The sequence below is a fragment of the Lipophrys pholis genome (genome assembly GCF_963383615.2).
Source record: "Lipophrys pholis genome assembly, chromosome: 2".
Lineage (NCBI taxonomy): Eukaryota > Metazoa > Chordata > Actinopteri > Blenniiformes > Blenniidae > Lipophrys > Lipophrys pholis.
The window spans coordinates 19,639,469-19,711,557 of NC_137636.1; the positions used below are offsets into that span (position 1 = coordinate 19,639,469).

Sequence of the window (72,089 nt, forward strand, 5' to 3'; positions counted from 1 at the left end):
CCCTATGCTCCTTCTCTCACTTTTGGTATCGTGGTTTCTCTCTGTCTGTCCCTAATGTATGACTCTCTCCTTTTTCCCTTTGTGTTCATTTTTCATTCGTACTCCTCTTCCTGCGATTATCCCAGTGCATATCAGAGGCTCTTAATGAAGATTCACAACATTTTCCCCTCCCAGCTAATACCTTATCAAAGGAGAAATCTCGTTCCAGAAAATCAATTTTCTTTCATATTATTAAGTCCTACTCTACTGCACTTGCATGCGTGATTCCTTTGGTTTAGCGCTGAAAAGCAACAGTGAGGGACTTAACCCTAAGAGCCCTGCACACTCCATCCACACATCCTGATCTGATATCTCCCATGGCTTAAGCAGATATAAGGGCCAAGGTAAGAGCACAGACTGAATCAGAGAAGAGAGGAGAATAGAAGAGAGAAGAAAGGAAATGTTGGAGGGAGAGCGATCGAGAATAAAAAGAAACTTTTGCCAAAGTAAGGCTGATTTCAATCAAAGTTTCCTTCACAGTTATACCAATTGTTAAAACACAGTTTTCTCCATTCATGCTCCACTCGTTTTATTCAGACAAGACAAAATTTAAGCCACACTTACCAAAACTCAGCATGTCTTTTGTAAATGCATTACATCTAAATTAATTTGAGGAATGTACATTCTGAACAAAAAACATGCTTGTGTGCACTGCAGATGAGTTGGCACATGCCACTGATGCACTCAGACCTGGCTTACATCCTGCCCAACTGCTCTGATCACATCATTAAAAACATGTTCGGCTTTGAGTTATAGTGAGTTATAAAAGATGATTGCCATGTTGTGTTTTGGTTTTACTGACAGTGTTTACAATTTGGCAACACAGATGTGAAGTGTTTGCGGTGAGTGAAAATCTGTTTAAGGTTAAACAAGTAAAACGGTTTTCCAAATTGAGTCCATGAACGGTGTTTAAGGTTGTGTCAAGAGTGTTTCAAAACATGAATTTAGACTTCTGAGAATTTGATTCAGAACCTGGAGTTTAGTGTTTCTACCAACTGACCAAAACTGTAACATGGACTGTCACTTCCTCCATCTATTCGACCTCTTAAGTCCAAAGATTCTTCATGTCTAACCAAAGATTATGTACATTTTTTTTAATAATATTCTTTCCTTTAGTTTTTCAATATCAGCAATATTCCTTGCCAAAACAAAAGTTAAAGTTAAAATGACAGGAAATATGAGAAATGTGCAAAAATCCCCGACACAAAGTTCATCGGCTGAAACTGAATCCGCTGCTGCACAGTGCAGTACTGTATGTACAGTATCATGGAGATGCTTATCCAGGACACACTTGTAAAAGAGATTATTAATTTCAATGTGGTTCTTCCGGCTAAATAAAGGCTAAATAAATAAAAAAACTAAAATTGAATACATATTTTCTTTTATATTTATGCCACTGCTGCAAAAAAAAAGCAGAGCATCACTGAAACCCGAATACAGGTAATAAGCCTGACAAATTACCTGTAGTAGTGAGAGGTCCTTATTTGACAGAGCCGCCACAACTTTTCCTCAGGTCTCTTAGCTTTTGACATGCCGAAGGTGCCATTCTCCTTTTTTAATATAAATGTGGAGGATGTAAAAATCAATATAGCAAGGTCAAGGTAATGTTACTAATCTCACCAGAAGAAATTTGTATGTCAATACAAGTCAGTGAGATCTTGCAATTATTTAAGTAGCTCAATATATGATGAGTCTTCCCTCCCTCATGAATTACTCCCTCACACCTCGGACAAAGTCCATCCGTCTTCCATACCACTTTATCCTGCGCAGGGTCGGGGCGCTGAAGCCGATCCCAGCTAATTATGGGCAAAGGCAGAAGGCAGAGTACACCCTCTACAGGCCTCGGACAAAGCAACTTTACCAAATTACATATTTTTAATTCCATAATAAAATAAACTCATATTTACACACTCTTAAAGGGTGCATGTATAGGCGTAATGAACTCCAGGAAAAATATTTGTACTCTTTATCTACTGGTTTAATTAACTAAAAGGAAAATAATTCTGTTGACATCTGAAGCAATTTGTCTGAAATATTTCAGAAACGCATTTGATTTACTCTGATCAATTCTATTCACAATATACATGTGCATACTATATGGAGTTTATCTTGCATGATGGCTTTGCTTAATTAGGTATACACACATTAAATGTAATTGTGCATTTACCACACATACATATGCTGTGACTGCTGCATTGTTTTTTGTTGTTGTTTTTTTAACTGTTGGTAAGTGATGACATTTGTATTTCTTTCTGTTGCCAAAATATATTTCATAATTAGGCTTGTTAAATGCATTACACACTGTAAACCTGTCACTGTATGTAATATATACTGTATACTTATAGGATTAGCTCCAAGTATACATTGGCAGTGCAGTATTACTTTCTCATCAGCGCAGTCCTAAATTATCTCATTATAAATTATTCTAAAGGATTTACTTATCATGGAGGAAATGTTGCCAACTTGATATGACCTCAAATAAGCTCTGCTCTTTCAAGCCTTTTAAAAGTGATTGCTACATAAGGAGTACGAGCGCTTCAATACGAGAGCTGGACCATTTCATGTTCAGGCCCAAGACGGGCTCTGCCTAACACATATTTTACTAGTGTAACTTATTTCTTTACAGCAGACAATTACACATAAGAGGAGGTCTAATGAAAGATTTATATTTATTAAAACTCTTTATTATAAGTCCTCATAATCTGTGAAGTCCATAGTATGGTATTGTATTTTTCTAACCGTCTCATGCCACGATTTATTTCAAGTGTGCAGTAAAAAATTTTAAAGTCTAAAATAAGTCCATATTTTATGTTAGACAATTTTATCACAGTACTGTACAATTTCAATCAATCAATCAATCAATCAATCAATCAATCAATCAATCAATCAATGGTTTATTGAATTTTATTGTATGTATGTATGTATGTATGTATGTATGTATGTATGTATGTATGTATGTATGTATGTATGTATGTATGTACATACATACATACATACATACATACATACATACATACATACATACATACATACATACATACGCACGCACGCACTCACTCAGTCATGCATGCATGCATGCAGGCATGAACACAAACACAAATACAAACAATAAAAAGTTTTTGCATGATGACAAAAAAAAAAAAAAGTCCAACCAAAAGTCCAACCAGGATGACATCAACAAACATTTTCAGCTGACACAATGTGTTTTAAATATTGTATAAATAACAAGTGGGAAACAATTTGGAGGAATGGTTTGCAATGTCACATTAGGCACAATGATATTTACTGCAATGGCATTTATATTGCGGGGGCTTTTATTTCTTTTTTAATTAGGCTCAATATACACATTTCCTTTGTGGACTATGCAATGACCGGTTGTGTGTTCTTCTACGAAACAAAAATTTGATGTCTTGGACATTAAACTTTGTGCAACCTCCGCAAGAACAACAGTTTTCTTTTGCACCTTGCTTCAGTGGTTGGGATCCACCGTGACAGGCTACAGAAACAAGGCCTCCGCTGAAGGGATAGGCCCTATGGCGGAGCCGCTGGGTGATAGATAAAGTAGGGCAGGGGTAATGATGAGGCATCATCGATGTAAATGATACTCAGGGAGGCCTGGCGAGAGGTAGGGGGGCTGCAAGCAGGTGAACGAGAGAAAAAGAGAGGTGTGGAGACGCTAGCACTCATGAGAGATCAGAGCGGGTGAGAGGGAGGGTGGGAGGAGAGGTGGATAGATGGAGGGAGGGAGAGAGGGAATAGGGATGATGAAGAGGGAGAGAGGAAAGAAACAGAGGTGTTGGGGGTGGTGATGTATGTAGGCCTGTCAGAGAGTAGTCGGGGAAGATACAGTGTGCTCCTTACACTGGGGAAGCAACACCCCCACCCACCCAAACACAAACCCACATTTGGCTTCCATCCCGCACCCACCCACCCACCAACTCTCCCTAGGTTAGCCTGGATGTAGAGGCTGAGTAATAACCTAAAGGTTGTTGGGTTGCTCCCCGCCACAGACAGGGGGGTTTTCTGGCTGTGAGCTGGCAGCTGGAGGATACTGGTATTACTTCTAAAGTTCTCAACAGCAATGCCCTTGAATAAGACACAGAGTCCCATACTGCACTGCAGGTGGCCTCTAGCATCTCTGATGAAATGCAAATGCAGAGACGGCAGATATGGAATAGGAGGTGAATTGCAAAAAACACCTATTTTGGATGTATGGGTTTGAAAATATAGAGCAATATTAACTCCTTCAGACTTCAGAAAGTACACACGTGTGCATAATGTGGACTTCAAGGAAAATAGGTTCTGTTTGGGATGCAGTTGTTTTTATTTTGGTCAAAAGTTAGTTTGGTTTAGAGACGAAATTCAGCAAAGAATAGGGAAAAGTTCAGGGAATGTGATGTGCCACATGTTGGAGAAGTGGTTACCACTCTGGCCTCACAGAGAAAATCTCCATTTTAATTCTTGGCTTGGGAGCATTTCTGTTTAGAGTTGGCTTGTTCTTCTTCTGCATGCGTGAGTTTTCCCCGGTCATCCAATTTCTTTCTATGATCCAAACACATGAATCGTCTGCTAATTGGTGTCCATAGGTGTGAATCTGTCTGCGGTTGTCTGTCTCTTTGTGTTTGTCCTGTGATGAGCTGGAGACCCATCGAGGCTGTACCCTCTCTTCACCCATCGTCAGCTGGGATTGGCCCCAGTGTGTTGCAGCCCTGAGCTTTATGAAATAATATCAGAAATTAAATACGGAGGGTTTCCAAAAAACACTTGTTTGTTTTTTGCTGCTTTACAATAATATAATCGTTGATGCATTTTTACCAAAAAGCCAGCATATGATGCACATGAGACAAAGGTTCAACTCAGGGCATGCCAGCCCTCATGGATAGAACAGTTTGTGTCTCATGAGAGGATGGACAAGAATGACATCTTGTCTTTGTCAGTCATGGTGAGGCAGTGTGATTAATCTGTAAAGGAGGACCTCTGCTGCTTAAGGTATGGTTCCTGTGGCCTTTATGTATCGTTGCCCTGGGTGCTGGCATACTTATATGGAAGTTGGTCAGAGGTTTGGCTGGGTACAGGGGCAACCTGTTCTACAGTGCCATGATCCGTTATGTCATTAGATTGTGCATGATTGTAAAACCCTCTGAACAACTTATAAAGACATAGATCTGAACACTGAAACAATCTAGTGGGTGTTTTTATTATTATTATTAAAATAATTTAAACTCTTACGTTAAAATATACAAGCATATCTTTTTTTATCACTGAGGATACAGATATAATGAACATATAACCTTACACATGATGTTTAAAGTTGTTCAGTGTTCAGTATTCCTATTGCACTCAGTAAAAAGTGTTTGAGAGTCGGTTGGTACGGGCCTGGATAGACCTGTACCCCTTCCCTGAGGGCAACAATGAGAATAAGTTGAGTCTATCATTATAAGATAAGTGAAGCCTACACAGAAACAATACCCTTTCAGAACAGATTGTTCTTTTGTGAACAGAAGTTTAATGGAAGATTTTTACATCTGAATATATAGTATCCCAAATTTTTTTCAGGTGTTTTCAGAATTTGAGGATGTTCCTGATGCAGGCAACAGAACCCAGCTGATTGAGGGATGAGTATAGTATATACAGTATTCTGTATCGGTCACCGGTCCATTACAGGACAAACAGTTACACATATACATATTTTTATCTACAGGGAATTTCAGTGGCACCATCAAACATCAAACACACATGTTTGAATTGCAGTACAAAAAAAGACAGAGAACTTGGGGAGGAGAAAAAAAAAAAGAAAACCTGGTCATGAACAGGGAGAACATGCAAACTGCTCAGAAAGACCATCATATTATGGATCAAACTGGGGATGTGCTCACTTTGAGGCAAGAGCATATGATGTGTGTATATACTGTACTACTGCCATAGGTGTGTGTGTGTGTGTGTGTGTGTGTGTGTGTGTGTGTGTGTGTGTGTGTGTGTGTGTGTGTGTGTGTGTGTGTGTGTGTGTGTGTGTGTGTGTGTGTGTGTGTGTGTGTGTGTGTGTGTGTGTGTGTGTGTGTGTGTGTGTGTGTGTGTGCTTCAAGTCAGGCAGCAGAGTAATCCATTCTCTCCACAGTGGTATGGAGAGATACTGTTGTCATGCCGGGTTTCACACACACACAGACACTGAGACACACTCAAATACACAAGCTGTTGTCATGCTGCGTTACATGGAGTCATGATCACATTATCTACCGCTGGACCCTACACTCTCATTCACTTATATAGCATTCTCTGTAGATTTCCTTCACACTCACACACGCACAAATGCAGACAAGGACACGCACACACACAAGCACACACAGACAGACAATATAGGAACCAACGGCTCACCTGATGGGCCAGCTGAAATGGATTGAGGAGGGCCGCGCTCACGCACTCTCTTCCAAACACACAAACATGCACGCACAGTGGTCCTGCTGACAAGCTCTTCCACGCCAGATTAATCTGGTTTACAGTCTTATCTGAGCACAGATAGCACCTCCACACACACACACACACACACACACACACACACACACACACACACACACACACACACACACACACACACACACACACACACACACACACACACACACACACACACACACACACGAATAACAGAAATAAACAGAGTCTGGTCCCAAGAATACAATTGCCTGTTTACCTGCGGGTGGGCCAGTCAGGAGAAAATGGCCGAACAAAACAAACAACAACTGAAAAGAGAAAAAGAGAAAAAAAAAAAAAAGGTGTCCGTGTGTGAGCTGTGAACAGGTGGGGGGGCAGTAGGAGAAAGTTTGTATTCGACAAACATCACATTAGTCACAGCGAGGAATCTTCAGTCACTCCCCCACCTCGAAAGAAATATAACCAGAAGAATATTGAAGTTGTAATCCTCCAAACTTCTCTGTCCTTTCTGCCTTGTGAAGGTTAACTCGTAGTCTAAAACATTCCTCCGTGTGTTTTTTTTTTTCTTTTTCCTGTTGTACTCTTTATTCTTTTCATGTCCTCAATACTAAGCACTCTCTGATACACAAGTTAATATTATGGCTGATTCCACCTTAAAATGTTGAAAACTGTATCATGCAGTAAATCATCCACCCACATTATCACATATGAAACAAATGGGCTTACTGCTTGTGAAAAATACCTCAAAATACATGATGCTTTACTTCTGTTCACTTTCAGAATAGATAATAAACTAATTATCTTTGGCAACTCATGATGAGCGATCTGATGGAGGGTTTGTATTGAACGATGGTTTTCAAAGTGTTAGGCAGACCTTCTCTGAGGGACGTCAGAGAGCTTCAGGTGGGGACATAGTGTGACGGGGGCATCTAGGGGTCAGGGGGATGCCTTGTCCCAGCATGACTGAGCGAAAATAAAAACAAATCACATGATTATGGCACATATTTTAGAAGTACATTTATTATATGTGTAATGCAAACAGGTAAAGTTTATGAAAAATCCTCCATTGCAAAAGCACATGTGTAACATTTCTGATCAACTCACCATATATTTAACATAAAAAAACATCTAACATGCACAAGAAGAGTAATGTTTTTATTGCATATGGATCCCAGCAGCTCGTCACATTAATACCTTACTAAGTGAAAAGCATTGGAGAGTTATACAAAAGTTACTTCTTGGCATTAAGCTGTTGGAATCTGTTGCATCACAAAAGGGGAAAATAGAAAAAAAGTCTAAAAAACAAATAGATTTACTTTAAAGACTAGATGAGTGTTTTACTGTCCATCTATATGTCCATCTATCATCATACTGCACATTTACGTAATTCAGACACAGAACAGCTTATGCTATAACATAACATTTATTGGGACAACAAAAACAACAACAAAACAACAACCAAAACGCTTTTTGCAATGTTCTGCCTCATCCCGTCCTCTCACCAACATTCTTCCATTCAATGTGAACAGATGAGACTTATTGATTTGATGTCTCCTTTCCGTTCTCAAGATGAAATAATTAGTGAGAAATAAAGAAGAAAGAAAGAAAGAAAGAAAGAAAGAAGTTTGATTATAGACACCACAGTAATTAATTAAATTTGCATTCACACCGACTACATGATTTTCAGAGCATTCAAATGAAAAAGGTGATCAAAAGTGTCAATAAATCAAATGTGTAAAAAATATATTTTTATTACATATAAATATATAAAATAGAATATGTATACACACGTATATGCATGCATGCACTTTGTTCTTTGTTCTGTGTGTCAGCTTATTATATCAATACGTACACATTAATTATTACATTGCAACTGTTTTGCAAAGTTATTGTTGACCACAGACACACACACACACACACACACACACACACACACACACACACACACACACACACACACACACACACACACACACACACACACACACACACACACCACGCATGCATACTCACAGCCTAATATTTTCATTTTTCTTTGACTCTCACGCCAAAAACAGTTTTGTGTATTATTACATTGACTAAAGGAAACCTAAACTGTACAGTTCAGTCCTCACAGGGAAAACTGGATAAGTGTCAAATACATTTTCTAACCAATTCCTCTTTCTGCCTCAGCAGTCGTGAGCAGATCAGAGTTGGTGTGAATTAAAAGGAACAATCAAAATACGACACGAGAATGTATTTCCCTTTATTTTTACATGCCTATCATTCTTTCTCTCTTATAATTAAGCAGATCTTTCTTACATATAGGTTTCCTCTCATTTTTTCAATGTGTTTTTTGCTAGTACATTCCCCCTCTCATCCCCTGCACCCCCTTATTGCTCGATAACAGACAGCTGTCGTCTGCGTGTGACTCCCTGTGAGTGTGCGCTGTCTGTCCATACTGAATGCTGTGAGTGGCCTCTACTGGCTGACTGAAGGGAATTAAAATGATTCATAGAATATAAACACGGGAGTGCCTAACCATGGAGTAACCAAGCAAGAAAAGGGTTGCAACCATGGAAGATCAAAATTTAAAATGCAAATACCCTCTTTGCATGAGAGATTATAACACTTGCAGTGCAGTGCGGAAAGCCCTGAAGTTGTTGTTCTGCATATGTTTCTTCTTCTTTTGTAAAGTTTACCAAATGTGTGTTAGAGAGAGTGAGAGTGCGAGAGAGAGAGAGAGAGAGAGAGAGAGAGATGAAGAAACGATGCAAGATACAGTATACATAGAACAGTAGGCCATAGATTTATTGCTTCCAGGGGAGTAGAAGGCTGCAGGCCTCAGGGGTCTGTCCTCACATCAATATAACAATGACACACATCGACCCAACAACGGCCCGCTTGCTTCATCACTGGGACAAAGTAGCATCAATAGTTACACAGAGAGCGCCGGAACAACTGGTGAAAAACAAAATACAATAGACTGGGACGGAAAAATAGGTAAGATGTGGCTCCAATGGCATGTGGATATAAAGTAAACTCTAATTTCTTTCATGTGATAATGTGCTTTTATTGGTATGAGTTAGAAATGTAAATGTAATATGGTGCAATAGACAAGATTGCTCCATATCTGATCAAGTTGATGGGTCCCAATATGCCTCACAAAATCTTTCCGGTCAAATGCTACTATGATTTATCTTGATCGTCTCTACAGGTATTGCTCAGGACCAACCCATTGCTACCCATTGTGTGTTCTCAGTAGTGTCACTGGTATTGACGGTATTGACTTTACATTCTTCAGTTAAGCACCGTACAGAGTAACTCCCACATTTAAATGTGCGCATGTGTATAGAACTTCAAAGCATATAGTTTCAAAACAACAAAATATCTAAATGAAAGCGTAATCATCTCCACAGTGCTCAATCGATGTATTCCTGATCAAAAACATTTGATTTAATGATTGAATGAGTTTAGTTCTTTCTGCAGAGCTTGATGAGGATCCATTCATCAGAGTTAGTTCGACCAGGGAGTGGAGCAGGATTTTGGCTCTCCAGGACCAGTATGAGGAAACACAGCATTACAGTGTGGAAGAGGCTTTTAGAAAGCATTTACAGAGACAGACATGACCATAATCAGCAAGACACTTTAAAGTCAATACTTAAAATAAATGTTCAAGACGATAGGTAAAAAAAAAATTACTGCAACATCATTTTGTTGCATTTTCCAGTCCTTTCAACCCAGAAGCACCCACACAAGCCCGCACCACCCACGGTACGTATCACAGCTGGCTCAGTGATGAATAGACTTTATTCAGCAAAAATCAACATTGTAATCACCACCTTTGCTCTTTATAGAATTTCTAGACGGCAATATGTTAAATCTAAAATGGGGGCATTTATGTCATATGTGTGGTGGTTTGATATACGGCATATCTCACATTCGCCTGCATGTGTATTTGCTTGTAAAACCCTAACGATCTCAGCCTTTATGCACTTACCAAGTGTTTTATTGTAACACACATGGTCATTGCATGGCGATGAGGTGCAAACATGCACACGCCGCCGATTATTTGCAATCGGTCACAAATCACCACACATCCAAGTCCGTGCTAAGACTTTTTGCCCTGATTACAATTACATTTACATTGAGCGCATGGTTCAGCATTCGAATAAAAAGGCCATCAAAAAACGTTTTTAAAAGACAGTGGTAACTATAAATAAATGGAGAGAGTATATAGCACAACAAGAGTGGAATAAAATATACGAATTCAAGTGAAATTTGATTTTAAAAGATATTTATTGTCTAAGAGAATTTTGTATTGTAAGTCATTGGTCTACGTTTATTGGCAATGTTCATCTATAGTAAATGAAATATACAAAATATTAAATACAAATATAGCATATGAAATATTAAAAAAAAAATCACAATTAACTAGCAAAAGCTGTTCACCTCCAGTTTGGGGTAATATTGACGGGCATAAAAGTTGCTTCAAAATAAGACCCTGAACAGAAAATAGGAAACAGGAACAAGGAACGCAAAAAAAAAACCAAAAATATAAAAGAAAAGATAGACAAGTGTGGGGAAATTTGATTTTAAAAGAGAAAGAGAGATACAGTAACATTGAGTCGAGAGAGTTTGATGCCACTGAGTAATGAAAAGTCCATATGTTATAGAGCCATCATAAATTATGTCCCACAACGTACGTTAGAGGGGCACAAGGTTTGGTGTGTGTGTGTGTGTGTGTGTGTGTGTGTGTGTGTGTGTGTGTGTGTGTGTGTGTGTGTGTGTGTGTGTGTGTCATCCAGAAATAGGACACCCAACCACGGCGAGGCACGGAAACAAATAGCCGTCCTCGCTAGCGGGACAGACCTGCCGCACTTATGTCTGCCAGACCTAATCCTGTCCCCACACACACACACACACACACACACACACACACACACACACACACACACACACACACACACACACACACACACACACACACACACACACACACACACCAGAGCAGCTACGGCTATCACCCCACCAGACGAAACGTTTCTAAGATGAATAAATGCAAAATATAAAATATATCTTTCTTGTTTCGACTGATTCAAAACAGCAGTTTAAAAAAGTTACTGTAATTTCGGTGTGCATGAGCATTTATGTGCATTTAGAACTGCCACTGAAGGTGGTGAGTCATTTAAATCAAGAGAAAAAAAAAAAGCATGTAACAACAGACAATCTGACAATGATCAACAACAATGATCAACATATTTATGGTAAAAAAGTCCCAGGAATCTGTCTAATTCCGTTAATCTGTACAGTTAATTGATTTCGTTTGGTGCAATTGTGGCCTGGATGCTAAAGAATGTTAGAGAAGCAGACCTTGGACATGAGATTTGCAGGTTCAAATCCCACAGTTGGTGCCTGAGCCAGGCCCTCGGCCCCCAGCAGCTCCTTGTATTAAACCACACCATGGCAGCCCACCACTCCCAGCAAGTGTGGTTAAGAGTAGCTCGGAATGGGATGGGTTAAAAGCAGAGATGTAATTTTCCCATGAGGGATACAAATTGTTAACATGTTCAATACTAACTTATGAGTTCTCAGAATAACTTTTTCTATTGTGTATATTTGATTGTTCCGTGTTTCAGATTTGTGGGGCCACTTTCTTTTTGGCCTAAATATCTATGTTTGGGACATGGCCATCCAAGAGACAGAGCATTAATTCCTTTCACACAAAGCTAAGATAAATACAATATAGAACATATGTGAATTTGTAAAAATAGTGCTTCTACATAAAGTGAATAAACAAATAATGTAAATTATAAATCATTCATCCAACTTAACTCTGGATTAAAAAAGTGGGAAGAATGACAGGGGCCCACATTAAAATATTACATTTCAATGAAAGAATATTTAATAAAATGCTAAGAATGTTACAGTGGTACTTAGATGTGAGCCTTTTAACTTATTACCAACCAGCTTTAATGACAAAATAAGACTCCATGTACATACGTAAGATTTCTTGGTTCAAATGTCTATTCTAAGCTATGGCTGATTTATAAAATATGCATCTTTTATTTGAGGTTTCATTTTATATGAAATACAAAACATATAAAGTGTATTGTTATACGTTAACACATGGAGGAGAACAGCCCTTACATTCACTTCACTCCAAACTTTTACTCAGTCAATAGTTTTTGATGAAAAAATCAAAAGAGTACTAAATAATTAAAGAAAATAATTTACACATTATCAGCTTGATTGGGAGTTGGTTAATCGCGCCCAAGGACAAAGACAGAGGGGAATGGAAAGCAAAGTTCCCTTTGAATTTGATAAAAGCTGAAGGTTACAGTAATTTTTATTTTGAATATTGCCTATGTTTGCTGCCATGGAACATTCATTTGAACATATTACTACAACCAAACCTTTAAAGAACACATATGAAACCAGACTCAGTGTAGTCACACACCCTCATAAAAATGGATTTGTTTGTGACATGGTTTCATTAAAGGTTTAAGAAAAAAAAAGTGATACAAACTATATAGCTGATGATATGATGCCTTGATATCAGCTTCAACACAGTTCTTTATTTGGAGATGAACAGCTCCTCGGCTGTACCGTAATCTTTACTCTGATCTGGAAGGACATCGCCAGCGGTGGCTTGTGATCTTGCCCCAGTGTATGATCCCAGACCACTGAATGTGCGACTGCTGTTACCTGACTGTCTGTGTCCCTGCTCTGTTTGTGTGTTTACTAATAAATCATCCCATTACATATCATAAGTAGGCCATCATAATTAATTGGCCAGTCGGGAGAAGCTCTGACAATAAGCCCCCAGCGGTGAACACACATACACAGACACACATGGCGTTCAGAAGCTCTCACACAAACAGAAATCGCTTGTGCTATGTAAACTGCGAAAGAAATGCACGCACACGTATACACACGTAAACAGCCACTCGGTCATTAATATGTACATGGCAGAAAGTTATACGTCTGCTACATCTGTAGAGCAAAACTTTAAACTTAGCATTGCTTTATATTTACAGGTTGCCATTAAAGCAGATGTCTTTGGTCAGGCTTCTATTTTAATAAAACAACACTCATTTTATTTATTGAATCGGCTACTTACTTCTGACACAGTATTATGTAAATATTGTAAATGTGTGCCATACAGTTATGGAGCAACATTTCATGATTATGCGAGCAGACACAGCAATGCCAGTGGAAAGTCAAACGACGAAGTGAAATCTTTACAATATCTTTACCCCCTCCAGTCTCCTTCTGCAACCCCACAGTATGCCAACCACCTTTGTCACCTATTGTTGTTGCCACACCAAAGCAAGTTGCATGAAGAGCAATAATGCTTCACATCCTTGCAGCTTGTGAGAAGGTCAGGAGGTATTCAGATACATGGAAACACAGAAGGAGAATGAACAATGTCCTGACACACACAATGGAGCTCACTGCGGAGGAGAAAGGATGGCCTCGTCGATGTGTGTGTGTGTGTGTGTGTGTGTGTGTGTGTGTGTGTGTGTGTGTGTGTGTGTGTGTGTGTGTGTGTGTGTGTGTGTGTGTGTGTGTGTGTGTGTGTGTGTGTGTGTGTGAGTGCGCGCGCGTGCGTGCGTGCGTGCGTGTGTGTGTGTGTGTACATGCCATCTCGGTGTCACGGGGTAAGGCTGTCAGTGCGCGTGCATGTATGCACACAGCTGCTTTGTTTCTTAAATCCGCGTGCAGGAACATATGTAGCAGCATGTGACCATGATAATGACCTATATAACATTAGTGAAAGAGATAGCGAGCGAAAGTTTGTGAGAGTGTCAGTGTTAAAAGGAAAAGAGGGAAAGGTGACCCTGGAAGGAAGAATGAATGACCTCTGATACCCATCTTTAGATCAGAGGAGAAAAAGACACCTGATTGGGCTGTGAATAATTTAAAGGGACATTCCACACAGGCTTGTAACCCCACCTTCTAACACTGCACTAAAATAAACAAATGTTACTCTTCACTTCAGGTGAATGACTGATTGAAACCAATTTGTTTCCTTTATGTTTCTAAAACATCCAACTTTTTAAAAATCTATTTATTGTTTAATTTGTTTGTATACATGAGAGATTTTTTTCATCTAAATTCATAGCGTTTTCAACAGGGTAATCCCTTTTTATAATACAGTCTAACTGGCCACCTGAAGGTCACAGGCAGAGATGCGTGTATGTTAGAGTCTTGTAAAAACATGTGCTGTTTGAAATGTCTAATTATGTGAACAGAGTGTACCAATTTAAAGCTGCATGAAAGGGCCATTTGTGCTTTTTTTAATATGTGGGCAATTAAATGCAACATATATCGCAAACACACAACTAATTTACTAATTGACTAATTTTTAACAAACAAAATCAGCCTACCTTTTATCAACAAAGTTACTAAATACAAATGGAATACTGTTAAATGAACACTAATGCCTCTGTAACAAGTAAATTGGCCCCAGTTACGATGATCCTAAAACATACTTTCCTAATTAGGCATAATTAAAATTGTACCAAACATATAAAACATAATAAAATGCAGTTCTATGCAGAGTTAAACTTTGCAGTAAATACTGATATTATTTATCCCTCAGAGAATATAAAAAAATCTGTTCAAGCTAGAAAGCCCAGAATTTTGAATACCTAACACAAACACCGCTGAAGCATGATATTGACATAACAGATTTATTGGCTTAATTTGCTGACCCCTGCACCCACATATGTGAGTGAGAGAAGGAAGAAAAAGAGGGAGGCCAAGGTCAAGTTTAACAGGGTCAAGTTCAGTCCATCTCCCTGCTGCATTGCATTATGCAGTCAGCTGACTGAATTAGCATGACAACCTGATTTAGCCAACCTCTTTCCCCAATTCATCGCTATAGCAAATACACAGAAAAGCACACATGGTATGGCTCAGGAATCAGTAAATATTACATGGGTGTAGTTCACCTAGATAGAAACAAAACAGAGATGGAGTGAGCAGGAGTGGGAGTATGAGATAGGATCTACATTCATTTGAAATTTAATTCAACGTCTATGGATAGATAAAGAGAACTTGACAGACTTTGTGCATGCCTTGCACTTTTGGACGCATGCATGTACACATAAACATGCAGATATAGAAACATCTTGAGATCGGAACTCTGTATTTTTTTGAGCAAAGAAAAGAAGTCGAGGCAAAACAGTCACTCATTTATTCATCTATTCTCAACACTTGGGTTGTGGGAGGATGCTGAAGCCAAGACCTGACAAATGACCTGGTGCACTCTGAAGAAGTCACCAGTCTAGCACAGACCACAGCAAGACACACAATCTCATACCTACAAGAAAGGCATCAAAACTTACATCTGCAAAGGGATAACATGCAAACTCAAAACAGCTAATGTTCAAGCCTCGAACTTTTCTTCTGTGAGGCGTCTGTACAAACCACTTCAGCGCTATGTCAGCCAGCATCATACCTTGAAGACCAAACGCACATCCAAACGTATAGGGTTGGGTTTTGGCTATCCCACTGTGTAAGTTATTTATAAAAGTTTACTATTTCTAGGCTTCACTTCAAAATTACTTCATGGACAGAGTGAACAGAACTCATGCCAGAGAAACTATAAGAGTTCAATTGTATCTGACATAAAGGCCATATAAAACAGCAACTCAAGTTACAATGTCATGCCGGGACACCTGAAAAGGGGATGATTTGCATAGACTCGTCTTATGCACTTTATTTCAGTGGATTAGAAAACAAATCAAAACTGAGAGGAAGTCTATCCAAAATCACTTGTATGAAAAAGATAAGACACAGAGATCAAAACAAATGGGCTAATAGTTATGGGGATGATAGAGCTGCAGAGCAGGCCACAACTACAGTAACAGAGACACAGCAATACACACTGATCATCTAGTGAGCCAAAGAGAAAAAAAAGCTAAGTCTAAATTAAGATGTTGGATGCTGGCTTTCCAATAGGACCTTGACACAGTGGTTGACCTACTCATGACAGGATCCCAGTGCCGCGGATTTGGAATTCTATTAGTATTACCAGCTGTAGGGGAGGGGGAAAAATGTCATGCAGTCATCAGGAAGAGGCCAATCCATAGCTTCTATCCATCAGCCAATTACTGGTGCTAAAGTGGAATTAGATAGGTATTGACAATGAGAGGAGGTGGAGGGAGATTAGCGGGAGAGATGGAAAGAGTAGAGGAAGGAGGAGGCAGGAAAGGGTAGGAGACAAGAGGCAGCGGCAAGAGATGAGAGAAGGTGAGTAGAAGAATAGCGGGAGGAAAGGAGAGGAAAGGGAGAAAACTGCATGAGAGGAGATAATGATTAAAGGATAGGAATGAGTGGGAAAAGAGCAAATGAAATCATTGGCTGATTGGGATCAGAAAGACAAGAAAAAGTTGAAGGGGCGGGTTTAAAATTTAATTGAAACAATCTTTTTTTATGTTCCCACATAATAGTCCTGAGGTAAATCTTTTGTCAGGATGTTTTGATTAAATTAATCTTTTAATAAAGTGGGATGAAGGGATTTGGTTTTTGTTTGTTTGTTTTTTTGTGGGGTTGGGGGGGGCACTAAGTCATGGTGGCAAAAAACATTTGACTTATTTTCTTACATGTTCTTAGATGCTGAAAATACAATAGGCTCAAACAAATGAAATTAGTTCATTCTTAAACATGGGACACTTTGGATTTTCTTAGGATAACCTCAGTTGCCCCTTAGGTTTCATCAATGACTGACATTTCATCTTCACCATTTTGGGCAGTTTTCTTAAATTTTTTTAAGCAATACAATGTAATCTAAATAGGAGGTGCTTGTAACAGCTCGCCATTATATCTGCAAACACAAACATGGGAAAGAGGTGCGATGAAAAGGGTCAAATGTAAACAGTGAAAGAGGAAGATGTTGAAAACAGGGGGCAAAAACGAGTGAGAAAAGAGATGGGAGAGAAAAAAGAGGTAGAATATAAACTCTGAGCTATGTAATGAATTTATGCCTGGCTGGCAGATCTTTGTAAGTTATTGGAAAAATAGCCGGGGCGGCGTATTGACACAGCTGGGTCTGAGATCAATACATTGAGAATGGGCAATACATTTTAATTTAAAACTGTTCAAACTTTAGCAGCAAATCCATGCGGCTCAGTGCAGCCTCCTGCCCCATCTGAACACACACACACACACACACACACACACACACACACACACACACACACACACACACACACACACACACACACACACACACACACACACACACACACACACACACACACACACACACACACACACACACACACACACACACACACACACACACACACACACACAGACAGCCTTTGAATGAGATAGTAAATGTTGTCTGCTTGATCAAAGCACACACACATTCCTGTGCTTTCATCACTTCACACAATATCACTTGGACTCACATTCACTTTCTGTACGTTCTACTAACTGCACCCATTTCTTTTGTAACTGGAACTACACAGGGTTTGTGACTTGCTTTTTTTCTAATGAAAAGGGATGGCAGATCTTAACAAAGTGACAATTTTATTTCCACTCCAACATCAACATTTCACACTATAGTCTATATATTTAAAGGGGCTATATTATGCAAAATTCACTTTCTAATGGTTTTCCAACAGTAATATGCATCCCCATAACTGGCAATTGTGCCCCAGAGGTAAAGAAAGTATGTCATCTCTCGCCCTGGTTTGTATCATTTAGAAAAAAAAATCTGAAATCAAACCCTATATAGTGTCATCGGGGGTTTAGCCAATCCCAATCAAGGCAGGCCCTCCCTTTGACCCTCCCACAATTAGGCTGCTCTGCTCTGGCACATGGCACCATGAGAGGAAGTACTTCTTCCGCTTCCCAAGATGGGCACGTGTGGGTGGAGACAGTCCAGCTCACACAGACACAGCAGATTCTGAATGGAGCTCCTATGATCCAATATTCAAATGGCTGAAAATCAAGGAAAAGCTGGATTTGGGGCAATAAACTTTGAGTACGTTTTGTGAAAATGTGAACGTGTTGACAAGCTAAAGTAGATATGATGCCTTCAAAGGATACTACTAAAAACTAACTCATCCAAAGTAGTAAGAATAACCTAATAACTCCATAGCAAAATTAATTAACATGATACAAACGTAATCAGGAAATCTGAAAAAGGTCTGATTGTGATTCTGCAAATGTGGCTTTTCGGGGCATTTTGACAAAACATATGTATTCTTGATGAACGTCCATGTGCTGTACAAACATTTTCCCAAAACGTATTGTGCAAAAGTGTTACATTATATTGGATCTTTCAAACTCTTTTCAATGACTCAACGGAGTGTCATGGGACACTGGAACCAACCCCGGCTGAATATGTGCGAGGTTCACCCGGGAAATTTCCAGAGTCAGTCACAGGACTAAGAGAGACAGTGCTTTTATAGAACTCAACTTCTATAATCACACTTGCGATCAGATGAAATCATTTGTTCTTAAAAAGTGGTTTTATTGAGTCAGCTCTAAACTTTCCATGTGTCTTGGATCTGTTTGTATGAACATATGCAAGTAAGCATGCACAGTGGCAAGGGTACACATGTCTGTTCCTCTGTGTTCATGTGTGTTCTGCAAACATTTGCATCTCCTATGAGTTATTTTTAGATAAACCAATAACATCTGTAATTAAAGGGCCAGGTTTACTGAGGGATGAGTAGGGCACTTTCGACATCTGTTTTCATCCTGCTCAATTAGCATAATTAATTAACGTTAATCAATCCAAACAAATTATTTTTTTAACACCTAGAATAAATCACACCACATCTCTCTGTTTCTCAGCACAGACTGATCCAACTCTCTGCAAAGCATTCATTGATCACCCAACAAATGAGACAATGCTGGGTGATGAGGCTTATTGTATTGTATTCCTATTCTTATTTGGCTGTCTGAATTCTTGCATCGTCCATCATTACTCTGCCACAACAGTAAGCGAGTGGGCAAAAACTTTTAGCATCAAGTATGTTTGAGGAAAGTGCTAATTTCTACAATGAGATAACTCCATCTTGTCCTAATGTATATCATGTGAGAATCGTCATAAAACATCTTGTGAAGCCAATCAAAAGGTAACTAAGCAATGTGTTGACGATAACTTTTGCTACAACTTCCATGTAGCCTTTGTTGATGCAGCTTAGGGTCACGGGGGGTCAGAGCCAATCCCAGTTTACTGCGGGTGAAGGCGATGCACACAAGTTGTTGGTTCATCACACTGTCAAAATAACACAGATTGATAATAAGCAACTCTGTGTGACTTAAAAAGTTACTTGGTGATCAAGTCTTTTGAGCCCATTGTATCATTATTGATCTTTGACAGTTACTATGTCATCAACACATAAATTGTGATCAACGCTCAGAAGAAATCTACTAAATCTACTACACAGCTTCCAGAATAACATCAACTTACTTTTCTGCTTCTGTGTGCTGTTGGGAAATAATGATTGTGATTGTAGATCATTCATATTACTCAAGATCTATTACCACAAGGCATCTTTAATTGTTGATCACACTATAAGAAGCTGCACAGTGGCACAGTGGTTAGTACTCTTGCCTCATGGCAACAAGGTGTGGGCTCTGGGGACTCTAGTTTCATCTCACACATGTATGTGAGGTGAATTGGTGACCCTAAATTGACCATAGGTGTGAATGTGGTGGTATGTGGTTGTCTGTCTCTCTGTTTGCACTGTGATGGACTGGAGACCTGTCATTGGCTCCACTGCCCCGCTACCCTGTACAGGATATAAGTGGTTAGAAGATGAAGGGACTGTAAGAAGTTGTCCATGAGTCCAGCTTTGACCCCCTTTGGCCAATGCCGGATTGTTAAGTCAAACATTGTTGGGCGTGCTTACTTTATTGTAACTCCCATAAATGTATAAAAAAGAAGCTCCAATTAAAACCAACGTCCTGTTTAATGACCAATGCATCATCATTTAGCACTTTAGCACTTCTTCCAGCTTGAATAACCATGAAGGTCTTGTGTCTGTAACCTCTGGATGCACAAACCATGAGTTCTTGATATTGTTTGGTTGGCTTCACAAAAATATCGGCAACTTTAAGGAAAATTATGGGTGCAGGGGATTCACTGTAACTTGAGTTGGATGTTTTAAAGATAATTTTATGAATTATCTTTCTCTCGACTGCACAAGTAACATGAGGTGTATCTGTGCAGTGATTTGTATTTTAGACAATACACGTAAGGAGGCAGCCAAATTACTGATGAATGAGGAGGAGATCACAGTGACAGATACATCCATCCACTGCACATTCTTATAAATTCACAAACAGGGCCACTTAATAGTGATTACCGTCCATATTTGGATGGTTACTCTTGTGGTGATCCAAGGCTCACTTAAGGTAGTCCAAAAGCAATGCTCATCGAAACTACTTTTTCAGAAGAGCAAAGCAGAACCCCATCTTATTTCTGTCACTGTATAGCACACAAGTGTTTTAAGAATAAATGCTACAGCAAGTAATTTTTTGTCAGGTCAAAAAAACTGTGTTTTAGCTTTTTTAATAAAATAAAAAAAAGAAAAAAAACCAAAAAGAAAACAAGGTAGGACTAGTACTTTAACAAGACCTTAGTTCATTATGACAATTGTACATTAATGGACAAATAATTACTGTAAATCCACTTTATTGTCAATCCATTGGTATGAATGCGGAAAGCAATGTTCTTTCAAGGTTCATTTTGACTGAGTGACAGGTTGCACACCTTATACAAGGCAAATTGCTGATTGTTATATGAAAAGCTTTTAGCCATGGCAGTGTTCTTCAGTGCCTGCCACAGAACATTTGCATGTCATCACAAATCAGTTCAAATCATACTGATGAACAACCAATGGAAATATCTTTGACAAAGCAGGAAATCTGCAAGGCACACACACACAAAAAAAGAAGTGTATGCTCAAAAAAGTCACTTTCCCACACAAATGTAAACCACAACATGTGGTAGCACAGATATACACATAAACACTTTCACATACTCTTACGCAACCCTCTAATATTATTACACTGCTGTCAGGTTTTCTGTGACTCGAGTTAATCAGAAAAGCAAGGGGAAGGGTGCTATCTACTCACCACACTGCCACATTTATCGATTACACACACACACACACAGACACACACACACACACACACACACACACACACACACACACACACACACACACACACACACACACACACACACACACACACACACACACACACACACACACACACACACACACACACACACTGACACCTATTTTCACCAGAAGAACAGGCGCTCATAACAATCCTTTAACTATTCTATTGGCCCCAAATAGATTTTCCCATTTTACGGTGTAGAGGCAGAGGAAACACTGGAGCAGAACTGAAAGTGATATAAATGTATCAAAAAACAGATGAACAAACATTGTGAGAAGATTTATTACTGGAGATTTTAATAAAAATCGGAGGTGGATGAATTGATTTTGGTTAAAGGGAGGGTGTTATAAGAAACAATTTATCGGGATGGCCCAGGTAAGATGCATTATTTTCCAATTGTTATCCGGCTGCACTGTTTAAAGGGCTGATTTGTGTTGTGTATTGCATTTTATGGGTAAGAAGGAAAGGGGAACTTTCAGTGATTTAGATGGGATGTATTAATCAAAGGCAGTCGGTGTGAACCATAGATCGCCAAGAAAAAGAGGTACAGGTGACAGCTCATTCTGCTAAAGAATGTTTTGGAGCCGCACATCACCGCTTCTCAATTCCCCTTTCTTCTTCACACTCTTTTCAATCTCCCTCTTTCCTTCTCTTCTGTTCTCACTATCTTTCTCACCTCATCATCTAAGCTCTTTTTCCTCTCTTTCTTCCCTGCTTCTGCTCCATATCCATGCCTCTTCTCTACACTTCGGTGCACACTTGGTTTTAATTTTATGAGGCCGAGAGTAGCTTTTAACCATCCATGCGGCAAATAAACTGGGGATTAGGAGTATTTAGTGTTTTTCTCCTTCCTAAAAGCTTTAGATTTCCTCAGTGCTCAGTGACCTCTGCTGCTGGCTGTGACATGTGAAGAGACAAGCTCATCATCATCAGGTTTACATATTCACTCCACTATCAGTTGCTGGATGATGTATTGTTTGCCTTTGTACCAGTTGGCTGGTTTCTGCGCCGTAGCTCTTGGTTTAGTTGTGTTTATTGTGATCTCTTGAGGTGTTTCAGTTTTTGTTGTTGCTTTATTCTTTGTCTCTACAGATATATCTTCCTGTTTCTTTGTGTCAGTCTATTACCATGCTGGGTTGTGCCTGTTCCTCAGTTTGAGTTAAGCATCTCTTTCATTGGTTTCGTTTTGTAATGCCACTGTATGTTTGTGTACTCAGAGGTGCCAGTTTGCCATAATTTGCGTCGTTTGAGGAGTTCGTTTGAAAGAAAAGGAAAGTGCATGTGATAAAATAGACTTTAAATGAAATATATATTGAAATAGAATGCACACTGGCTACTTTATAGAAAGTGGACCTTCAGTGTTGGGCAGCCAGGCCATCGCTCTCAATGTTCTCACACAGCCAAATACACACAGTCACATTCATACCCTCAAATAATGAAAGGTTATTTGGCCAGTCCAGTCACCTGTGGCCGGGCCCGATTTCTGTTGATTTGAAAGTTAGATTGGTTTTGTGATGAATGAGTGTGTGGACATGGAAAGAGTGTAAACCACAGCATAGTTATATGATCACTGATGACTGTTCTTTTCAACAGAATTCCCTGCAGTGAAAGACAATAGATCCAACTGAAAAGTTTAAAGATTTACAATACAAACTCAATCTCAGCAAGTAGTGAATGTTTAGACCTTCTTTACATTTATATAACACACTTTGCGAAAACATTGTAAAGTAATCCAGGCGAGGCCGTCAGTTAGCAGTGAATGGCAGTGGAAATACAAATCTATCAGAGCGGATAATGGCCCAAAGGCCAAAGCCAGTCAAAGTTCCTTGGACACACTCAGTCAATTGTAAATGAGTGTGTTGATGCATGTTATGGAGTGATCATTGGCAACCAACAGCTACTTCAGAAGTGAAGAGTCAGGAAGAAGAAGTATGATGTGGTCTCCGCAGTTTATTCCAACTACAATGAAACGATGCAGTGTTTGACCGAAGAAGTAATTGCACACAATTCATATGTTTTGTAATTCATCCAACCGGTGGCTCAGGATTAAAGCTTGTTTTTTCTCTTCACATTCTCATGACTTGGATGCCTTGATCGTTTTGTGTGTTATTGCCTGGAACATTGTTGAGGATATACAATGAGTGAGTGCTTATTACCATTTTTATCAAAAACGTAAACATTTTCAATATTTGACAATTCAGCAGTCTTACTCTGTTTTTGAAATTACTGAGAGGCTCATGATCCAAATATATGACACGCTGGTGAATCCTGCCTGTGATTGAATGGTCGTATATTGAAAGTCCTGGGCACCACTGTAAAAAATATTATAATCTTGTAGGTTTTTTAGGCTCTAGGTCTCAAAAAGAGTTATGGGAAAAAATGCAGGCTAAATGTTGTTTGTTGAAACTGTGCTATTTTGTGTGTTATTATCTCTGATACTGCCTTAAAGACATGTGATGTGTATTTGGCACCACGCAGCGAGTAAACCCTGGCTGCAGAGCAGAAGTACATGCACACAAATCAACTGAAAATTTTAATATAATAAAACAAATATAATTACAATATGCACACATCTCAACAGTCATTCTACAAACATTTGACTCATGCAGAAAGACCTCACAGGTCACAGTCTGCTTAAGGCACACAAGGCTCTCGTCCCTGAATCAAAGGGGATGCAAGGATTTTCTTGCCTTTTCCTTTTTTGTGGGGGTTAGGTGTAGAAGATGGCAGGCCTGGTATGATGCATTTACTGCAGCTGCATGGTCCTCTTCGCTGCAAATATAGGAAATCCTAAAGGAAGAAAAAAAAAATACCAAAAGTGTTTTCTCCAACCTACTTGAATGATGTCATCATTGTAGATGACAACTGGGAACAAGGTCTGCAGATGGTGACTGTGGTACCAGAGTCCCCGAGGCACCACTCATAGCCAACCTCTAAAAAGTGTGTAATTGGGCGGGGGAGATTTGGTGTCTGGGGAACCACCTGGCCCAAAGGCAGGTGTGCCCCTAGCAAGTCCATTGCCATGACCATTTGCCTCAGGCTCAGACTTAAAAATGATGTGAGGAGGTTCACACGGCTGGCTGGTGGCTAGCGACTCGTTGTTTCAGCGACACTTCAAACCTTTTGTGCTGACCAGTCCCCTGACTGGCCTCACCTGGAAGGGAGATCCAGTCTAGCAAACATGGGGGCCATTAGCATTAAAACAGGTCAAGCTGTCGCACTAGTAAATGAATAACAATATTCCGTGCTGACTTTTCTTCATACATGTCAGAGATAGAAGGGTGATAGACTTTCGGTCTTACAACAAAAGGTAGCAGGTCTGTTGTACACATGATGTGATGGACAACAAGCTTCTTAACATCCCAGGTTAACTTAGGTCTTCTGTTCTGAACGGGAAATTGTGAACCTGCAGGATGGTACCGGAGATGTAATAAACTGTAATTGATTGGTATTAATTCACATTCCTGTACTAATATTTTTACTCTCCTCATCGTTGTCCCTATATGGTGAAGCTAAAACGAAACAAAATGATTCTTGTTATCAAAAATGTGTTCACATGTATGAATTGCCATGAATAAATGATCACTTCTCCCATTGTACGTTTTGTTCAAGTGGTGTAGTGTTTACAAAAACATGCTTCTGTACACATTCACACATTGCTTAGTCCTGCTTCTTCTTCTGAATGTCAGTGTATACACAAAACGAAACATTATTATTTTTTTTTATATCAATCGATGCTGTAAGTTTTTTTTGGTTTGTTTTTTTAAAAGACCCGAAATATCACAACTAAATATATTCTGTAGAGGGGCAAAGTTAAGTGAGCATGCATAAGGGAACTTTGATAATAGCAACATATGTACGTACAGATGTTCACACAAGAAGAGATTCAATTAATCATTAAATCACTCCACATGTCACTGCCTCAACTAAACAAGGTCCAATGTATCTGAGCCAGAATCACTATAAGTTCCCGTGCGTGTGCATATATGTGAGTGTGTGTGCACGTGTGTGTCCCTGTTTGTGTGTCAGGGCTGATTGCTCTTGACTTCATTAATCTCTGCAGTGTGGTTATGATTAGCTCTCTGAGGCATGCCAGAGGACATCAGACACACACACGCTCACACACTCACTGTCAGGTCTGGCCACCTCTCCAAGCCTGTCTCTCTCACAGTCCAACCAATTAGCTGGGAAAAAGGAGAAATAAACCAGGTCCTGTGGTGATAGGACCCTCGCAGAATCAGCAATACAAAACATTGGTTACATGCTACACATATTAACAATCGATATTTCATAGGGAATTTAAAAAAATATGAATTACAAATCAAGAAAGACACAGTCAGAATCCAGTGGGTCCTTGTACTGCCGGAATGATGGAGCCTCAAACTGCAACTGGCAAGTTCAAGAAACTTTAGAAATGATCGTTCATGTAGAGCAGAGATTTTCAAAGGGTTAAAGTTATTTTAAAGCAAAATCCACAAAATTGTCAGCAAATCTCTTTAGGGGGAAAAAAAAAAGAGTTGTAAATAAAAGAAACTGAGATATAAAGTGAGAAGAATTGTCAAAGAAAAAGACAGAAAGATACCATAAAAACACCACACAAAGTTTACAAATAGATAAAGTTACTTGCCAATGGCAACTAGACAGAGAGTTTCACCAGAGCTACAGATGAACCCAACAGTGGATATGGGGGCAGATGAAAAGAACAAGTGATGTGTAAGTGGAGAAGTGCTCCAGAGGGGGAAGAGTTCTGAGATGCAAGACTACACCCTGCCATGATCAGAGTACGGACTGGATGATTTATTTTCCCTTTCCAATATCGAGGTCCTGAAAAAAAACAAGAAGGCACATTTTGAAAGGAGATTGTGGGTGTGAGTAAAGAAATTGTGATCAGATGTGGCAATCATGCAGCAAAGAAATACTTCCCCCTTATCTTGCCCTATTCTTTTACTCTTTGATTCATGTAGTTTTTTTTTCCTTCTGCTCAATAAAATTGCGAAATTGCAAAATAAATAATAAATCAACGTCTCTGAAACTCTAAAATAAAAAGAGCCAGATTGACTAATTACCTTTCTCTGTGGTTTATTATAATGGATTTGAACTTTTCATGTTTGAAATTTGTCTGATATCCGAACAGCACACATTTGCATTTCCACTCATATTAAGAATAATTACATAAAAAAGCAAGATGAACGTGGGTGCATCTGGGTTCTATAGGAATGAGAAAACAAAGAAGGAAGGTATGAAGATTAGCTAATTTTGTCATCCATTTAAAAGAAAATCTTCACACTGATTGTCCCTCTAAGCACTGCGAAAGTTTTGGAATCTTCTGATACATTTAAAAACTGTCTTCAGTCTGGCCTGTCTACATTTTTAGTGTCATTTTAATTGTGATTATTATTATTTTTCAGCCTTAATGAACGTCATTTTGAGGACCATAACATACATAACGTTTTGTGAAATTTTGTGAAAAATTTCTGTAATTTGGGGGAGTTACACACATGACTTGCGAAATGGCTCAACGGCGGCATCTGCAAAATTGGAAAACGGTAGTCCCAGAATCCCGTTTCACCGAGAGCTACGAAAAAATAGCACACATATGTAACAGGCCAAGACGAACAATAAAGTCTCTTACACACATACCGAAAACTCAACAGGAAGTCCGCAGTTTTGAAATATATATTGGATTTTGGCAGATTTTGGACCAAATGGAATTTTCTAGAGAAAACTAGTCCAAGGGGGTAATTCCAAATGGCCTACAAATTGGCGTGGCGATAGAATAGAGATTGGTGGCACCATAATATCTGAGGGCGTGGCCAAAAATTAACGTTTCGCCATGAGACAGAGTGTAGTGTAAAAACAGGAAGTGGCGTGTAACACACGCCTGACTGGTGTCAAACTTGACAAATTGCATCAGAGGCTGGCCCTCATCACAACCATATGATTACTTTTACTCGTACCACCATTTGTCACACTCATATGATGACTCGGGGGCGTGGCAATGGTCAAGAACGCCATGGAACAAGAAGTGCAATGTAAATAGACTGTAGTGATCAGATTGACCTCAAACTTGATACGTTGCATCAGAGTCCAGCCCTCATCACAGCCATTCAACAGTTACGACCATCAGCCATGGCGCCACCTGCTGCAAACAGAAATTGTACATGTTTTGGATCTGGCTCTAACTTCTCGCGTTGCTCCAGAGTCCATGTCTGATCACAGTCAAAAGACAGTCACAACCGTCGTGCATAACGCACTTGCATTAGGATACGCACTAATTAGCACACACATTCACATTTGCATATCGATAATTAGCATGCAGGCTAACTAACATACGTGTAGCATCCATTGGGCATAGCGCCACCTGCTGGAAACAGGAAGTGAGGTGTACATGGTCTGTTCTGGCTGAAACTTTACACATTGCATGAGTCCACATCTGATCACAGCCTGAAGATGGTTACATCGATCGGGCATAGCATCATCTGCTGGTAACAGAAAGCGGGGAGATGTGCACAAAACCTCGACATGCAACATATTCCGACGTGCGTGGGTGTGCAAGGACCCGTTCAACACTGCTTGCAGCTTTAATTATTTTTATTTTTTATTATCGTTTTTTTTCAAGTCTGTTGTGATTCACCTGGAGATACATGTACATCTGGCCTTTGGCTGTCCACCCCTGAAAACCAGCTGCCAGATGAATCTCTGCGTGTGTGTGTGTCAACACAGACAGCAAAATGACAAATCGTTGAAAAGAAGAATGAGAGGAGTAATGATGGAACAATAATGCCACATGTGTACTGTAGCCTCTGTGTGTCCGTGTGTGTGCGTGCATGCGTGCATGCGTGCGTGTGTGTGTGTGTGTGTGTGTGTGTGTGTGTGTGTGTGTGTGTGTGTGTGTGTGTGTGTGTGTGTGTGTGTGTGTGTGTGTGGTGATGAATCTCTCATTGTGACAGTGGGGCCGGCAGCAGCGAATGTCCTTCTGGGTGGGACATCCACCCACGTACACACGCATGCACACTGAGACACGCATACGCAGATGGAAACGACCACACTAATGGATCACCCCTGTCTGCATGCAATCCGCCACAAATAATGATGAACCACCCCAGCATTAAACTATTTTACACAATGCTCAATTCACCCCCCCCCCCCCCCCCCCCCCCGCCCCGCCTCTCCCTCTCTCTCTCTGGTGAGCTAATAAAGGTATGGTATTTCTCTTCTATCGGTGGGATTGTAGTTTTTATCCATTAGTAGATTATTAGATATGAGGAAAGGAAGGAAGGGACGTAGGCTGGAGGGGGAGAAGTAACCACCTTGAAACTGGTTTAAATGCATTTTAAAAATGTTGCCAGTACAGAAATGAACATGTCACCAGTAATATAATTTTTTTTGCACAGATGACCAGGGCCAGCTTTAAACATTTAACATCACCTCAGACTGAACGGGCTTCACTCATATTTTAGTCCTGATAAATGATAATCTGGAAATTTTGTTTTGAAAGAAATGTTAAAACTAATTTTAAAGAAATAAGTGTGCCATTCCTTATATGGTATTTTGTTAATGATTGTTTTTTCTTTAAGCACATACAATTACACATTCGCTTCTGTGTTTGTATATTTTACTACATCTTTCTACAATTACATAATTATTATTATAAGTGAAATTGTAGAACAGTTAAAATTGTATTGATTATTTTCAAAATGAAAAAAGGAAATTTACATAAATCAAGGCAGACAAGTCGGATTAAAAGATTAATCTATAACGAATGTATAGCACACTGCTATTCTGTTTGGTCCATTTCTTCAAAAATCTGTTTAATTATATTTCTCCTTATATATATACATATACGTATATGTATATATCAATTTGTTTTTTTGTCTCGTATTTTCTTGAAGATTTTAACACTTTGGTGTGAGCAAAAGAAATGCATTAATTTGGTTCATGAGTGAAATGTCTTATTTAAATTAGCCACTATGATGTTGATTTTTTTTTTTAATACAACATCAAGATATTACATGCCAACATAAAATTGTAATGGTGTGTTAAATATCCACTAGTGGGTCATAGAATGATTGGATAATTGCTGATACAAATATTCTTTTCATCCAAAATATATCTCCCTACTTCACTTTGCTCAGTGTGGGGGAGAAGAGAAGAAAGAGTCATTATGGATTTCAATTAAGTGATCCCTGGGCAGAGAGGGATGCGTCAGAGTGGGGGAATTAATGTGCTGCGGACAGATGTTTAATAATAATGGCCGAACTGGCCCTGCCGTGAAACACACATTCTTTTCACTGCACCCCACTGTGGCTGTGGGGACACACATGCATCCACAGACACACTGAACAATGCATGGAGAGACACACATAGATAGACACTTACATATAATCACTCATACACTGACACACACAATAATAATTCATACACAAGCTCAGTGCAGTGCAATGTACAGTCTCTTACAAACACACCCATGGACGTGTGTGTGTGTGTGTGTGTGTGTGTGTGTGTGTGTGTGTGTGTGTGTGTGTGTGTGTGTGTGTGTGTGTGTGTGTGTGTGTGTGTGTGTGTGGGTGTGTGTGTGTGTGTGTGTGTGTGCTTTATGACCAGTGCTGGCCACAGCGCATATGGCCCTCATTTAGGAACAATGGGCATGGAGAATGACTGGCTGGATGAGCTTCCTGACTGTGAGAGGTGACTGGAGGCATGTTAAATGACATGCCCCGTATGGAGAGATGGAGCGAGAGAGGAAGAGAGAAAGGCAGATAGAGAGAGTCTACATGGGTAATCATGGATAAGAACTCGTTGCCTCACTAAGCAAGGAAAATGTTTTGACGGAGAACTGACAGAGGATAAGGACAGATGGGGAGAAAAGGAAAGGTGGAGAAGTGCAGAGGAGGATCGTTGAAAAGATGTAGTACATGTAGAAGGACGGACAACATGTTACTCAGAGTTGTCTGGAAGTGGGTCATTAGACAAGAGTGTAAACAGCATATCTTTTTGTGAAGTGCTCTTTCTCTACTTTTTGTGTCTTTCTTTCACTGATACTCATCTGGTGACACCTAATCAGTGCTTTGGCAGGACGAATAGCTTCCAGCCATCCTTACAGTGTCGTCAAAAACAACAGTTCTCTAAAAATCTCAGTGCGCGTGTCTCTCTCAGTCACACATGCTGTTCATAGCCTCTTGTCACAACACCATTTCTCCAGTAATTACCAGGGTGGCCGCCCTCCTACCGCCCTTAGATGGATGGGCTAAGCCACCATGGGTTCGACCCTCCAGCCATAACTCTACCTAGGACGTCTGCCTACTGCTCCTCACCGCTGTGGTGGCTCTCAGACAGCAAATTGGCCTCAGAGAAAGACAGAGAGAGAGAATATAGTTCTCAAACAAGCACGCTGCTTAGCTCACAGAGAAACAGGCAATGACACGTACTCATTCACTTTCACTATTTGTCGTTTCTCTTGTCTCTAAGGAGTAATCTGTAATACAGACAGATTCCTCCCTGTCCATTGGTCAGAAAGATATTTTTCTTGCACACACGCGCACGCACACGCACACGCACACGCACACGCACACGCACACGCACACGCACACGCACACACACACACACACACACACACACACACACACACACACACACACACACCTGACGGGATGATTTTGACAGGAGAATATGACTGAAGAGGAGTGGAGTGAAGATGAAGGGAAATGAGGAAGGAATAGCAGGAAGAAATAAACTGATAACTGTATGATGAAGGGTGATAACGTCAGGAAAGGAGGGAAATGGATGAAGGAATATTTGGATGAAGTGAAGCAGCAAGCAGATCAATACACAGATCCACAATCTGCATCCACAGGGCAGGCATTTTAAAAATGCCTTCAATTTCTTTACTCCCATGCTCATGTTATTTACAGTGGATTTTGCTTCAATCCATAAGATGGTGGTGGGTTGGAGACTGATGACCAAATCAGCTCAATTTAATTTAATATATGTATAAATAAATGTTAAACAATAAGTTTGGAATTGCCTTGCTTATTTGTTTTTTTAGACTATGGTGTTTATGTTTGTTTATAGAGATTGATACATGTATTTGAAGCTTTGTTTTTTATTAATTTTTTTCAAGAGTAAGTGCTGCCCCACTACCAAAAATCTCAAAAATCCCAAAAATGGTTTGAAATAATAGTAAAAAAGACTATAACATACTGCTCTCTACATTATTCTATGATCCACTTGTAATTGTTCCCTTTTTTAGTTGTTTGAATTCAATTTGAATCTCATCGTGCATTCAATAAATAAATAACAGGTAAGATGTGGCGTACACTATGACTGCACATTACAAACAGAAGAAAGATTTTATGTTCTTCTTGTTTTACTAGCAGAATAACAGAATAACAAACTGCGTTACACAGTATAATACGCGTTCAAGGCGACACGCGTTCGTGTTTCTCGCACTTCCTGTTTCCTGGGGGAAGACTGCGTTGTTGCCAGGACAACAGGTAAACTTCCCTCGGCGTCAACATGGCAAAGTTGCTAAGGAGAAACAGGAGCGCTTTACGCCAAGGAGCGCCGCCATTTCTCTCTCGGCGCCGGAAGTCACGTGATCTTTTTCACAGGACGTAGTCTTTTTTTTTCGTACCTTTTTTTTTTGGGGGGGGGGGGGGGGGGGGGGGGGGGGGGAGCGGGGTCGTTTTTGTGCAGTAGTGGAGTTCAACAGTCGTACAAGAGGTACGACCAATAAAATAAAATAGGAATGAGTTTCACATCTTCTACCATGTTGAGGAGTTTCACAGCAGTGCGTTTCTTTGTATGTTTGAGTGATGAGAAGAATAAACACAGTTCTTTATGAAACATAAAAAAAATTGGATTACATTTTGGAAATCAAATTTTGTATTTAAAAATGTAGCTAAAATTACAATGCTATTAATTGATATGTCCTCCAAACTCCTTTTTAGATACAACACCATACAAAATATTTCATCTGAAATGCTTTAGAGCACAGACATTCAAAGAATATATATATATGGTCTGTAGTTTCAATATGTTTCAATATGCTTATTACAAAATGAGCAGTTCTTGTTCTCAAATCCAAAATGTTTACTTAGGAAATCAGCAGAGGGATATACTCCAATAAGAACCTTAGTTCATGCAGTAGTATCCACAACTACCCTAACTGGATTAGCAGAAAGCCGTCACCTCTGAGTCTGGCTCTGCTGGTTTCCTTCTTTAAAAATAGGAGTTTTTCCTTTCCACAGTTGCTTATACTTGTTCATGTGGATTTGTTGGTTTTCCCCTGTAAAGGTGCCCTGAAATGACTTTGTTGTATTTGGCACTATATAAATGAAGTTGATTTTAATTGAATTATTACTTTCTCAAAAACAACACTGAAAGAGTTTTTCCAATTATTATTATTATTAAATTTGACACCCACCTTAATCTTGTGCACTTCAAGCCACACAAAAATGCACCCATACTCTAAACTCTACAGGGAATCTGCCATTTTGTGTTATGCGTGACATAGAATCCTCCTAGAAGGTAAGTCCAAGAGGCCTGAAATCAGGCGAGTATATTCAACAAACCTTCCTGATGAAAACTCATCAAAACAAGACTATAATCTCAAAGGGCGTGGCCATGGTGCTCCGATGAACGTCTGATGGTTCGCCATGAAAGAGGAAGTGATGTGTAACTGCTCTACATGCTGCGATCTGCCAAACCTCACATGCATTATCACAGTGCTGCCCTAAATACATCCATATTAGCCACCGAATCATAAGAGGAAGTTTTAGAAATTATATTTCTATATACCATGGCCCCAAACTTTGCGATATCATCCTTGAGAATGGTAGGGATATAAAGCACATAAGGACACACAAAAATGTATCAGAACACCAGAGTATTTAATCTGGACAATAATGAACCATTGAGTGGATCATGGATGTCATTCAGTTAACTGACACATTACAAAGAATCCAGCAGGTAAAATCTGTGTTTAAGTTCATTGTGCGAATCCTTCCAGCATTTAGAAAATTCTGTGTAAATGTCTGTAAAGAGACTGAAAAGGAGGTTAGTAGGCTTTCTTTTTTCCCATTCTGGCTGGGGGTGCGGTATACTTTACATACGACATTGCATTGTATGGCATATGATGCATATGATGTAACGAGACGCGGCTAAGGTGAAGTCATAAGTGAACTTTGTCTTTGAGTGAAAGAGGCATATGCCGCTTTTCACAATAACTTCACAGATTACTTACATAAACGGCAACGTCACATCAACTGTGCACGTTAGATCAGCTTTTATGTGTTTGTGACAATTTTATTCACAATTATCTCAACTGTGCAGAAAAAAAAACTAAGTCTTACTTCCTGTGTATAGATCACGTGACTTCCGGTGTCAAGGGAGAAATGGCGGTGCTCCATGTTCGCAGATCGGTACCTCTCCAGATAAACAGTGACGTTAAAGAGTTTAAAAAGGAGTATTTTCACAGAAACCGGTGTGTGACTTCAAAATATAGCTTCGATTTGAGTAGAGTATGTTTTGCACGTTCATTATGGTCGCAGGAGGTTCGATTAGTTAATGTAATAATATCAACTTCATGTTTCTGCTTGGTAACCTGGCTACCTGTGAATCAGGCATGCAGTGAACTGTTGCCTCCCGTTATCTTTTTCAGATAAACGCTCGCTGACAACGCTTCAGAATATATTTTTGTGTACATTTTATGTTCCCAGTGAAAGTAATATTTGAGCAGCACATGTGGCCACAAAAGTTGGTTCTGTTCCGTGATTATTTTTGACATTATTCAACTGTAACGTGCAAAATTACAGTGGATTTATCCAGCTACTTCATTTTTGTGGTGTTTTATATGCATGTCAGCCAAGCAGAAGTGGCCAGAGAGAAGGAGAACCAGGCAGTAATCCGGATTCAGAGCTGGTTCAGAGCTTGCAAGGTGCAGGCTTGTCTGAGGTACATTATTACATATGTGTGGTGGGTGTGTTATCAGCCTGAATCTCTATAATCAGAAGAATAGACTTGGGGGAGCTTTTTCATATGTGATGGGGAAACACACTGATTTTCTTTTTGTATATTATTTATTTACTGCCATACACTATAGCGTGTAAGTATAGCTAGAATTGTAAAACATCTAAACAGGGCTTTAAGGGTTAATTTCAAGGGAAACCCTGTTATTAGCTCACTACCATAATCATCCCACTTCTAGAGCTTTGCAAATGGCCTGGAGGAATAAATGTGGCTTGCACTCTGTGCTCCTTTCACACAGAGAGAAATGAATGTCTATATCTCTGTGCTTGTTCCTATACTGTGACCCCAGTGCCATTCTGCAGGGTCAGCAGACAAACTTCCAGACAGTAGGTTAATTCAGATTACTTTAGTTAATTGATCAATGCGTTAAGTGGATAATTAGCAACAATTTTAGCTGCCTAAGTGCAACTCCAGGGTTGTGCTATCCCCACTATAAGCATTGATTTTCTGGGCATATAAATGGCCTTTTGGAAATTGATGGCCTCATTGGAGGCAGAGAATCGCAGTGGACTTGCATTTAGAGTATGTTTGAAGATGAATACAAATGTGTGCTGCTGACTGAAGGGGGTGAAAGGCTCATCGGACATGATCGAAAAGCCTGGAAGAGCTAAGAGCAGGGATGTTCTCATTGTGTGTGCGTGTGAGAGAGAGAGCTTGTATTTGGAAGTGTAATGTTTCCCTGACCTTTTAATTGAAGTCCTTTTACAGCCTAAGATTTGTATGCAAAAAACAGTCTTCACTTCATTGTTTTTCCTATGAAGGAGATCAGAGCTTATAGCAGCAGTGGTATTTTTTTGCACTTTTACTTTGCCATGTATGAGAATAGTCCTTTTTAATTGTAGTGTGAACAGCTACCTCTCCATTCATAATTATAGAAACACATGTTTGCTTGCTTTTTAAAACACTGAATTGGATCCTTTATGACAATAAAGCTCACAGCTAATGGTCCAACAATGAAATCCACTGTTTAATTTTTCCTTTGAATAACTTTTTAAGGCTTTTTTCTTTGTTTGAGCTCCTAAGAATACTCGCCTAATTCTCTCTCCAACATGATTTTATTACAGCCATCTGCACAAGAAGGCGATCATTATACAGAAAATATGGCGGGGCTTCAGCGCAAGGGCACGTGTCAGACAAATGGTGAAGGTAAGCCAGCGCCTGGAACAGCTATAGATATATTGATTATGTTATGATAGCATGCATTAGAATTCAATTGCTATATTCCTAAGTCCCACCATCTGACCTTAAGAAATATAATTCAGTCATTACACATTGGGAAATTAGCACTTAGGAAAAGTGATGCAATGTGATAAGGAATTCCATCTACATCGCAATTCCTGGGATGCATTTAGAGAGAGTGTCGTAAGAAATGGAAAGAAGGAAAGTGTGTGTGTGTGTGTGTGTGTGTGTGTGTGTGTGTGTGTGTGTGTGTGTGTGTGTGTGTGTGTGTGTGTGTGTGTGTGTGTGTGTGTGTGTGTGTGTGTGTGTGTGTGTGTGTGTGCTTTTTTGTAAAACAAGGCCCATTTTCGGCATATTGCCTCCAACTGCTTCTTAATTGAACAGATTGTTGATACCAGATCCAATACCCAGCGCTCTCACATATAATTTTCCCCTGGATTGAGTTTTGTAAACGTATCACAACAAGCTATTTATCATGCCTGTAAATTGACTGTTTGCTAAAGCATAACTGCCAGCCGCCGTTTGGGAGGCGTTCAAGAAATGGAAGGGTGGGGTGTTGAAATAAACAATGAAGGATGTGTCACAATACACATATGGGCTTAAAAGAGGCTGTTTTGTCTCATTTAGAAACAGACGACCGCTAATTTGAGTCACTCAACGTTTCCACAGAGCGCTATTTTGAATTAGCCCTGAGAGATCCTGTCCTACACTTCCTCGGTCTCTCTCTTTCTGTATGTCTGTCTGTTCCTCTGTTGCGTATCTTATAATGTGTAATGTGACTTGCACAAAGCCTCTTCTGAAAACATCAAGCTGAATTTACAACCTCCTTTCAAGTCTTTGCCCCCCCCACACACACACACACACACCCACCCACACACACACACACACACACACAGGTCCCCTTTTCCCTCTCTTCCCTGTCATTATTAAAAAAGACTCGTTGAGATATGAATCCCTTTTATAGTCGATACTCCAGTTTGCTCCTGAAATGTGCCCCCAGTGGTCAACTGGCACATTTTATGCGTGGCGGCTCGTTGAGTACGTTGCTGAATATTCTCTGGCCTTTTGTTAGTCTCTTCTGTGGCAGTGCTGTCATTGATTATGAAATCCAGAGGAGAGCGTTTGGCCGTCATACATCTCCATTAGCGCACTGCTTGACTACCATAGATTTTCTTGGCCCTTGTCTGCGTTGGTGTATTAAGAGAGGGCGTTCTCCCCTTGATACAAAGTCCCACTAACCACTCTCTCTTTATCTTTCCTTTTCTCCCTCTCTCCCACTTTCTTTCTTTCTTTCTCTCTCGCTCTCTCTCTCCCTCACTTTTTCTCTTCCGCTCTTGTCTCTCTTCCTTTACCTCCCTCTTTCTCTCTCTCTCTCTCTCTCTCTCTCTCGCTCTCTCGCTCTCTCTCTCTCCCTCACTCTTTCTCCCTCACTCTTTCTCTTCAGCTCTTGTCTCTCTTCCTTTCCCTCGCTCCGTTTTTGCCCCCTTCCCTCTTCCCTCCTCCCTCCCCTCTTCAGTGGCCCTATCTGTGCTTCCACTGTGCAATGTATTATGTATAAAGAGCTCTTTATCTTTGACGCCTGCTGTGGACAGATCAGAGGGCTGGGAGACAAGATGTAACACCATCTTTTCCTTTGTGTTCACAGGCGGCATATTTTATCATGAAGATGAATTTCTATGAGGAGATGGCGGTCAGGGTAAATATCACTACAGTGTCTTGGTGGGGGGACACTCTGTTGCTCTGTGTGTACCGTGAATGGCAGACCCCATGAATAGCAGTCCATAATCACTTCATCATAACTCTTTGTTATAAAAAAAATAAAAAATAAATAGATAATATATCCCCTTATTTTTACTAAAGCAAAGAAAATGTATTTTCTTTAAAATATATGCTATCCTGTTGACACGCCTTCAACTGATATGTCATTATGTTTGGTGCTTTTTATCGTATATCTCAGAACACTTTGATATTAGTCTAATGTCAGTCGGCACTGAGAGCACTTTCCCATGTAACATTGTTCCACTACTGTTAATCCTTTGACTCCTTCACATATTTGGATTATCTTACTTGTTGGTCAGTTTTACAGCCATTTCTTGTTATTTTTTTTATTCTGCCTCAGTGCTTGTGTCTATCAAATGTTCTCTTTATCCTCTTAGCAGCTCCTACTGTTCAACTCATAAATCATATCACTGAGGCTATGACTGATGCTTTGGCATTTTTATGTAAGGATCTTGGTCAGAAACCCTATATTTTTACAATTCCACATAGTCTTCCTTTCTGGCTAATGGTTTCTCTCTACCTAAACTATTAAAGGGTTTTATTGCGCAACAAAAAAAAAAAAAAAAAACACGGGTGTTTATTGAAGAGGGTGTGCCGCTTCCCAGCCAGACAAAAATGTTTATAATATTTTCATATTAAGTGGAGATCCTGGAAATGGTGGGCTTCAGGTTTTACACGCGATAGAAACCCAAACAAAAAAAAGCTGGCCACCTTGCCATTTTAATAAATGACACATTATAGGGGAGAAACCTCTACTGCAGAGTAGTGTAACCCAGCTGTTTTGGTCACAGGGTGAAATGGTAATGGTGATGTCACCAAGTAGAGCAAAGCAAAAGCTTTTGAAGTTGGAAAAGAGAGGCCTTTATAACCCATTTAAAATAACTACAATTTCCTAAAGGAAACAATAGACGCCTTAATGGCAGATTAGGTGAAAAGGACTGATGGCTGAGTGGTTAACGACGTAACAAAGTTTTGTATTTAAACCCCCACAAGGGCCAAATGAGTCTTTTCTGTGCTTCGTATAGTCTCTGTGTTTGTCTGAGATTTTTCCAGGTGCTCCAGTTTTCTCCCCACTGCCCTTGACCAATGCTTTGACCTCAGAAGTGGAGTTGGTCCCAGGGCACTGCACTGTGCACTGCCCACAGCTTTAAAAGATATGGGGCAAATCCAGAGACAGAATTGTCCAAACAGATCTATTACTTGTAACTTAAAACTTTGCAAAGTTCAAACTTGTAGTTAAAACCTGTAAAACCTATTTAAACAAAATGGTTTGTTTACAAAAGCACACCGTGCACCAATACCATTTTTATAATGGCACCTGTTGAATTTATTTTATTTTATATATATATATATATATATCCCGAACTTACACAGTGTGTTTATATATATCGATATCAAAGTCATTCCTTGTGACACAAGGCAGCCGTGTATATTCATGTGTATGGAACTGACGGAAAAAAACTGTGCAGAATTGCATAAATGAAGGACACCTGTATTATTTTACTCAAGAAGTATTCATTGTGTAAATAGAGAGACAGAGAGAAGCCAAGGGAGAAGCAATCATCTCAGAATCCCCTTGTGACATCTCCTTTGAATCAATTTTGACTCAATTCTTTTTTTTTTCTTCTCTCCTGTTGTCTTTATCACGATGTGGTAGCTAAAAGAGGATAATGTATTAAGGCCGTAATAGAAACCAGTGTTTACATGCTGCACCTCGGATTTGTATTAGATTCAACAGCATCGATTTCACTAGTCAACAAAGGTCAGCAAGAACTCGGGAGGCGGCAATTACTTTATTTAAAATTATCTATTGACTGGCAGATCAATGCTAATTCTCATTTTGCTCTTTGTTGTTTTTCCCCATCCTCCGCTCCTCCTATTCTCTCCTCTTCCCCTCTTCTCATAGTGTGATTATTCTTTTACCTGCCATTGTTTTAATCTCCTAATTAGTCTGAAGGACATCCGCCCCCTTGCTTTAAAATGGTCCACTGGTGTGTGTGGGTGTGTGCAAGCTAATCTGCCGCCTCCTCGATCAGTGTGGATTGATACAGTGTGGATTGATACAGTGAAATATATGGAACTATGACAGTTGTCTGTCCCACCTTGGATTGTCCCATAGTCACTACAAGGTAAAAAAACAAAAACAAAGCAAAAACATGTTATTTAAGTGGGCCATTCGGTCATTTAACCGAAAAAAATAAAAAATCACTAAAAGTTTTAATGCGTTATATTTTCTCTGCGGTCAAAATAACAACGCAAAAACCCAGTCACTGTCCCAGGACTGATTAAGGTACTGCTTCACGTGCAGATATTTTAGTGTCTCCATAAAGGACACAATATGTTTGATAAACCCATTGAAGTGACTGCTATGGAAAAATGGCTTCATTCTTTTTGTTTTAATTTTTTTTACTCACAATGAGCAGAGTTGTTTTACTTCCACACTTTCCTCTATGGTAAACAGCCTTGTACAAAAACCTCTGTAATCCTTCACAGATCCAGCGGAGATGGAGGGGATTCTTCGTGAGGAAGTATATCCACAACTTCTTTGCCCGGAAACGTTACCTGGAAAGACTCACTGTAACAAATAACCTCGTCAGGTAAGTAAAAAAGGATAAAAGAATTTAATATTCTAAGTGGCCAATTTTTTAACATTATCTCAAAAACCTTAAGCCAAAGCTGTTGTTTTTATATTTCTTTATGATGAATAGGACTCAGGTTGGAGGAATGGAAATGGAAGGGAATGGAACAGAGACAAAGAAGAGGGAGGGGGGTGAGAGAGGGAGGGAGGGGGGGAGAGAGAGAGAGAGGGAGAGGTGAAGTCCTCTAAAAAGCTTGAGGCAACGAGAGAGGGAGAGAGAGGTGAATGATGTGAAGAAATTAAAAATTAGCCTCTGATTTGAACCGCAGCACGTGCATTAATAAAACATCCTGTGCTCCGGGGCTTACTGCTAGAGATACGCCATCTTTTATTTTTGACAAAAAAAACCATCACGTTTAGCTAATAGTCACGTTTTTAATGTTGCTGATATATTTTACCCGAAAATATCTTTAGGCTTCTGCTAAAATTAAATGTAAATTTGTTAAAGTGCTCCTTGGATCACTGACCCCCCCCCCCCCCCCCCCCCCCCCTCACCCCTCACTTCCCCACCAGCAATCCACCTTTTACTGCGTGCTCCTTGCCCCTTTTGGAGGTGGGAGAAACTAGGCTGGTGTAGTCCGTCAAGAAAGTGTTTCCACTGGAGTGTCAGTGCACAAAAAGCAGACTTACACAAGCACACACAGCCACTTTAAATATTCTGACACGTTTAACCAGTTACTGACACTATCCTTAACATTTCCTATTTAAATTTGACCATGAATTACTTTGGATTCTAAAGTAGTAATAAAAAGTATGTATCATTTGATCAAAGTTTACACAACGTGCCATACCTTGTGTTATGAAAACCTGTGTTTATCAGCACAGGTTGAACACTGCTACCTTTAGCATGTGGGTTGTGAACTTTTTGAGCGCCTTTACACAAAATAAATGATTGCTTTATTTGCATGTATCACAACAGTTATAGACAACCCATTACAAAAAATGATGATTAAACATCAGAAAGTGAATTCAAAAAAAGTAATTGTAAAAGTATATTGAAAGGCAAGGCAAGGCAAATGTATTTATAGAGCACCATTCAAACACAAGGCAAAAGATTATCTTTAATTTTGCAGGTTTCACTAGTCCTTCTGTTTTATTTCCAACTGTGTGACACACACACACACGCACACACACACACGCACACACACACACACACACACACACACACACACACACACACACACACACACACACACACACACACACACACACACACACACACACACACACACACACACACACACACAGCCCCTCCTCCACAGTGGTCGAGGGTGTTGAGGTCACTTTCGCTCCAGTTAATCACATGTTTATTTAGTGCTGCTGGGGTCACGATCAATTAACGCCATGCCGGCGTTTATTTAAAATATCCTTTCCGTGTTAGCTGCTGAGCCCTCAGATCGCTCGCTGGCTGATCACTCACCCTGCAAAGGTCTGCTTTTTAATCCACCAGCACACTCCATCCCTCCTGAAGTCTGTCTGTCTGTCCAAACCGCAGCATAAATTATTCAAAGTTGGACTAATGGTCCCCATTTAGTGAGACTGATCAGCTGTGCATGGTAATGATGTAGAAGTAATACATACACTGCCAGGCTTCTCTCTGTCTTTTCTCACTCTGCCTGTTTTTCGGTCTCTTTTTGTCGTGGCGGATTTCCCCAGCATTACACTATCTGTGTCATTTCATTAGGTACAGCTTCTAACTTATCCGTGCCACTTATACCCTCCATTTCTATCCACTGCCCTCTCTTCACCTCCCTTCCTTAATCTCCATCTCTTGAATCTCTCTTTTACAATCTATTTTGATCTATATCTTTCTCCCTGTCTCGCTCAACCACAGGTTCACTGTGTTTCACTGTCCATCCTCATTCATCCCTCCTCTCCTTCTGCATAGCCTAATGAAGTCAAGACCCTAGCGCAGTCTCCACTCTACCACAGTTTTTCTTGATACCCCAACAATTTATCACTTTGTCAGGGAGACACTTAAAGTTCCTAGGCTTTAATAAGAGCATGCAGTGGGACGATGGGGGTAATTAGGAAAGCGGAGCAAGCCCACTTTGCATATTTACTAAATGTGCTGGTGTCATCGCTGCTGCCACTAAAACGGCCTGTTGACTGCATGAATTATTCCTCTATCTGCAATAAACAGCTGGGTAATTATTACTGCCATAATCAGATAAATAATACTCTCTGTAGTCTTGCCACAACAAGGCAAAATATTTCAACTTATCCTAAACAGTATAAAAAGCGGTCTCCTGGCTGCGCAACAACAGTTTTTATTCTCCTTTCCTCCTGGTGCTGTGCTTTCTCTCTTCCTCTCTCTCCCATTTTCCTGTCTCCCTTTACTCCAGCCTTCTTCATTCCTCCCTCTCTTGTGTCCCTCTCAAGGACATTCATGAAAGGAGAGCTGCTATGGTGGAGAGAGTGCGGGCCTGCCCTGCGATCAGTCTCCACTTCTATGCGTCAGCTTCTCTTTTGCTGCTCTTTCCTTCTGATCCAGTTTGGGTGCAGACAAGTTCACTTATTCTTTGTGATTGGATTTATATGTTCAGTGTGTGTGTGTGTGTGTGTGTGTGTGTGTCTGTGTGTTGGAAGTATAATTTGGGCGCACTGCTTTCCCTGTCTCCTTCGGAAATTACTTTTCTGAGTGAAACAATGGGGAACAAGTATTTAAGTTTTGTATGAATTTGCAAATCCTTGTTTTTGTTTTCACAATTCAAGAAATGTTACACGTGTCATTGTTGTTTTTTTTCTCCATTTTCATGACTTTAAGAGTCAGTTAATCAGTCAGTCACTTCAGTGGAAAGCCCATGTTAAGATGATGTTGAAGGCTCAATACATTGAGCTGGTCACTGTCTGAATTGACTCCCTGAATACTCCCTCCCATGCCAGCTATTGAATCATTCAATTGGAGCAATTAAAACAGGCAATCAGGTCAAGCCTCTATTAAATATTTAGAACTTGGCCAATTAGGGGCTCTTCCACTGGCCCGGGCGACCGTAGGTGTGGCCTGCTGTCCCACAATGCCTCACTCTATGATATCCCATCAATCCCTGATGCCCTGTTGTGAACTAGACAGTAAATTATTGAGGGAGAAGTGAGAAATATAGCAGTACTATATTAGCCATTTAAATAAGTTAAAAGTCCAGGGTGAAAATGTCACTGCGGGTTTCAGTCATTTGAGAGTGGTTTGCTTGTTCAGCAGTTCAGCAGCTGTCAAGATTCATCTGCAGTCACAGTGTTTAGACCATGTTTTATGTTATGCAGGGCATAAGTGATTAAATGTTATAGGTTATGTTAAAATAAAATTGTGAAAATGCAATTTGAGAATCATAAAACTTTAGATTATAACATTTGATATCATAGAACTAACACTGAAACACTGACTTTGTAGAGTTTACATTTTCTTTCTCTTTAACAGAACTTTTAGTGAACTTGCAACACATCAGGCTAATTCAGCACATAAGAGGGCTTTTATCAAAGCCTCAGGGTCTCCTTCACTATAATACTATAATATTGTGAAAATAGCATATCAAAGCACAAAACCTAGAAAGGTATGCACGCTGTTAAAATGGTCAGTCCTTCAAAAACACAGAATAATTTCATCAGAATAGAGAAAACTGTTTTACGCTTGAAACACATTCTCGCACGACAGCAAATGTTGATGTATTGATTATCATTGAGCATCAGCATTGATCTTAAAGAGCAATGAACAAATGATTGGTGGCAGAAATATGTGCCGGGTGATCTAATACATTTAACTTTGAAACGTTTGCCTTCATGACACAAAGAATTGGAATTATGGAAAAGTCACTTAATGTCTTCAGTCAATAGGATATCTGTATTCCAGATATACATATTGGATGATGAATGTATTGTGAACTGATGTGTGTATTTGTGTCCAACGAAAAAACACAAGATTTTTTTGTTTTGTTTTTGGGGGGTATTGTATCAACTAAAGCATGTTTTTTTGGTTGTTTTTTTTTTACATATAGTTCTTTTTTTTTTAAGTTGACATCACTGACTTCTGCTGCATTTTTTCCCCTATTTTCACTTTGATATGCACGCACACACACACACACACACACACACACACACACACACACACACACACACACACACACACACACACACAACTCACACAACTCACACACGACTCACACTCACAGGCTCTGAGCCTTTTGCCGAAGAGGGCTAATGAGGGTTGTATGTTGTGGCGGCTGGTTGGGTCGACACAGATCGAGGTGCCTTCAGCCGTTACAAATCTGTTTGGCTTTTGTCCACTACACAGCAATTAATAACACTGGAGCTGGGGGCAGGGAAGCAAAGGTCACCCATTCAATGCAACACACACACACACACACACACACACATACACGCACACATGCACACATACGCGCACACACACACACACGCAATGGGCACAGTCTGGAAAAAACCCACTCTTTTGCTCAGGCAGATTAAAACGGGTCCTGACCCCCAAAACATTGGCAGTCAATTTTTAATGTGATGTTAATACATGAGCAAGCGCAAATACATCGATGTGCACACAGACACCGAATGGTTTGTGAACCACACTGCCCCACAATACGCCAGAACTTTATTTCTTACATTTAATAAGTAATATCCCTGTTAACCAGGTGGACAAATAGAGGCCAAGCAACCTCAATATTTATCCAAACTATATTAAATTACTTTGCTTAATGGTACATATGCAAGTTTACACTTGCTCTTTTTTCTGCCTGCACACACGCAAGCACAGTGCTCTGTATATTTCATTTATTTTGTAATTTAATCTGGTGCTGAGGAAGGAATGAAAATGCAAAGGCAATGCGAGTGCGTTGTGATTTCTTTTTAAATGTCAGTCGCTGCAGGATGTGTTACCTCCTCTCTGGAGCCTTGTAATTGAAAACTAAAGTTGTGTGGGGAAACAAAGCATAGAGAAGAATTAGAGGGAAAAGAAAAGGAGAGATAGGAAAAGACAAAAAGTCCTAGGATTGTTCATGAGCTATGGCTAAATTCTTATTGGTATTGCACTCGTGGAATTAGATTGCTTTTACTCCGAGCTTTGTGTGCGTGTGTTCACACATTATCATGGCATGTGTGTTTTAGTAATTGTTTCCAATCCTCCTCTTAAGTTATTGGCCCCTTGTAACAATAGGGCTGTGTGATTGTGGAATGAAATTGCTGTGTATGGGGTTTTAATGCATCCCATTTAGCCAGCTTCGCTTAACAGATGTCACGGACAGACCTGTCCTGGCTGCGGTGATGAAATATATCCATCATCCTCCCACTTATAGCCTCTCACGCTCTCACTTTGCTTTTTTCCTTCCATGCACAGTCTCATTCCCCTGTCTTTCTCCCACAGCTCTTCCATCTTTCCATGTCTGTCTCACTGTGATTAGACAGTTTGGGGGTTTTTGGTTTTTGTTTTTTGTTCATTTGAAGGACAATTGAGGGAATTCCGCTTCTTAGCAGACGTCTGTGTTTCAAATGCACAAAAACTATTGTAGAATACATGCACATGTGAGAATTACACTGCTCAGCCACAACATTACTGCCCAATAAGTCCCTGTATGCCGCCAAAACAGACCTGAGCCATTGAGGAATGGAATCCACCTGTGAAGATGTGCTGTGGTATCTGACACTACAATGATAGGAGTAAATATCAAGTCAGAGAAGTTGTGACGTGGAGCTTCCACATGACTACCTGCACTAATGAGCCTTGGCATCATGTCACAGGTTTATCATTTTCCTTCCTTAGACCACTTTCAGTAGATACTGAACATTGCTGACCAGGAACACCCCACAAGAACAGCAATTTTGAAGATACTCTGACCCAGTCTCTAGTTCAAGTGTTAGTGACTCCGTTGCCAAGTATGTTTCACTTACCAACTGGTCAAGTGAATAATACCAATTATCTCTACATCATTGCTCATGTTAGTGGTCATAATGTTGTGGCCTGTTGGTGTATATTGTGAACAAGCCTTTGATTGGCGGTATCTCCATCTAAACATAATCATATTTGCTTAAAATAACAACTTAACTTGGTCTTTGGAATATTTTGTCATTTTTCCTCAAATAACTTAATGTAACACATGTAGAGGTGACATGAGGTGACCTGTGGTCACGGGTAAATTGAATCAGTCATTAGCAGACATATCGTTCTGGGACTCTATAAATATGAGAAACTACTGTGCCAATGTGGACCAACTGGCTACTAGTGAAGGCTGCAAAATTTCATATTTTCTGTTTGCATGAAATAATTAAAGAACCTAATTCCTGTCAATCAGCTCACATGTATATCAGTTTTATGTCATTTCTGTTCCTTTATAGGAGGGAGCTTGACGAGCTTGAGGAACTTCAGAAACAAGAAAGAAACTATTTGGAGAAGATAAAAGAGCAGACTGCCAAAGTGTACCAAGCTCATCGGTTACACCATCTCCTCAGCACAAAGCAGGTCAGTCTACATGGTCTATAACAGCATCAACACATGCACCATATGCAAATGGTACATTTTAATTCTTGTTAAACAAAAAAATTATAAACACAACCACAAAATTCAGGAGTACTCAGTTATTACAAATTCGTCCTGCCGTTTGAATCACAGGTTGACTCATTGAAACCTGCAACAGTGACTTCAATCATGGATGAATTTGAAAAGGTTTGGTTATCACAGAAGTGCATGTGTAAAATGTGATGCGCATTTAAGGGAGCATCTGTAGATATACAGTATGTACATGCGCAGACATGCTCAGCTAAATGTGCAGGAACTCACACAGGTACCGAGTTGAGAACTACTTGACACAAGTTCTTTAAGAAAACAGTTACAGAGAAAAAAATAAGTCATCACTCTTTCATTTTGTAAATACAAGTGGGCTGGGTGGTGTTGAGTTGTGTGTCTGCCGACACATGAGTAAGTAGGTGTCCTCATGGCTCTTCTGATGTGCTGAGTGTAGTATTTTAGTACTTCCCCTGGCACAGGTGTTTGTGTGTGTGTGTGTGTGTGTGTGTGTGTGTGTGTGTGTGTGTGTGTGTGTGTGTGTGTGTGTGTGTGTGTGTGTGTGTGTGTGTGTGTGTGTGTGTGTGTGTGTGTGTGTGTGTGTGTGTGTGTGTGTGTGTGTGTGTGTGTGTGTGTCATCTACGCATCTCTGTGACTCCCCACTGGGATCATAATGAAGACAAAGCACACTGGTCACTGTTGATTCAGCACCAGTGGGCCTCTCTCTCTCTCTCTCTCTCTCTCTCTCTCTCTCTCTCTCTCTCTCTCTCTCTCTCTCTCTCTCTCTCTCTCTCTCTCTCTCTTTCTCTCTCTCTTTGTCTCGATCCAAGCTTGTGCGACCAGCATCATCATCAAGTCTAATAAGGTATCCGGTGTTCAACTCTTGACAAATATTCACTCATAGCTTCAAATTATTATTATTGTGGAGGTATTGGATCCCTTAGGTTTGCATTTTGTTGGATGTTGCATTATCCCTCAAATGTTTTTGGAACGGCTATGTGCATTGGTGCTGTTCCATCTCTCAATAAATAACATAGTTAAAATATGAAGATGCCAGTGGGAAATGTAGGAAGGTTTATGTGCTCCACCTGTCCTCTGTCCATCTCCTTTTCTCTCTCTCTCCATAGCTCTTTCTTTTTCTCTGCATATGGTAGGGGACTCTTTCCCTTCGTAGCTCTGACCTTGTCAGCAGTGAATAGATGGCTCTCCCACACAGTTCATCCTTCCTCACTTCTCGGACCTGAGCCCACACACACACACACACACACACACACACACACACACACACACACACACACACACACACACACACACACACACACACACACACACACACACACACACACACACACACACACACACACACACAGCTTACCAAAAGGCCCCAAGTCCCTCTGACAGAGACAGAGATGCTGTGTTCCTGGGGTCAACATCATTGCTCTTCCAATAGCTAGCTTGGTACTTTTGGACTTGTGTGTGTGTGTGTGTGTGTGTGTTGTTTTTGTTTGTCTGCGCATACGCACGCATGCTCATATGTGGTGACATTCAAGTTAAATATTTCACAAGCCAGTCTTTTTGTGGTTATTGTTAGTTTGTTATGTACAGTTGTTCCTGATCCTGTGAGTTTATCCTATTTTGAGTGTGGGGCACTTCTTAAAGTAGCTATCAGTGGTCTATTACTAAAATGGTCAAATATCAGAACTTGTTTACTTATTTATATGTTTTAAATTCTCGGGACATTCAATTTCATTCTTGTAAAAAAAGTATGTGGAAAAGTCGTCGACAGGGGGAAAGATTTTCCACTTACCGATCTCAATCATCACTGCAGCAGAGATAGTCACATGACAACTTTCAAACCTTCGTGTTCACTGACAATGTCAAGTTGCCAGTTTTTGTAACACAAGCACTTCTGATTATGAAAATATCTTGAACTGTCTGCCGCAGTTTTTCTTGAGCTTGTGTGGCTTTTTTTAAGAGTCATAGCGAAAACACACACACACACACACACACACACACACACACACACACACACACACACACACACACACACACACACACACACACACACACACACACACACACACACACACACACACAGGCTCATTAGCAACATATTAACGCCACACAAAATAGTCCCAACTCAGATGTGAGCCCTGACCCTGTACCTCACCACCATACCACTCCTGTAAGTTCACCTCCTTATCACAAAGTTAACATAGCCAAACAAAACTTTTTTTTTTTAAAGTTTAAATACTTGTTAGTTTTAATTAAATATATTGGCTGCTTTTTATTGTTATAGCCCTCCTCATAAACCAAATTAGTTTGTATTATTCTATGTGGATTTTAAAAAAACAATGCCAATGACATCTGACCCGGATACATAAAAACAATGAGCAAGGCTGTGAGAGTCACAATATGTGCCTCAAAGTTTAACTTTGTTTTATTGTTGGTTAGCGTTCTCCCCTCGCTGCAGGCTTATGTGCGGTTAGCAGGAGGTCTTTCTCCTCATGTTTCTTCCCGTCTTTATTAAATTGTATAGAAGATGTTGGCTGTCATGCTCTGCATACATTTTCTTTTTTTTTTATTTGCAGTTTCCTTGTTGGCAGAAAAAGAAGAAAATTCACAGGGATTCTGTCTATAATGCAAATTGTTTTGTAATGTTTTATATCAGCATGTATTTTTCAATCTTACTAATCTCCTGTTTCTTTAATGTTACACTTTTTTCCTCAGCGCCCAGGAGTCTTCAGTTCTCCATTCAGTACAGCCCCCCATGAGATGGAGTTACTACTGAGGCAGGTCAAGTACCAGACCCCGACCAAGTTGGCCTCCAGGGGCAGTGCTTGTCCCATGGGCATCCATGGCTCAGCTGACCCCAGTTTCACTGAGACTCTCAAGTCCCCTTGGATGAAAACCACAAGAACTTGCTGCTCCATGCCCGCATTGCCTCCAATCGCCAGCAAGAAAGATCAGGTGATGATGGTAAACGCTACCACTATAACAAACATAAAAAAAAAGAGACAGTACACAGCATTATTAGGACAAAGAGATGTGAAGACTGAGGCTGAAGAAGTGGGAAAAAAGGATTAAAACATGTGCGAGAGGTAGAAGAGGGCATTATTTTAAAAGTGTCATACTAATTATTAAAGCCCCTCCACCTCCCCCTATTGCCCCATGAGGGATGGTCCTTGATGAAAGCAGAGATCCTTTAAAAGTCTTTTTAAAGAAGGATGACATCATTAAAGCATGGCAGACAGCCCTCTTGGGGGCTACTGCACAGAGTCTTTTAGTGCCTGTATTTCATTGAGTACTATGTGTAGCTGTGTGGTATTATCAAATGTTTGTGTGTCTTTGTGTTTCTGGGTAGTGTGTCGGCTATTCATGACAATAGATAGTGATATATTGACACGTCTTCCTTATGGGGACAAAACGCAAGTCTCTATGGGGAGACTTCCCAGAGCAATGAAAACATGTCTGTCTTTTTATTTATATAGCATTAATTCACAGCACAGTCATTTAATGTAGTTAAATATGGTAACTTTACCAATGATAAATATAAGAAAAACAATGACACAGCAATGCTTACTGTCTCCATTTTCAAAAAGAAATGCCATGTCAGTGCTTTTAGGGAGAGACAAACACCCTGGGCCTGTTGGTGGCTTCATTTCAGATTAGAAGGGTGTTTCACAAAACCTCAATAATTTATTAGGCCAGAATTTCCAAGATATGTACATTTTGATTTCATAAAAGTGGAAACACATACGTTACCTCAGTGATTTACTCTGTGCAATTAGTTTACTTCTTTTTCTGAAATACAATAGGCTGGCATGATGCTAAGAAGAGCAGTTGTTTTGTTTTTATTTTGTTTTCAGTGGGGGGGGGGGGTTCAATGGTTCAAGTGTTACTTTTATCAAATACCTCTCTGGTATTTGTTACTCTTCAGCCAGAATTGTCTGCAAGAAAGGACGGAAAGGGGAAAAAAAATAGTTATTACAAATATTGCATTTAGACAATTAAGGTCCCAAAAATAACCATCCAAATATACACGCAAACGTCACAAATGAAAGAAAATAGTTTTTATCATGCATGTTTTGACAAAAGGGACTAGCACACAGGTAATTATGTAATTATAGATGGCCCAATTATACTCTCTTCAACTTCAGTGTTCCTTAATGGTGTTCTTTAACCGAACAATGCAGTTGTTTCATTGTTAGGAATTACCGTTTTGAACAGTCGCTCACTAACTGTGATGGTATAACTGTTACAAGTGTCTGCTTTATTCAGTGTTAACGTTTAAACTCTTTTTGAGTGGTGCATTAAAGCAGTGTGACAGATGAACTGGAGCTAATTGCACATTTCTCTTGGCTGTTACAGAGCAAGAAATGATATTACAGTACGATAAATCACAGACAGCCGTGCGATTGTTACGAGAAGTTGTGCATTTTTCTCTGCTTGTGTGTGTGTGTGTGTGTGTGTGTGTGTGTGTGTGTGTGTGTGTGTGTGTGTGTGTGTGTGTGTGTGTGTGTGTGTGTGTGTGCGTGTGCGTGTGCGCGTGCGCGTGCATGTGCATGTGTAAGTTGATGGCTTGATGAGAAGCCATTTTACCATTTGTGTTATTTACGCTCTGGAGCTCTTTATGGCAAAGTACTTTCCCTATTATTAGTTTCAAGTAATGTAAAACATAAGTGAGCAGAAATGAGGCGTGGATTTGTCTTACTTTATTAGCTGCACTTGACATACATCCATCCAGCTGGCATGGTGAGGGAAGTTCATTAATAGTGTCCAGAAGGTCTAAGATGCTACGGTGAACAAGACGCTTTATTTATCTACATTTCTACCTGCATTTTTCCCCTGCCTCTGCCTTTCTGTCTGTCTTCGACGTATGCATGTGCATGCTTGTGTGCGTGTTTGGGTGTGTCATGAGTGCAGGAAGTCCCTGTTTCTTTCTTTCATGCTCACCCCACACTCCTCCATCCCTAGTGTGATAACTATCTAGTGGTGATGGATAAGGTTGAGGTGCTGGCTGTGGAAGTGGTCAGGGCAGGCCACTGATCCCGTGGTGATAGGAGCAAGGACAGGGTCCCTGTCCCTCCCTCTATCGCTCCCCCCTTTTCTCCCTCCCTTTTCTTTTTTTTTTTAACAGCAAACAACAACTGAAGGTCACCTTAAACAAAGCAAAACGTTTAAGTTAATCTGCACTCTTCAAAGTGTACACATAACTTTTTAACTTCAAATATTGATTTAGTCTTATTTCATGCTGCAGTTAATAATTGATGATAAAAATGGAATACCCCCTATTTATTATACATGCTCGTGTGTTGGGTTGGAAAACGTCTGCTGAGTTTCTCAAATTAAAGCATTCAAATTTGGCCTAACTTGTGGCAGTGGCATACTCTCGCATTCAAGCAATGAAACAGTATCTATTGGACTAAAGATGTTTTTAACGCCCTGTATATTAAACATTATAAATGCAACAAAAATGAGATGGAGATGTCAGGGAAACATAAGGTTTAGCCACGAGAAGCTCCAAAACTTGTTCAAAATGACTTCTCTTTGTCTTTGCAAATGTGATCCATATCAGAAACTCCAGTCACTCCAGTCACTCCAGGGAAGGCATCGCAATGTCAGCTGCACAACAAATAAGATGACAGACAGCTGTTTAAAGTTAAACTGACTTGTTTGTGAAAGTGAACCCCCCCACCCACCCCCCCAAAAAGAAAATCTGTTTGATGTCGAGCATAAGTTGGATGAGTTTAGTCAGAGCAGAAAAAAGCCTTATATGTGTTACATTTCATTTACATTTGCAGCTGTTGAAAGTATTTAAGAGAATCCATCTATTCATCTTCTAGATAGGCTCATTCACAATAGGTTGGGGGCTGCTGGAGCTGATTCCAGAAGGTAGGGTACATCCTGGACAGGTGGCCATGCAAACTGTCGCAGAAAAGCCCAGCCCGGACTTGCACTGGGAATATTCTTAATGTGAAGAAAGTGTGAGTACCTTACCATACAGCCCTGGTGTTGTACACTTGTATTCCATTACAATCACAAGGAAATGTAAAAAATGCATTGTCAGTTCAGTGACACTAATTTTGAAGTATTTTGTGGTCATGCACTTGTTGCACATTTTATGACGCTCCTTGTTCCTCACCCTCTCTGCAGCATGGTCACACCTTTTTTTTCTTTCCTTATTTATTTTCTTTGTTGTTTCTCTCTATTTTTTCACATCTCTCTTGGCCTTTCACGCAGAACAATAAAAAAGTGCTGACCTCTGATATCGGGGGTTAGAGAAAGCAAAATGTGTGGGGACTGTAACAGAAAGGTGCAGTGGTCATTATTCAACTCATACCCTGTCTCTCTATGTGTGGTATTATTCCAGGATCTCTTCAGAAAGTCAGGAGAGACGTGGGGGCAGCGTGTGCATTGTTCTGACATGATGTTGTGCCTCCAGACCACTTACACACATCTGGAGGAGGCCCAGAATCAGCGACGTCAACACGAGTCAGTAAGACTCCCCCGTGACAAACTGGGACCGTTTTGGTCCGTATAAACACATGCTGTCCGAATAAAAAAAGCTGATGCTCACGGTGTAGAGTATTCTTCTTGTTCCTTCTCTGGATGTCAAAAAGCTCATCGAGACAACCACACAATTGTTTACCTGACACAGTTTGCAGATTGGAAAAGATTAAAATATCAAACAATGATAAGTGGCATGTGAATCCCACCCAACCCCAAATACACAGAAAGCCTGGTACGGCAAAACATTGTCTTGACAAGTCATCAAAGATGAAATAGCTGAAAATAAAAGATTTATTGCTTATTAAGTCATTTAGTGGCAGTGGGACAAAAGGCTGATAAAGCCTGGGGTGGCAAAAAAGTGGATGGTCTTTTAATACTGTAGTCTGGAAATGAGTGTGTAAGAAGGATCAAACAGAGGGTTAATAACAGTGCTTCACACTCACATGCATACAGAGGAGCAGATTAGCCTGCGAGTGGTAATGAGTTTACTGTCTGCGGTGGACACACACGTGCATGATTCCTAATTAAAACTAAAACAAGCTTTGAACTAAAGTAAGGAGACATCATTGCACTATTTACCATGAATTGAGAGTGTGAGTTTAAATCCGTCTCCGAGCACAAACCTTTAATTTCTAATTGACGAAAATGTGTAAATGTCCTGTTTGTGACTGTGTTCAATGGAAACAATACGCGTGTTATAGGACCACATAATTAAATGTGTGTGCGTGTGATTTTTCAGAACATTTGCCAATAAGGTAATCATTTATTACTGATTTAAGTAGCATTAAACTCTCCTTTCAAAACGTTGTAACTGCAGCAAATAATGTAATTATGCATTAGCAGGACTGCATTTCTTTGAAATAGAAGCCATTTTTTGCAGTTTACATAAGAAGAATTGGTCTAGTGGATGGGATAGTCATTTCCATTCCTTGAGGACACAACATGCAGCTCTCTCACTCATGGTTGTGATAAATCTTTAACTTTTTTCTTACATAATTGGCTTTATTACAGGTTGGTAATAATATTGTCCCTTCATTATGTTATTTGTTTGCCACATACAATGGAGTATTCCAAATACGATGTGTTCAGTTCAGGCTCCTATCATTTGTTAAACGTAATTAACGCGACAACATTTTTAAGGAAAAAGAACGAACTTGTATTCAAACTCTGCCATGAGTTTCTTTGTTTGTGTTTGGAAAGCTGTTTTGACAAGTTTGCATCAAAGTAAATAAATGTCAGGTGAAGCCATAGCTGGAGCCTGATTCTGAGGCAACCTCTCTATCCAGTGTTCAGCCTAAGTGGTCTAATAGCTGTCATTGCTTTATGGCAATCCATGAGTTTGATTTGAAAGGTATAATTCTGGCCTCAAAGAAAAGAGGAAAAACAGAGAAGCATGCAGCCTAAACCTTTCAAATTCTGTTGCACAAATTTGTCAAAAGTGACAGCAATTTAATAAATCGCCACTCTCCATCACACACATATGTACACCCGCCCACGTACATTCACACAATTCCCAGCTTTGCCCTCCACTGGCCCCTCTCCATGTATACGTAAATGAGGTATATGCATGGAAGTGGGTGTGCGACTGTGTATAGGTACGTTAGTGAGAAAATGTGTGTGTATGGGCCCTGCGGTCTGGTCCAGGCATTAGGTAATTGACTGTGTCTTTGCTCAAGGCCTTTCATGGATCACCGTCCTTTATTAGCTCACTTCCCAGCACACACACTCACATACACAAGTGCTCATACTCTCTCTCATGCATGCACACACACACACACACACACACACACACACACACACACACACACACACACACACACACACACACACACACACACACACACACACACACACACACACACACAGTTCCCAGCAGCTCCACCCCAACCCCTTACCCCCCACCACCAGCACCCAGAACCAATTGTCCGGAAACAAGAGAGAGAGAGCAAGAAAGAGAGAGAGAGAGAGAGTGAGAGGTGGTGGTGGTGAACTAACACGGCCCCAGGAAGTGGAGATAAATAAGTATGGGGAGTGAGTGGGCGGGTGAATGGGGCTCTACTCCACGTGACAATAGACGCTGGGGAAGTGAAATGAGTATTGCTCGGTACATTTTGAAATATTTGCAGAATATATTGTTAATGACAATGACAAAATGACAGCCATCAGAGATAACATGACTTATCGGTCAAATTTACACTGCCACTCATCTCAAATGAAAATAAAGTGCATTTACTACAATTAGTTTAGAATAAAAACAGTGTCATCAACTTCTATATTTTCTTGCAATATGTCACAGTCTCTTCAATTAATGTGTTAAGGATTGTGATTGTGTTATGATCTCATTATGGACATTATCACTTTAACTGCTGCTGTTTGTCACCAAACTGAGTGAACTCCCTGCTGTGGCCATTTAGTAGCTATTTCATATCGGTCTTTTGAACAGATCCAGCGAGTTTAAACTGTTTTGTTCGACCATAAGATGATAGACTGATTGCACTTTGGTTGTTATGATTATATATGTGACTCATTATGTCATTGTGACAACCAGAGAAATTGAGTTCGCCCTGTATGCGAGCAGCACCCAATGTAGGGTAACTATATTCGCAAGCAGTGCTTTAGTCCAGCATAATCAAACACATCAGCAGCATCTCTGTGCTATCAAAACACTTTCACCAACCCATCACTGGGAAGTATCTTAAGGACAGTGCTGTTTTAGAACTGGGCTGGATAAGGACTACCTCTTTTTGTGGACATGGTTATATAAAACAAATCAAAGAAAACCTTTAAAAAGATACCTAAAAAGAATCAGAAAAATGCAATTGCTTTTGTTTGCTGAAAGCAGGCAAAAACATATTGCACTCAAGAGATTTACATATTGACATTTTGAACTTGGTTATTTTGAACCATTCCCAAGATTGTGACATCCATGCTCTCTTTAAACCAAAAATTGGAATCTGTTTTTCAAAACATTTAACTACATTGCAGCTACTGTTCTCAAAGTTGAGTACCACAGCAGCTGCCAGCCTTGTTAGAGCCCGATAGGAACAACGACCCAAAATGTAACAACAACCCGAATTGTAATAATATATAATGTAATAAAGCCCGAAATGTAATAACTGGTGGACAATATAGCAAAAGTGCTCAGCCCGAAATGTAAGAAAAATAATGTAATAAAACCCAAAATGTAACAAGTGGTCAATAATGTAACAAGATGCTGAGCCCAAAACTTTAAATATTACATTATGGGACAGGCAAAATATTTTTCCCCTAAAATCGTGATCATTTTATTACATTATAAAGTGAGTCAATGACTTATGGTTTGGACGTGAACTTGAACTGCTTCAATTTGAATAATACTGAAAGTATGAGTTCTAAAAATGTGGACTATTTGTTCATACGTATATTTACAGTATATCCAGTTTATGGTTGTTGCCCAGGTCATTTATAGTCTTCTGTATCAATTTCTCCAATCACAAAAACATGTTTAAGATCACATTTAAATTCTTGTTAAATCTTTTTAAAATTATTGGCCAATTATTACATTTCGAGTTTTATTACATTATATTTTAAAACAATTTGGCTTGGTGTTACTTTTTGGGTCATCGTTACATATTGGGCTCGAACAAGCCTGATGTCCATAACCTTCTTTGGGAGAGGTCACAGGATGGCCTTTGGGCTTGGACTACTGTCAAAACTAGATTTGCACCTGTCAAAGAAAAGCAGACCTGAGCAGGCCTGGGAAACTGCCCATTTTGAGATGTGAATGGATGTGTTTGTCAACGTTGGTTTTGTTGTATTGGTTTGTGGGAGGTGCCAGGCACAAAAGGTTGAGAACCAGTGGTATACAATACAAGTATGATATGCTAGATTTGTGCTTGCAAAACTTAATATCATGTCAAATATATTCATGTTTGTCCAAGAACATATTTTTCTTTTTTTTTTAAACTAACTTACAGGACAATTTTTTTGTCGCTTGCCAAGTTATTATTAGAATGTTTGTCTAACCTTTCCTCATTTAAGTACAATACTACCGCATATGTAGCTGAACAAGATGACGAGGACAGTTGTCAGCCTCGTCCTGTCATTCTGCTGTCACTCTAAACTCATCAGAGTTCAGATTTCCCCCCCTTCCGTTTCGCTTGGCTGAGGTTCATCTTTCTGTATCTCTGCACCTCTATTTACGCTCTCTCCCCACACTCTGTGGTAATTAGTGCATTAGTCCTATCATTGGCATCACCCCCAGCTACAGCAGCAGCCAGCAGTGCGTCTTGTCACAGCTCACAGGGCCAGTAGAGTGGACAGCTCAACCCTGGTGCTCATCATCTTCATATTGTGCCTCACCAGTCACCCCCCTCAGCCACATTATCTAGCTATGTTGTCCAGGCATGCTCCTAATTATTTTCAAAGGCTAGCCGTGGCCCTCTCACCCAGCCTCTGCCACATTACCTAGCCCTGCTTGTAATCATCACCCTAAGCCACACTTCGCTTCTCTACACAGCTTGAAGCGTCATCATTAACATAGCCCACTTTTTTGCCTATTCCCAGGCCTTGGCTTGGCTATCACAGCTCTTGGCAGTACACAACGTCCCCAGTCAGAAAACTAAGCTCTAGAAATAGCCCATGACTCCTGGACCTATGTTTACCTCAGCCATCTCGGTCACAGCGTGGCCCTCCGCATTGGAAAATCAAGATGTCCCCATATAGTCACGCAGCTTCTCGTTCCCACGTATGCCAAAGTGCTATATGTATGACAGCCCCCTATTCTGGCTCATCTGTGACCCTGGTTTCACCGCCCACATTTGTTGTAATAGCAGAATTTTACATACTTCAGACTTACACACTTCTTTTATTCAGTCATTCCTCTTTAATTTCACATAAAACACTGGCAAAACAATGCAAAGAATCATTGATCTGTTTTAGAGTAAAGTTCTTTTTTTTCAATTCCTGTCATGCCAATGTTGCAGAATGAGACGTGGATCCCTCAGCTTTAATACATCTATTTACTTACCAATAGCTAATTAGTCAAGGATGGGGCATTTACTGTGGTCAAAAAAAAATGGATTGTGTGGGGGAGTTTAGGGCATCATCTGAGTGAGAAGTCTGCAATTAAGATTTTAGCCAGAATATCAGCATTAGGCTAATGCGTACTTTGCTGTCCTTTTCTGGAGCTTTCTTTTACTCAAATTCATTGACAAGTTCATGAGTACAAAAGGTAACAGTTTCATAAGTGGTGCCCAAACCCATTAACATTTAAAAGCTTGAATTTTTTTATTCATTTTTAAGATAATTCACAATAAAGAATTTCGAGCTTCTGCACAAGCTCAGTGCAGCAGAACCGACTAATTTCAGTTATGGGAAAGCTCTCTTTGTTCATACTAATTCTTAGGTTGTGTTATTAGCCATGGCACGAGCAGTTTTGCCTTTAACCATAGAGTATGGCTAATTAGGAGGCTTCGTGCTAATCAAGTACTCTACAGTGAGTGGTCACGTCTGTGTCTGTCTGTGCTCCGAGCCTTTCCTTCCCTTTGTATTAGACTTGCATCCATCAAAACTTTAAGAGGCGAGCATCTGATCAGAATTTAAGATACATCAATGTATTCCAGAGTTTCGGTTTTAACAACACACATCTATAAACAATAAGAGTATACAGTTTGTACAAATACATGGATATATGCTGATATAAAAGCTGCTACTGAACCAACATTGTGTTGCTTAAATATTATCGCTTTAACATTCTTACACTCAAACACAGCCATTCTTGTTCAAAAACATAGCCTTCTCCAACCTACCTGGTGTGGCTTTGTTATTGTACCGTGGGCGCAAAGGTTCAAATAAGAGGGAAGGGAGCCGTGTGTGAGCATGCATACAGACACAGGGCTGCTCACTCCTAATGACATCAGCCGTAATGTATCATCATGATGCATACAGCTGATGTATGAAGGATCTTTTTAATGAGAAGCCTATTCATAAGCAATTAATACCTACAGTAAACGCTGTAAGACGGGACAATGAAATTAGATTGAGTAGGAGCAGGAAATTCATGTTTCCGCCGTTTATGATGTATCTTGTATGTGGAGGTTATGTATTTCCGACATATCACGACCACCCATCTATCAAGTTCTGTAGCATTAGTGTCCACGTTACAATAGTGAGAACTAAGGAATGCTCATTCTCCATAAACGTTTTACAGCATGTATCAAACACTGCAGCCACTTCATTTGCACAGCCGTAAAGCATTCCCTCTGCCACACTCCTCCACACTCAGGACCTCGGACTTATCAATTAACCCAACACTTTGCTTCCATTATGGTTGTATTTTGCTCTATGAGGACTGCATACAGAGTAACAATGGGGGCCAAGTGTGAGCCGCCTCATGTTAAATAGACACTCGATTAAATAATTAGTCAGTCATATTTTGGCGCAACTCAAGAGAATGAATGACACTGGGTTATTTACGGTCACTGCCATTGGACCCGACTGACCAGATTAACTTGGGTCATTTAAGGCCATTTTTTTTAGTTTTTTTTGTATAAATTTGTGTCAAGTCTCTTTTTAAACTGTATAATGTAGTCATCATCAAAAGTGATCACAATTTCCGCCTGATAGTAGGCTTTGATTTGTGTCCCTTTTTATTAAGTGCATCCTTACAAAATGTTTTTCAGTATCATATTGGTCTGGCGTTACTCCTCAATAATTAGAAGTACTCAACCAAGATATGGTGCCCAGTATAACATCCTAGTATGAAGGTTACTATTCAGCAGGAAATGCAACAGTTCAACAGAGTTACGCACATGACAGTTATTGTGATCGCCATTTTTACAATGACTTGTTTTTATTTTGCATTACTGTAACCAACAAGAATACACAACCACAGGCGAAGTAAAATGCAGTGACAGCTTTATCATGAAACAAGGTTTCGTCAAGAATAAAATGCCATGTCATCAGTTATTCTGAAGTGAAATTGAGATAGGAGACAGTTCTAGGTCTATGTGAATGGTTCCTTTTCTATGTGTGAATGGATATAAGAGAAAGCAGGAAGACAAGCTAGATAGGGTTGTCTGTACTTTAATGGACTGCCTGTCCCTGTGTGGATATGCTCCACTGAACCATACTGTATGTACTGTGGTATAATCACTGTCTATCTCTTTCTCCTGCCATCACTCCCTCTTTGCCTTGCAGTCTTGTTTATTTGCTCACTTGTTCTCCTTTTCTCTGTCTTCTCTTCCTCCGTTACCCACATGCAACTTTTTGTTCTCCGAGCCCCCCATTCACTTCCTCGCAAAATATGCATGTGTGCTATCAGATAGCTGAGTGCACAATACACACAGACACACATACATGCGCCCATACTTGAGGAACATGACAGGCCTTCTTATACGGTGGTGTTTGTGATAGGAGTCAACCCCGGCTGTGAAATGTAAATAGATTGTGATGAAGCTACACTGTAGAGAGACAAGGAGAATACAGCAGACAGAATACATTTTCTGGACTTACAGGAATGTTTGGCAAAATCTAAATAGAAAATATCATCTATCTATCTATCTATCTATCTATCTATCTATCTATCTATCTATCTATCTATCTATCTATCTATCTATCTATCTATCTATCTATCTATCTATCTATCTATCATGTATAATTGATATTGTATTGTATATCCCTCCATCTTTTCTTTCCATAAGTGTTGGCTCTCACATGGTTCATATATGTGCATCCTCGTGTGTCTGTGCATATGTATGCGTCTTATTACAGACTCATATGTTCCGAGGCCGGCATGGCAGTGTGTGTGGGGGTTGGGGTGGCAATGGGAAGTGGAAGGGGAAGCAATCACAAACACTTAAACCTGCAAATGGCCTTGATGTCCTGTGCAAAGCAGCCTGTGTTGACTGATGAGCCTGTTAACCCTGGCTGAAACAACTCCAGCACAGGGGATTAGACAGCAACGCTGGTCCCGGCTGTCCGTGGCCCATTTTGCATGGGAATTGTGCATATTTAATCTAAGGTGTGCCGAGGTGCAAAGACAAGCCTCCCTCTTCTCCATTTCTCATTATAGATGTGTAATAGCACCCTGAGGCTGGGGGCCTTAATTCACCAACCCCAGCCCCAGTCTTAATCTTACCCTCAGTCTCAGGCCCCACCTCCCCTCAGTGCCTCCTCTCAACCCAAATCAAAGTCCTAGTTGCAGCACTTGTCACAGTTTTGTCTTTCTTAGCCCTTTACTGTATGCCCCAGGGTGCAAGTACAAATGCTGGATGGTCAAACAGTCTTTGTAACTCTCCTTCTGATGTTACAGTTCATCGTGGCAAAGGAACAGAAATATGATGCTTTTAAGTTTGCGCTTTTAAAATGGAAATAATGTATCTTTGTCCCATTTCAAAAGAATTAACATATGACCTATCATCATGTAAAATGCTATGCAAAAAATTAAATAAATGAATAAACGAATAAATAAATAAACGGCTAGTATGAATGCAATTCTACTGATCCTGAAAGCTGGTGAGATAATTAGGCGCAACACAACATTTTTGTAAGATGCATGACAAACATAAATTATTTGCCTTGAACTTGAACCATGGTTCTGTTAAAAAGGCGTTTGATTTATTCTTTTTTTTAAACAGCAACCTTTCTTTTATGTGGCTATTTTCCCCTCCAGTAATATATTTATTTGGCCATAATTGCAACTCTAGCCTTTCAATCCTTAACTTGAGTTCTCTGGACATTGCTTTTAATTTAAATGGTTTATTTCTTTGCTTCTTGCTGTTGCATTAGTTGAGGATTCTGCATTTGTTCCCTGATTAATGTGATTGAGTGTCAATGACAAGAGCTCTCTGAAGCATCTATCTCTCTAATTCTCTCTCTCCCCTCATCCCACTCTTATCCAGCCAACACTTCTCCACAGTGGAGAACAATTAATTCATTGTCTCTTTTAGTCATTGCCTCATACCCTTTGCTCTTTTTTTCTCCTTTCTAGTTTTCTCCTTTTTCCTCTTAAGAAATTATTGCTTTTCTAATGCATTGCGCATGATATGACTACTTCGAGAGAGACCGCTATGTGCGAAGCGTGGGTATGTGTGTGTCAGAGGGATCCCATGCTGTGTGTGTAATATCTTGTTTGTACATGCTTCCAAACATCTTAGGCCACTGCAGAGCAAGATATGGAGATGGACGGAGAGGTTGAATGAGACAAAAAAGATTGAGAGAAAAGGAAAGAAAGATGGGAGAGGGGAAAAACAGGATGATAACAAAAGCGGCTCAGATTTCAGAGACGCATATTTCATCAATCATGTGAATAAGTCGTGGTGATTATGCATGGCGGTGGCAGGCCAAGGGGGGGGCTGATTGCCATACACCATAAAGGCTGCTTTCTTATCTCACACACACTGATTAGTTTCTGTCTACAGATAGCCGCTCACTTTTCACTATTTCTCACACACTCAGCCTCTCAAAGAGTGCGTCTATCTCCACCATACATATACATGCATGCATGCATGTGCATGCACATGCAAGAACAAGCTTGCATGTACTTAATTCTGCTGGAAATACAGATAAATTGAATTTATCCTGTGACATTAGACCAACTCTAAACGCCACAGGTGTGTTTTGACTGACATTTCTTACAGCGTATCTGCAATATTTGTCTAGACAACACTCGTAACACGGAGTGAAATGTACTGAACACATCCCAAAATTTTGTATTTTTATTTTCTATTTTTCTATCTGCTCTTTCACAGAATTCTTGAAATTACATAAAAGTTGTTGTGCCATCTTTTTTTTTAATCTTGCGACTCAAATGAAATGTGGCAAAAGTTATTTTGTATCTTAATTTCTTTGTACAAAATGGGAAAGAAAGACAAAGGGATACTTTTGATAATTCATGTTCACCCTATCCTAATTAACGTGTATGTTTTCTGCTCTGCGTTTGTGCTGCTTTACCCGTTCACCTGCTGCGTGGAACCTGGGTTCAAAAACTCTTTTCACCGTGAAAGCATGAAAGGCGTCCAGTTTGTCACTCGGAGGTCAAATCAAAAATGTCCTGCCGATTTGTTGTGGTCTTTTTTGTAAACTGTTATTTTTCTGGGACTGTAGTGTTTCCATGATGCAGAACAAGTTTTAGAAAGAAGGGCAGTGGGGAGGTTGAGAGGGTAACACAGACAAAATTAGCCACGTATCAAAGACCTTGCTTTTGTCACACATTGTGAATTAGAATTGACTCGTTTCTCTTGAACCTCCCCCCCACCCCCACACCCCCACCCCTCTCCTACTCCGATATATAATGTAAACTCATTTGGTAACCAGGCTGTAGCTGTGTTGTGCTGTCCGACTGCCTGCATGTGAGAAGTGTGCCTGGGACACATTAGGGCCTCCTGACAGGGGCCTGGGTGAAATAAGTGAAATTAATGGAGCTCCTTTCATGTCGGACAAGGCCGCGGCACCCCTTTCACACCGCATACAGTCACAGAAAAGTCAATACTTTTTTATTACTCCTCGCTTGCCCTACATTCCCCGCTACAAGTGCTCTGCCCACTAATTGGTTTCAGTTTGCAGAGAAAGAGAGAGAGAAACTGGAGGGAAGGAGTAGAAGAGGACTCCATCCCAAAGAACACTGAAGCAAATAAATCAATCTCATATTTTTCTCCCTGCTGTCTTTTTTCATAGAGGAACATCATGGCAGATAGAGGGAGACATGAGAGAGAAATAAAGGAGAGCAGGAGGGGGTAAATGGTTGGTTAGAGCATGCACAGTCCCTAGAGAGCATAATGATATCTGGGAGCCTGTTAATGGAGATGAGTGGTAAAGTGGTCTGAGGACCTAGCCAGGTCACCCATGGGTTGTTTTTTTTAACCAGCAACTCCACCTTGATCAACTGCTTTTGCTCTGGCTGAGTAGGTAATGTGTAGCATTTCTCATAGTTTCATAGGCTTCAGGTCAAGTTTGTGTATATGCTTTTTTGTAAAGATTGACTAAGTCTTGAAATGCATCATGGCCTATTTTGTGATTAATCTCATAGCGCTTGTCTCAAACTATGTTTCACTTTTTTCCTGTATGTGAAATGACCACAGATGCTGTGTTGTGTGTGTATGTGTCTATATCGTGCGGGCGTCTTGCAGGATCATTAACAGTTGCAGCTGTATTTCAAAATGAAAAATCACTACCCATGCATCACTTGAAGGAATATTTGTTTCAGCAAGATTGGTTAAGTCAAAAATATTGAGACATTTAAAGTCCAATTTAAATATTGTCAAATTTGCTTTCAGAAACTTTACAATCAGTTCAAAACACCAGCTGTTTTCTCCAAAACAGCAAAAGGTATGACTCCAAAAGAAACTTAGCATTGACGTTATACATGTGCACGCTTGCAGGTTTGAGTACATCTGTGTTTGTGTGCGTGTGCGTGTGTTTGTGGTTATTTGCATAAATGTATGTATCCTGTCTGCCAGTGTGCTGTTCACAGTTGTACTAAGCTTAAGTGGCAGTGGGGTTAGCCTCTTTCAGAAACAGCATAACCACAAATTGATGTGACATTTTGAACCCGTCCTATCGCCCCCCCCAACACACATGCACGCGCGTCAATTCGCCTCCAGTTAAAAGGAGGTTCCAGCAGTCTCGTTTTCCCTCTGCGTTGCAGCTTTCACAGCTCCAGACTACACATTAGGGCCGGTTTGGGGGGCTACCGCATGAGTGTGTCTGTGTGTGTGTGTGTGTGTGTGTGTGTGTGTGTGTGTGTGTGTGTGTGTGTGTGTGTGTGTGTGTGTGTGTGTGTGTGTGTGTGTGTGTGTGTGTGTGTGTTTTCATGTGAGTGGGTATGTTTGTGAAGGAGCTGTCACACAAGGCTGGCATCACCATCCAGTTTGCCATCTCTTTCTCGGTTTGACAAGTCCCTGTTTCCTACCCTGTGGTCAACACACACACACACACACACACACACACACACACACACACACACACACACACACACACACACACACACACACACACACACACACACACACACCCTAACTCACTTGTCTCTCATACACATGATACATGGACACACCATTCCCAAGCACACATGTGCAGTTTGAGAGCTTAGACTGAATTAATAAGCTCGCCCAGACACACACACACACACACACACACACACACACACACACACACACACACACACACACACACACACACACACACACACACACACACACACACACACACACACACACACACACACACACACACACACACACACACACACACACACACACACACAGTACCTATGCACAGTCAAATAAGTCCCATTCTGCATGGCACACAGTTTGACAGTACCTGCAGCACACTCTTAAAGGGGCGACGGTATCACATCACATCAAATCATTATTCTAAAAGATAGAGGTTTCGTTTTAAAGTTGAGCTCGAATCTGCTTCGTTTTGTGTGCCATCGCTGTGTGGGCATACTTGTATATGTGTGTATGTGTGACAGAGAGAGAGAGACAGAGAGAGAGACAGAGAGATCTTCTCTGCAGTTGTTGGCGTCAGATCGCGGAGGGGTTCTGTTTGTTACAAGGACAGGCTTGTCCCCACCTTCAGGCGTCGGCATTATGATGATTGTCATGGCGATGGAGTGTGAGTGACAGGCGGGATCACATGTGGTAGCCGGGGAGCAGGAAGCCCGAACCGCCCCAGTCCCTGACATTAGTTTGTCCTTCATCAAAACTTTACACTCGTTTATAACTACTCACCCCCTCTGTTGCAAAATCTTTCTTGTTTGTCTTTTTTATTTTGCCATCTGTCCCTCTCATGTACTGGTCTCTCTCTTCCTTGTTTGATTCTATTTCTCCAGCTATTTCTTTCTCATTTACATTTCTCGTAACACAATTATTGCCATATTTCTTATTCATATTACCTACCAATATTTTCTTGCTGTATCCCTACTGTTTATAATTCCAGCTTAATAGATTCCAGGATGTTTGTCAACACACTAAAACATTAATAATCTAAGTGGTGGTGAGAAGAAGACAAGTTTCCCCCCCCCTTTTTTTGGGGGGGGGGAGCGGGGTATACCTTTTAGTGCAATGGTTTTTGTTTGTGTGAGCGTCAATGTGTATGTGTTTCAATAAGAAAACTAGAGCTTTTTTGTGCATCACAGCAGAAAAGGAGGTCAGGTTGGGAAGGAAGATTCAGGCATTAGTCATTAGCCTGCTGCTGCCGGTAATGTTGCCCGTTACAGCCATGATTAAGAGCCCCGCTTAGTTCCAGCAGCCTGTGCAGGCGCACAAACACAAACGTATGTGTAAGACCACATACTGTCTTGCTCCGTAATTTTATGGAAAACTGTTTTACTGTCTCCTAGTTCAGTGTGTGTGTGTGTGTGTGTGTGCGTGCGCGAGCGTGCGCGTGTGTGCGCGTGTGTGCGTGTGTGTGTGTGTGTGTGTGTGTGTGTGTGTGGTCTCTAACTACATGGAGGCTCCAGGGCCTGATGAGAAACCTGTCACAGTCACTCATGAAAAGAGCAATTCTCTAATCTACACACACTCTCACTCTTTATCACAGACACACAGAGGAGTTGCACCCAGTCTTGAGTATTTTTTTGGAATCATAGAGGATGGATTTCGTTCCATTTATTAAAAGAAAGGAATTGATTATCGTAATCTTGCTGTGAGATCCTCAGCATGTTCATAATGTGTAATTTGTATTTTATATTTAGCTGTTTGGATTTGTCCTGCTGCACCTAAATAAATGCTGTCACGTCACACCACTCCATGCTGCACCCTGACAGGCCTAATTGAAATCTGCCTGATATACTTATGGCACAAGTTATTTTGCACCCACTGACTGTGTAAATACAGAGACACTGTCTATCTTTCCCATTGAAAAAATTATAGCCACTTTAATACATAAAGTCTTTAAGCTTTTTGGTTTATGTTATACGTATCATTGGTTTACACATTTGAGACTCACCACATCTTCTTTCTTTGTCTTTTTTACATTCTCTTTATCTCTTCCCAACCTTATCTTATCCTTTGTCTTTGACCTCCTGAAACAAGTAGAAGTGCCAGAACTTTTTTCCTTGGAGAATTTCGAGAAGCTTTATTATTTGTATTTCTTATATTGCTTAAATTGTATTCCTGTGTAACTCGAGTGCTCTGCTTCAAATGAGCATAATTTATTAATTCAAGATGTCTCTTAGTATGATGTATGATGCACAGGAATCTGATCTGTTCCATCCATTTGCCTGTAAGCAGTGAAAAAAAACACACGTTTTTGTTTGCTTAATGTTGTTTGACTTTGGTTCTGATCTGTGTTTCTAAATCACAATAATGGATGCCAGAATGTATGTTGACAGTACACTCTGTCTGACTGCCACACTAAACGATACCGTGCAGTTTAACAGAACCACTGTACAACAACATTTGAATGTTTTTTGAGCTACAGACTGTGAGTATGGTGAATTTAAAATATGCAGCATTTATACTATAATTTTGTTAGTTCATCAAGACTTAAAAAAAAAAAATATTAAAAATCACATAGAAACATGCTGTATGATGATCAGTGCTTGTTTCTGGAGTCCATGCTGCGATTTCTTAAATTTCAAAACAGTCAACATTCAGTATAAAGGAAGTCAACAATAATATATTCACATCTGATGAAATGGAAGCACTGAAAGAACTTCTGTGACATTAGTATGTGAAATATTTACAGCAGCACTAAACATGAAATGAAGGCGCCACAACGCCTCCTCCTTTTGCTTGGAGGCAGAACATACTTCTTGTGTTTGTATTGTGTCACGATAAAATCTAAAGTGAGTTCACAATCTTTACTTTTTGTCTTTGGCACAGAGATGACACTTAAAAATCTCAAAAATAAACTTCACATTGTCCTCATTGCTGTGCCCCCTTCCACCTGTTTTCCGTCTCTGTTTCTCTTCTCCTCCTTCATGTAGCTGGCATTCCCTCCGGGCCTGTGCTGTAAGGCGTGGAAGAGGAGCAGAGACAGAGCATTTAGTAATGGCTTCTTAATGGGCTTGTCGACAGCCACATTAGAGCGCGCAGGCAGCGGGCGAGGCCGGGCAACGATATGCCAAGCCAGATGCCATGCCAGCTGTGGCACTCCGCTCTCTCACTCATACTCTCATTTGTAATCACATTTCTCACACGGATGGACGCCATGCGCGTAAAGGAGAGAGCGCAGACATGAATTCTCCTCTCCGGTCTCTCTCATCTGTATGTGGCATGTCACAACTCGGTAACTGCGTTGTTCTCATCAGTTTACTTGATTCGGTCTGACGAATCGCTGCCATGACACTTAGAATGTGCTCAACAATGATACAATACTAATTTCAGCTTGTTTCAAGAAATGAAACAAACACAAATTGTGTTGCTGTTTTAAGAGCTTCCATCAATGTTATCAGTGAACTCAAAAGAAGTTTAACCTACTTCCTTCTTCTGCCTTTATACTTTGTGCTCCTTTTATTTGTGCTTCTATCTTAACTCGATCTACATGGATGGTGGAATAGCCCAGATGTCTAAATACATTGCAACTTCCTCCAGCTCATTCCGGTAGATAAAGTTCCTCCCTTCTCTAACTGAGTTGTGCCTATGACGAATCCAGTGGTATCCAACCAGAAAATATTCTCATCAACCCAAAACACCTCAGCTGGCCTCAATTTTCTGTGATCTGGTATTTCAGCATTCGGGTGTTTTGTCAGCAAGTGATCAGAAGATACTTTGGGCACATTCCAGTCGTGAGCTGATAATTTGAACTCACTAGAGCAGAGTTAGCATTGAAACACTAGTGCCTCAAACCTGCTCTGCACTGGGGTTTACCCAATCAAGCAAGTTATCAGACTGCTAGGCCTTGTGATGACTCACACCTTCAAGTCAGGTCAGTGAGGTGTTAAAGACAGCTGAATGAGAAACAAGTCTGACATTGTGGCTTGAGATTTAATTTCCGAATTTATATAATGACAGTTTTCTTATGTCTGTTGTTCCTCTAAAAAATCTTCTTAGTGTCTCACTTTTATGGACTGCCTGACAGCATCTTACAGTGTGACTTTTGCCAAAAGCCAGGGCTACTCATGGATAAATAGCAACTATGATATGTGGAGTTGAAAATGGTACAGTTATCAAAGTAACACTACACCCAAATGATTGTTTGTTGCCTCCCACAGAGACAAGGCTGTATTCACATCATCTATGAATTCCTTGTCTTTACTTTTTTCCAGTGACATACAGAGTTTGTTCTTGTTTTTGTGTTTTGTCATACATTAAACCAGTTGATACCTCTGATTCATTGGAGGTCGACGTTGTGTAGTCAAACTTGAGGAAGTGGAAAGCTGAAAATTTTGTAAAATCAAAATTAGATAAGCACAAAAACATTTCTAAAAATTAGAGCAAACAGGAAAATGTCTGTTGTTTTTATTTGTAAGGCTCACATTTTCATATGTTTACAGCAGTGAGTTTGGAACATTTGGTTTCACTCTAATGCTTTATAATCACAAATCAAACACAAGGTCTGCTGTCTTTCTTAGAGGCAATCGAGGAAGACTCCAAGAAAAAGAAAAAAAACTCTACTTTGGTACGGAGCAGCTTTAAGTACCTGGGTGTCAACATCACTGAGGACCTCACCTGGGCACTCGACACCCCACAGCAGATCAAGAAGGCTCTTCCTGAGGAGGCCAATGAAGTTTGGGATGTCCCCAAGGATCCTCAGCTGCACCATCAAGGGCATCCTGACCAGCTGCATCATCGTGTGATAAGGCAGCAATACTGCCATGTACTGGAAACACCTGCAGAGAGAAGTGAGGACTGCTGAGAGGATCACCAGGACTCCACCGTCCTCTCTGCAGACCATATACCCCCACAGAGTCCACAGGAGAGCTGCCTTCATCTTCAAAAACCCCACCCACCTCCAGAATGGACTGTTCATACTTGAAACTTGAAACTTGAACTATACCCCTGCTGTCCTTTTTGAAAGTGTTGATAATAGGATAGTAGGATGTATTGTGGGTATAGTTCCATCATAGAAAAATATACAAAAAAAAAGTAGAGGACATTATGAAACAATTTTGGTAGTTTACTAATCATGTAAAAAGAAGAGCATGAGGGGCATGAAAAAAAGATTTTGATAAAGTGAAAGAAAGAGTTGGCAGAAAGAGAGAGGGGAGGTTACATGAATAGATGGATGATTGAATCAATTAGTAAACATTAATTTGCTACATTGTAACCAGGGACTTGAACGTCATTGCCAAAGGTCTTATAGGTCTCCAATAGGGAAAGCTGCGAATCAGTGACTCTGGTCTGTGTCAAAGACTTTGAATAGGTGTTTGCGTGTGCACTCACGTGTAAATGCACTCCTGTGCACACATATGTGTTTGCATTTGTGTTTCCGGGAGAGAATGAAAACTCAGAAGGTGGTTCTTTGTTTCCTCGTCTGATCTGATCTCGTTGCCACCAAGCCAAATTTCCCATTGTCAGCGATGATCAAGCATGATGGAAGTGCAAAGAGGAAATGGTGTGTGTGTGTGTGCGTGCGTGCGTGCGTGCGTGCGTGCGTGCGTGCGTGCGTGCGTGCGTGCGTGCGTGCGTGCGTGCGTGTGTGTGTGTGTGTGTGTGTGTGTGTGTTTGGACGGGGGGCATGTGCATGTCAAAGTGTGCATGTGTGTCTATGTATTGGCAGGTGATAGCGTTTTAGGAGCTGAAACCTATATACAGAATGGCGACCCCCTACGTTGTATCGACAGCTGCCAATTGTCACTCCGGTGACTGACAGTTCTGTATTGATGGACGGGATCTGCTGACAGAGAGATGGAGGACAAAACAAAAAGAAGCTGAACTGTATTGGTGTGGAGGGGCAGAGGAGACAATGAAGAGAAAGAAAAAGAAGGAAAAGGCCAGTGAACTAATGCAGGAACGGGACATGAAACTTTCTCAAGGTTGCAGTAAGAAGAACAAGGACAGATCATTACAACATTCTGGATTACTTCATCTTTAGCTCTTTCACAAGCAGGAAATAATGCATTTCGTTACAATGCAGAGCTGCTGTCCCCAAGATGGTTGTGAGTTATAGCGTTATAGGGTGTTAGTCTGGCTCCACAGTGCTGGAGATGTATTCACAGCAATCTAGTACAACTTTTTAATACCTTGCTCAACACTGATCACAAGTCCATAATTTTTTTGGTTGTTGCAGCCATCCAATTTCAAACAATGTACTCCATCGCTCCAATATAAGCAAATCAAGCATCATTGTTCTGCCAAAGATAAAGTGTGTAACTTCAAGCTGTGCCAGATCATCAAATGCACACTGTCAATCTGCCATCACACTAACAGAAACTGTAATTAAACTTTCAAAAGAAGCATTTTTGACCTGCCACAGAGAATGACAGGTGACTGGTATGGCATCGGTGGTAGAAGACCAACACATATTTGTCTCGGACACAAAACAAGCTCCTACCGAGGAGCAGTCAATTTTACCAAGGTAGAGTAAAACCATGAGTTCAGTTAAGTTTCTATTCCAGGCCTTTGCTCCATTTCCAGACCTTGGCGGGAGATAGACGACCAGTCAAAAATGCAGAAACACTAAAGCCATAGTTTTTTCAAACAAACTGTTATGTCCTTCAATGCCCTTCTGGAGATATAATATATTTATGGAGCCATTCCTTATCTGGATTCAACCTGTTTTACCGTCTTCATATAAATGTTCTCTGAACATTAGTTCCTTAGTATTGGGCGAGCAAGTTTTCTACGTAGTACTCCCGTCTCTGAAACTTCTAAAATATATATCTTAACGTCATTTGACATCAACTCTCCACCATCTCAGAGACCCATGAATTCCATCTAGTTCCTCTCCAGAATTCATACAACATGTATGACG

At 40.3% G+C, this 72,089-nt stretch overlaps 1 protein-coding gene across 1 annotated transcript; it reads left to right on the forward strand.

Annotated features, from left to right (window-relative positions):
* Positions 1-33,997: 33,997 nt before the first annotated feature.
* On the forward strand, positions 33,998-53,317 carry spata17 (spermatogenesis associated 17). The gene is made up of 8 exons (XM_080458683.1): positions 33,998-34,096; positions 34,477-34,566; positions 35,706-35,787; positions 37,466-37,516; positions 40,093-40,196; positions 46,568-46,691; positions 49,464-49,703; positions 53,107-53,317. Exons 1-8 carry the CDS (start codon positions 34,008-34,010, stop codon positions 53,275-53,277), a joined length of 951 nt encoding a protein of 316 aa, XP_080314809.1. The 5' UTR covers positions 33,998-34,007; the 3' UTR covers positions 53,278-53,317.
* The last annotated feature ends 18,772 nt before the right edge of the window (positions 53,318-72,089 follow it).

What these genes read in the sequence shown, in the direction of transcription:
- spata17 (XM_080458683.1), top strand. Translation starts at nt 34,008, where the DNA reads ATGGCGGTGCTCCATGTTCGCAGATCGGTACCTCTCCAGATAAACAGT. An exon ending in GTAACAAATAACCTCGTCAG is followed by an intron (nt 40,197 to 46,567) that starts GTAAGTAAAAAA and finishes GTTCCTTTATAG; the next exon opens with GAGGGAGCTTGACGAGCTTG. An exon ending in ATCTCCTCAGCACAAAGCAG is followed by an intron (nt 46,692 to 49,463) that starts GTCAGTCTACAT and finishes TTTTTTCCTCAG; the next exon opens with CGCCCAGGAGTCTTCAGTTC.